General features: G+C 35.7%; 4 protein-coding genes and 1 long non-coding RNA gene across 7 annotated transcripts; all 5 read left to right on the forward strand.

Annotated features, from left to right (window-relative positions):
* The first annotated feature begins 11,466 nt into the window (after positions 1-11,466).
* Positions 11,467-14,003, forward strand: LOC138319256 (arpin-like). The gene is made up of 6 exons (XM_069262281.1): positions 11,467-11,601; positions 11,718-11,793; positions 12,157-12,289; positions 12,464-12,679; positions 12,940-13,085; positions 13,755-14,003. Exons 1-6 carry the CDS (start codon positions 11,510-11,512, stop codon positions 13,758-13,760), a joined length of 669 nt encoding a protein of 222 aa, XP_069118382.1. The 5' UTR covers positions 11,467-11,509; the 3' UTR covers positions 13,761-14,003.
* A 2,933-nt stretch (positions 14,004-16,936) lies between these two features.
* Positions 16,937-21,362, forward strand: LOC138319257 (uncharacterized). The gene is made up of 2 exons (XR_011207984.1): positions 16,937-18,080; positions 20,668-21,362. It is a non-coding gene; the product is annotated as an uncharacterized lncRNA (long non-coding RNA).
* A 2,385-nt stretch (positions 21,363-23,747) lies between these two features.
* Positions 23,748-25,749, forward strand: LOC138319258 (basic leucine zipper transcriptional factor ATF-like 3). Its single transcript, XM_069262282.1, has 3 exons — positions 23,748-24,265; positions 24,869-24,976; positions 25,264-25,749. Exons 1-3 carry the CDS (start codon positions 24,071-24,073, stop codon positions 25,429-25,431), a joined length of 471 nt encoding a protein of 156 aa, XP_069118383.1. The 5' UTR covers positions 23,748-24,070; the 3' UTR covers positions 25,432-25,749.
* A 4,460-nt stretch (positions 25,750-30,209) lies between these two features.
* On the forward strand, positions 30,210-50,192 carry LOC138319259 (cyclic AMP-dependent transcription factor ATF-3-like). 3 transcript variants are annotated; one of them, XM_069262283.1, is made up of 6 exons: positions 30,210-30,241; positions 35,868-36,075; positions 36,362-36,469; positions 37,415-37,876; positions 43,197-43,292; positions 45,180-45,220. In XM_069262283.1, exons 2-4 carry the CDS (start codon positions 35,869-35,871, stop codon positions 37,550-37,552), a joined length of 453 nt encoding a protein of 150 aa, XP_069118384.1. In that variant the 5' UTR covers positions 30,210-30,241; position 35,868; the 3' UTR covers positions 37,553-37,876; positions 43,197-43,292; positions 45,180-45,220. The 3 variants fall into 3 exon arrangements, with proteins under 3 accessions (XP_069118384.1, XP_069118385.1, XP_069118386.1); XM_069262284.1 differs by lacking the exons at positions 30,210-30,241; positions 35,868-36,075; positions 36,362-36,469; positions 43,197-43,292; positions 45,180-45,220 and adding exons at positions 47,939-48,132; positions 48,415-48,522; positions 48,696-50,192 and having other exon boundaries at positions 37,561-37,876; XM_069262285.1 differs by lacking the exons at positions 30,210-30,241; positions 35,868-36,075; positions 36,362-36,469; ... (1 more) ...; positions 43,197-43,292; positions 45,180-45,220 and adding exons at positions 47,284-47,898; positions 47,939-48,132; positions 48,415-48,522; positions 48,696-50,192.
* Positions 50,193-54,504: 4,312 nt separating this feature from the next.
* Positions 54,505-56,904, forward strand: LOC138320106 (cyclic AMP-dependent transcription factor ATF-3-like). Its single transcript, XM_069263176.1, has 4 exons — positions 54,505-54,541; positions 54,763-54,941; positions 55,133-55,240; positions 56,066-56,904. Exons 2-4 carry the CDS (start codon positions 54,765-54,767, stop codon positions 56,222-56,224), a joined length of 444 nt encoding a protein of 147 aa, XP_069119277.1. The 5' UTR covers positions 54,505-54,541; positions 54,763-54,764; the 3' UTR covers positions 56,225-56,904.
* Positions 56,905-72,089: the final 15,185 nt, after the last annotated feature.

Raw genomic sequence — 72,089 nt, forward strand, 5'->3', positions numbered from 1 at the left:
GGTGGTATTTCAATTACAATAATAGATGGAAAGATATTCTTTATTTCCTCATTTTTATGAGATAACAACAGCAAGAAACATAAGGGAAAAAATGCAGTGCAGGGTCCAGGGTTTGGATACAAAGCCGCCACAGTGGTATCTCATTCCATAAATGATAATAAGATGGCTATATGAATGATGAGAAGTCTTTACCGTTACTCTTACCGAGTCCTAGCTGATATGGCTTGTCGATCATTACGACATTGCAAAGCTGACAAAGCGAACGATGCTTTCTGTGTTGATTTTATATGTAATTTACCTCATCAAAATGGACGAGATTGAAGTGTACTCGGTGTTGTGATTAAGATCAATAGACACGAATGGGGTTTATTTGATAATGTGATTACGGTCGGCCTTGATTAGGCCGGATTGTAAGCAATATGTAATGGTGTCGGTATTAGCCGGTAAACTTAGTCAGCGGCCGAGTTGTTTTACGTGGAATGATGTAAATTGTGTTCCATCAATTAATGCTATCAATTTAGGGTATCGGATAACGGTATAATTTGATTGATTACGTTACGGGGCGATCCCGTCACAAACTGTGACCTCTATTCACTGAATAGAGCTACTGTGCGGCACTGACACCTTGTCAGGTGTAAGGACAGGATAAAACACGTGTAGACTGTCTGAAGTCGTGTAAACTTGGTGACATGCGATCAGCATCAGCCATTAATTATGTATTATATAAAGCTGTAACACATCTCCCCTGCACGCTAATGATAGTGCAGTCATGCATGAAGATTGGTTCTATAGGGAGATCCTGAAGGACTATCTCGTGTGGTGCAGCATCAATCACTAATAGAACATACCTGGCAACATGAAATAGTCTGGTCCGACATTCAGGTCTGTAGATCAGGGCAGATAGGTCTAACGCATTCTTAACGGCATGAGGTTTTCATTTATAATGTTATATATGGGAGTGAAGTTGATGATAAAACCTTCTGACTTAGTATCTGCAGTATAATATGTGTCACATTAAATATGTCGCGTAGAGTTGACACACAATGTCCAATCGGGACACCGTTCATAATGGTCAAATAAGTATGGAAACGTTTAAGGGTCACATTTTGCTTATATATCGTTACTTTAATAAGGGCGCAGCCTTTCGTGCCGAAGTACTTACTAAGGTAACACATACATGAAAATATAAGAAAAATCACAATCTTCCAAATTCAATCCTACACACTGACAGCTTCAGTTTGCGGCCGCCATTATTTACCCACAGTAAAAAATACCATCAGCGTGATTGCGATGCATTGAAGTCAGCTCATCATATAATCGAACGGTTCAAACGCTTTTATGATCCGAGGAACGTAATCTTCATCCGACAGAAGCTCAGCGCTATTGCTCTTTATTTGCAAGCGTTCAAGTGATTTGAAAGAAACACAGATTTCGCCTCACTAATAACACTTAGTCCCCAACATAAAAATAAACTTGACGTTTCGACTTAATACCAAAATTGTGAATAGTAAACTACAGTATGTTAATTTTAATGATTATTAAGAAGCTATGGGGCGAAACGTCTGGGACATGTCGACTCAATGGCCAATTCTGTGGCGAAAGGTCTGACATTCATGTCGTCTGCTACACCAGTCTTGTGCTATACGCTATTCAGCTCCAATCAAGATTTTGAATAGACTAGTTATGTTTTCTAAACACAAGTTTGTGATAAGAGAGTCAAGTTTATCTCCAAAACGATTAACCATGATCTGATTATTTTTTCCCATTTATTTTTAAAATAGTTATTTGGCTAGTTGATTGTAACAGTTACCCATCTGATCTTACAGATTTTTTCCACTCGTATTGTACCATTGTTCAAAAATCCTTCGCTGAAGCGCTGAATACAAACAAATCAAATTTATCCATCTTGCAGGTAGGCCGTTAGAATTGTATCTGCTGCCCTATTGCATGATAGTAAAAGGCGACCAAATTTAATATCTTATCTTTTCTTTCTTCCTAACTTACCTTTTTCTTCCTAACGTCTCCCTTGACACCACCTCACTTTTGGCCTTTGGTTGAGCGCTCGCTGCAGTGAGGAAGGCTTTGGGTTCTGTCCCCTGGCCGAGACACACCAAAGTCTATAAAAATGGTAGTTTCTGCTCTTGCTTAGCGCTCAGCATAACGGGAGTTGGATGACTGGTTCGCCCGTTGTCAGTATAATATGACCGGGTGGGTGTGTTACTTGGTGTCTTTGGCGGCATACTTCAGTGATTTAGCACTATAATAAGGGCAATAGTTCCACTATACAAGAAGACACAACACGAACATACGGCAGTCTCCCGAAACACGTACCTCGCACAACATACACGCAACACACCGCATACATGGGAGGCCGTCCTTACATTACCCTGGCTGTTAAGGATGTACTCCTCTGAGAAGTCAACATTTTCTTGTATTAAACTTTTTTTCTTATATAGATTTTTGGAAAGAGGAGTTCATACCATGAAAGAAAATGAAAGAAAAAACATATGTCCGTGTGCTCGTTTTTGAGCTACTGTCACTCAAAGATACATGTACCTAGTTGACAAAATATTGGATTTTATGGGAATTTTGCGGTTTAGACCATATACACAAGATATTAAAGCCATAATTTCCTAGTGAGGTGTTTGATATGTATTTATGTTTGTAGAATTTATTTTCCAGTAGTCTTCTTTTAAAATATACCAGTTTTGATCAAAAAGACTAATATTTTTTCTCAGAATAACAAGATATGCTATGCTACCCCTACCCCTTAATTTTGAGCTACAAAATGCACCATTTTCAGCCATTTTTGCCGAATCTAACCCTTTATAGAAAAAGTTCTGGTATTAAACTTTTGTTAATATTTTGCATATCAATAGGAAAAGGGTTGTTCTTTCAGAATCAGGCAGAAAAATGGGGGGTCCGTGTGCATACTTTTTTGCCCCACTTTAATATTTGTTATTTTTCAGTATTTTAGAGTAAAAATTAAAAGTGCTCAAATTACCATTAAACGTAAAAATAAAGTGAAAAAAGTGAATCATTTCATACCTAAATGCTCACTATTTTAATTATCACGAACCAAGTAAAGATTTACAGCAAAAATTAGCTCAATACAGCTAAAAATGCTGGTGCAGTGATGATTTAAGTAAAAACAATTTCAGTAAAAAATGGTAAAACTGTGGCTCTACTTGAAGCGAAAAAAGACACAATTTCAAAATGGCCGCCAAATGGGCCATTTCTTAAAATCCCCGTATAAAAAAAATCTGCTAAAGTTAGAACTGTAAGTTTTTGACAAAATTTGCAACTGGCAACTTGCTACAGATATTGATAAATTGTATTTGAAAATCTCATAACTTCTTTGATCTTTGTCGAAACGAGACTTCAACGGGACTGAAACCTCAGAAGAATACATCTTTAATGGGAAGTCAATTACTCAAACAAATGATTCACCCATGCAGTAGAAAATGAACGTCAATCATGATCATGTTTATTCCAACGAGGGTGATGTTATTCTGACAAATCACAAACCATGTCAACCAACTCATCGCGTAGTTGATGTACCAGATGATGGGAATTGTTTCTTTTCGTGTGTCAGTTATCTATGCAAGGGAATTTCAATCACTCAAATGACCTTAGGCTCTTGATTTGTGAACATATATATATATTATATACAACAACTGGGATTTCTTTAAGGATTATGTTTCTCTTCACCATGACATGCACACACAAGAAACATACCGGACTGCAATGATAAGTACGTATTAGTGGGCAACTAACGACACCAGTAAATAGTTTAATGCACGAAGATATACTTACACTTAGCACTTGAATGGTTGAAAAAGCATAATCCATCTAAGCACCTCGGTAAACGAATATAGATTGTGTCATAGGGTTGATAACCTCATACAGGGGCTGGATCTCAGGATATTCAACGTTTACAAAGGCTGTGTGAAGAAACCAGGAAATTTATTTTAGTTTCAAGCTTGAAAAAAACTTTCTGTCAAGTTTATCCGTCGTCAGGTTGGGGACTTCATACTATGACAATATTCACTTGTGTCTTATTGTATAAATTATGTCAATTTGTATATTTGGTTACTCAAACATATGGCTACGCCCTTTAAGGCCTTGCCTTCAGTCATATTACTTGTTTTATAAATATAGGATATTACAAGAGTGTTCATTTAATATGAGATTTTATGAAACGAGTCTAAGATATATCTAAACATGATTTACTGACGTATTGTAGGGTACTTGCCATTTCGTTAGTTAGACAAAACCTTTTACGGATAACAGGAAAGGCAACTGTTTTGATAATACACACTTTTTAAAGCGAATAGTCGGGCAAAGAAGGGCTAAAATCGGTAAAATGGTGTTAATATATCCAGTATAATTTCTTATGAAATAGAAAAATAAAATCTCCCATCAAAATCGCTCTGTATGCGAAGAAATTAATATTTATTATGGGAATCCTAATGCGTCCTCCCGACCGGCTATCAGTGCAGTTCAATCTTAACGCATGCGCAACATCCACCACTCTCCGTATTGAACCAAAAGGTTTCCGCCAAAACAACCAACTGACTCACCTAAAATGCGAAAGGAAAGGCAATGGAGCAGCGACAATCCCAACAAATGATTCGGTAAACATTACGACGCATGGAGAGTGTTAATACAACTTGTTCTAGTGAAGAGAACAGTTCAAACGAGCACGCGGCTCCGGACCGCTAGGCTACTGTACGTACATTTTTACCTAGGCCTACTACCCGGTACTCCCTGCTCAACTGATTGTGAGCGAGTCTTCGTATTTTGATCATTATGTAAATAGTCCCTAGCAGTATTTTTTCATGAATGAGTGGTCACATATGGTCAAATGTCTCATACCTGTTCCCCAATCGCGTAAAACGTAACCCTGGGGTAAATAGAGGTTCTTTCGTGGGGCCTCTTTAGGGGTAATGAATGCCCTGTATACAATGTACCGTTGTAATGCATGTACAGTTAGAATGTAACCGCTAGTGCATTATCAAGCTAAGATTTGTTTCAATTAATCTATAATATTATGCTACCGGTCAATTCATACAGTTCTGATGTATATATTTATAGATTTTTATATTGTTCTGTACATGTTCTGGTAGTGTTATACACATACATTGTATGTAGGATTTACATTGTAGGTTAATTGGTAAAATTGTATTGTATATGTTCTGATATGCACATATACATTAGTACATGTAGGTTTTAGCTTGTTCTTTAGATATATTTGGAGGACACATACAGTATTATTTCTAGTCATAATAATAAATAGTGTTTGTATATTTATTACAACTGTACCTGGTTCATGTGTATATGACAAACTTTACAGAGTTGAAATGTACTGCAGCCATGTATCATTTATAATTATTCTGAATTTTTGTTGGAACTATAGATAATGAATTTTGTATCTTTTTTGAAACAATATTTGATTCTATCAAATGCATCAGTGACACATTCACAACTTATAAAATGTTTTCTCTAAAATAAAAAAAAAACTGTAGAATGAACCTACATTTATTCATTTATATATATTTGAAATTGATCATTTCAATTTTTGTCATATTCAACAGATATAAAAATTGTTGGTTCTTTTTTTTCAGGCACCATGCATGCATAGTGCCATGAATACAGAAAGTTCATCCCTTGGACCTGTATACAAGTGTATGTATACATATACATACAATTAGCATCATATGAAGACTGAAGAATGTTGATTTGAGTGCTCTTGAAAGTAAACTTTACCAATATGGACCTAGAAGATCATGAACAGAACATTTAAACAGTATTAATTTATTAAATGTTCCTTTCAACTGTAATCATTAAATAAAATTATGATGCAATACTTTTTCATTGTTTAACTTTGTAGAAATATCTGTTTATATTAGTCCTCTAGATCCAGTGATTATAATTCTTGCATCCATATGCCTGCCCATTTGTTTGTCAGGGCTTGTGAGATAGCTTTTCAATTACTTTTAAAATATAAGGATTTTTTTTTTACATATAGCAATATAGATACCATTGTCTTAGGATTTCTAAATTCTACTTTACAAGAGAGTAGACTCAACATATAAATAAAACCATAAAACTAGCAAGTTATCTGAAATGTTACAAATCTTTTTGTCTGAACCAAATTTCACATTTATTGTCTATGTGTAACTTGTACATAGACCATTTATGTATTAATACTGTAGTAACAGTGATTACAAACACATAGACTAAAATGTAGAATGTAGTACTATGTACATCTGTCTTTGATTTGAGTTCTAAACAAAAAAGTGGTACCTATTGGGAAGTTGTGACTTGGGCGCCGGGGGGGGGGGGGGGGGGGGGGTGAAATACAGAAGAAATAGCTACACATTGAAAAAAGAAATATATACAGTACCATATGGATTCAAAGTTGCTCCAAAATCAATGAGACTAAATAACCAAAAAAAAGCCATGTAAACCCCAAATATGCAATGACCAGATCAATGATAAAGCACCCTTCCACTTCCAGTTATCTGTAGCTATTTTTTCTATATTTCAACCCCCCACTCAGGTTACAACTTCCCAACCTCATGATTCTTCTGTCTTTTAGCATCCCCCCCACCCCACCCAGCCCCCAACACACACATACCTGATTGATTGTCATGTTATTTCAGGTTCCTATTCAGGTATTATTCCTAAGAACCAAAAAGGGTATACACACTGTGTACTCTCAAAGGAGGGGAACAACTTCATTCAAAAATGGAATTTACAATTTCATCTTAATTTTGAAATTTTCAATTTAATTATTAATTACTGGACTATTAAAACAGTATAGAACCCCTCGGCTACAGACAAAGTACTGTGGTACACATTTCTCTTAATTAATTACTTTTCTTCCAACTCAATCATCTTTTTCTCCAGAGCACAAAAAAGAACAGGAAACAACAGAAAAGGAAAGTAACATACATGTAGGCCTATATGTTTTCTGGAAATATATATGATGTGTCAATTCTCACAGCATTGGCCTACATGAATGTGAAGAATTAAATATTATAAATGTTTGAGAGAATTTCCTAGTTGTAATTCTATAGCAGCTACATGGAATGTACGTTTACATATATACATTGTACAATACATATACATCATAAAAGTTTCTTTCCTTCCAGCTGGACATTCATGTCATCTCTCTCCAGAACTCAAATATTGTTTACAAAAAAAAACCAGAGACATAGATAATTTAATTAAATCTCTGCAAAAAACTACACGAATAATTGAACACATATATTGTACTTGTAAAATATCTATGTATGAGCTAATTTATTTTCACATCTTTGACAGCTACATGCATGGACGTTGTATGGAACGTTTTCGTGTGGTTTTAAATGGGAAATTATGTTACGATTATTTGTATTTAACCTTCAGTTGATATAAAATACGACGAATGCGATGCTGCAATAATTTCCCCTTGCCGGGGCCCCATCTTTGCATCGGCCGAATATTTGTGTCGATTTCCATGTATAAAGATGCTTTTATCGAAAAATGATTACAAAGCATTATCATCAATGTAAGAATACTTCATTTGCATCAAATGTATCATCTCAAAACAACAATTTACATACCGCATTAGTGGTTTATCACACGAAACGAAACCGACACGACTGAGAAACACATTTCTCGCACCTCGGACAGGGAAATCGCACATGATACCCGGTGCTAGATTTTTCTATCTCGTCCGATCTGTCTGGTACCTTTACGCGAATTTTGGCGGAATTTTACGCCTTTCATGTAACAGTCCGCGCATGTGACGTAAAACTCTCGAACCGGTGACGTCACTTGCGTCAGATAATCAATATTATTAGAAATATGTGCATTCAGTCATTTACCATGCATTGTTCGGTTGTTGTTTTTAATTATGAAAACAGTATGTACCGATTGCTCATCGTTTTCTCTTTGATATAACCGAACTATAGTTTTATGCGGAATGACTGAAATCGAAGCGCAGATGAAATGGTTAATCGGCTTTGAACCAGGAGGCCCAAGACGGGATAGTTTTACACTCTGAACGCGTATATAGATGAGTTTTGTTATATCTTAGAGGCGCGAGAAAAAAAATCTATTACCTTTAAGTGATCGAGATCGGGTTATCTCAGTCGAGGGCTAAGATTTTGTAACATCCCAACCTCGGCCAACGCCTCGGTTGGGATTATGTTACAAAATCTTAGCCCTTGACTGAGATAACCCGATCTCGTTCACTTACAGGTAACAGATTTTATTAGTCCATGTTGACATTTCCAGGCAGCCTCGTTTTCAAAGAGTTTGGCGAATTTATATTTAGAACTGTGCTAAATTTACACGGGGCTTCCCCAAAATTTCAATGGTCAAAACTGGACACCGAAAGCAGAACTTGACCATCATTATAGTATACAATGACTTTTGGAAGGCCAAAGAACGCATTTAGACTGGTTTCCTTTGCCCGACTATTCACTTTAATGTTTTAATGATTTATTCCATTTCGGTTTACCAATACTTACGTCAATTCCAACAAGAACTTGCGATGTGCATAACCGAAATTTGACATAATGATTTTTCCGGTGTACACTTTTGCTGGTGTCCATGCTATTGGTGTACATGTTTATGTATTTCTGAGAAAACCATTATTCAGTTTATTATGTGATCGTTTTCGATTTGTAAATTGCATTAACGATGATTTTGTAGTTATAATTTGTAGAAGAACAAGAAAAATACCTAAATTCCTTTCAAGTGCCCGACCAGGAATCGAACCCAGGTCTCCGGCGTGGAAATCTACGGCTCTACCGACTGAAACGAAGAAGCATGCTCCGTCTGCTGAGTGACAGAGACAGTATTCAACACTATGTACAAACCACACCGACCCGCTCCTTTTATAGTTTAAAAGTCTCCATAAGTTTGCATAGGTGTGGACAATATATGTTACTGTATATGCAATGCTACATATGTATCTACTTGCACATTCGACTTTTAATAGATTTCAGCATGTTATTTGATTTAACATTTCTGGACGCATGGATTTTAGTTGTTTTTTTTAAATGCTGTACAATGATGTTAACATTGAATGGATGTTTTTCCTCCGTAAACACACCAATCATGTTATTCCTTTTGTCACCAACAAGATTATTTTGTACTTTTAAGCATTATTCTCAATATCTTTTGGGGTCATGAAGTCATAGACAAAAAACGGAAGGAAATTCTTCATACATGCGAAGCGTCTATGAAAAAGAATGTCCGTCCGTTTTTTGTCTATGACTTCATAACCCCAAAGATATTGAGAATTATGCTTATGATTTAATACAGATAACTCACTCAGGTACTAATTAGGCGTAAATTTCCGTAATTTCATTTACTTTTGCAATAAAACAAACTGAGTTGTGGCGCAGTGATATCTTATTCAATAATCCAGTTTGGCAAATGACTGTGCCGCTTTTAAAATTCCCCGCGAACTGTTTTGTATATATGACGTCATAATACTTGACGTACAATTCTTTCGGCCTATGGAAAAATAACCTCAAAGATCTAACCAATAGAAATAAGTGTAACATATGAAATTAAATGATTAAATTATAATATAAAATTCAGAAAAGAACATCTGACGATGTTGACGCCAAAATATGTTCATTGTGTGGTGTAAGGTCAATAACTCCCGATAAGTATAAATCATGTTTCAGGGCATTTCATCATATGGAATTTCATGAAAATTTCATGCAATGAATGACCAGAGTAGAGAGATTTTTCTGTGTGATAGGTGATTGGAGGCCTTACCTGTAGCTCTGTAGATTAGTTAGTCACAATAGCCATAATTAGCATTATAGCTATAGTTAACGTCACAGGGATCTGATAATTAGTTACAGATTATATAATTATGGACCCACCAGTGTGCCCTGAGACCATTTTAGACGTTTTAGAGGTCTAGATAAAAAAACGATAAAAATCGTATTCTACATGGTACTATATACGAGAAGGGTGGGAAGCCTTAAACTCCAAATTTCTAACCCGCCCACCATTAGCGGCTATAAAAAACACATTTCTAGTATATCGTCATAAAAACGGTTACTACCGTTGGAAAGAGCAATAATTTTCCTTTCAAAATCATCCTACACATCTGTACAGTCCCATTATGACATACATCTTGAACATGGTGTGGCCGATATAATATGCATGAGCGAGGCTTCGGCTGCAATCTCATTGGCCGGCTATAAAAAGTCCACAGTTGTATATATTTGAATAGTTACAGCAAAATCCTTATATAAATGTACAACGTCCCGAAAAGATTGCAGCCGATGCCTCGCTCATGCATATTATATTGGCCACACCGCCAGTATAATTCTTAATTAGCTGATGTTCAAAATGTTTGTCATAATGGGGCTTATGTCGTCATAATGACAGCACTTTTGTATAGATGTGTAGGATGATTTTGAAAGGAAAATTATCGCTCTTTTCAACGGTAGTAACCGTTTTTTTTATGACGATACACTCGCAATGTGTTTTTATAGCCGATAAAGGTGGGCGGGTTGGAAATTTTTTTGTCTAAGGCTTTCCACCCTTCTCGTAGTACCATATGTAGAATATGATTTTTATCGTTTTTTGATCTAGATCTCTACAACTTCTAAAAATGGTCTTAGGGCACTCTGGTGGGTCCATGATTATATAATCTGTAACTAATTCTCAGATCCCTGTGTCTGGTGGGTCCATGATTATATAATCTGTAACTAATTCTCAGATCCCTGTGTCTGGTGGGTCCATGATTATATAATCTGTAACTAATTCTCAGATCCCTGTGTCTGGTGGGTCCATGATTATATAATCTGTAACTAATTCTCAGATCCCTGTGTCTGGTGGGTCCATGATTATATAATCTGTAACTAATTCTCAGATCCCTGTGTCTGGTGGGTCCATGATTATATAATCTGTCACTAATTCTCAGATCCCTGTGTCTAGTGGGTCCATGATTATATAATCTGTAACTAATTCTCAGATCCCTGTGGTTAGCATTGCACACAAAATTGACATGTTTTAAGTAAGAGAAATATCTCAAACAGTAGATAGTCAAGATAATGGAAAATAATCGGCACCTTACGGGCCTCGAATTGTTTGAATACAGTTTTCGGTTGTTTCTCCAAAACACTGCGCTTACCGCTATTAATAATAACAACGCAACTCGTAAATAAATTGCAAGGGCTCGACCACGCCGAAGCTGATTTAATAAACCAAAAACTCAACCGCCTTTCACAATACACAAATCCATACCATCCTATAAATATTTCTTTCTTATTAGACAAAATGCACATGAATAACTACAAAAAACTTATAAGAAAATAATAATAAAACAATTCCTGTAAGCTAGCGTGTGAACCGGTCAACATGGTCTCGCTGAATGAAAAATGTACAGGTACACTCCGTACTCATTAACGTTGTCAATGTTTGATCAAAGCGAGATAACTCTAACAGAAGTTTATCACCCCGGAAGTAAACAAAACCTGGAATGAGCCGACTGTACGATAACAAGCCCCTTGCTAACTTGCCCGTGGGTAACGTCCGTGTGAGTAGGGCGTGGTCAGAGACAGATGTATCGAGGTAAGAAAGTTTAGCGAATTATGTATTTCTATGACGACACACGTATTTGGTGAGGTGTTTTATCTCTGTTGTCATTGGTGAGAAAGTTAACTGTACCCTTGTATATGGCATTACAGTGGAGATGGAGTAATTATTGAAGGAGTCATCAAGGGCCGCGCTAGGGTAGCTGTCACAGACTGCAAGGACTTAAAGGTATTCAATTTTTTAATTTATCTCTTTAACAAAGTCAGAAACAAGATGTCAACAACTGTGACATGACTTATTTTTGAATCATGTACACTAGTTGTATTGTTTATCGTATACTACAGTACATATATTACCTTTTGTAAATTGCCTACCTGTAGAATACAGTACAGATATTACCTTTTGTATTGTTTACTTGTATACAACAGTACAAATATTACCTTTTGTATTGTTTACTGTATACTACAGAACAGACATTACCTTTTGTTTTGTTTACTTGTATACTACAGTACAAATATTACCTTTTCTATTGTTTACCTGTATACTACAGTACAGATATTACCTTTTCTATTGTTTACTTGTATACTACAGTACAGATATTACCTTTTGTATGTCACTCCTGACCGAATACACAGACGGAAGTTTGATAGCAGTGGGAACGAGACAGAACCAAACTTCGGTGAAACACAGAAGGTCCGGACTGGATATCTTAACTCATCTTATAGTAAGTAAACTTAGGTCTAAAAATCAAGATGCACGTAGGCCTAGTTGTGTTTATTTATACATCAAATCAGAGAAATGATGTCTCCTTTTACTAAACCAATCAGTAGGAGCTTAATACAGATAGCGTATGTTAATTGACACAAATAAATCTTTATCATTGAAACACATTTTGTAGAGGTAGAAGCAAAGGGACAGACTGATCGTCTGACCAATCAGCAAGCAGCAGATTTATTAACCAATCAGGAGTTGTCATCACTGACTAGTAAACAACAACCTTCCGGATGTGACCAATGTCTGTCGCTATGGTTACCAGAGAGTGAAGCTGAAAAATTGGAGCTGTGTGAAAGAGAGGCTATACGAGTGAAAACAAGAGGAAATGGACCAATAATATGTAAGTAATTTACTATAGTTATCAAAATTTCAGATTAATGACATAGTAAGTGTTGTATATATTGTTTGTTTTGCTATCTATGTACACGTTTTTACGTGAAATACTTATCTGAATCTGTTAAGAGTGAGTGTACAAAGGATATATCAACACGAATTTCAGATACAATTTACCCCTTATCGAAACAAAAATAATACAAAATGAAATGAACCATTGGGTATACATTGAACCATTGATATTAATCAGACTTATCACTATTTCAGTTAGTATTGCCAAGATGGATGTCCAATCGTCCAGTGTGTCTAACTTTGCAGGAGGAGAACAAGTAGGGGGATCGTGGACAGACAAAATCATGGGACTCAAGTCGAACGCACCTGAGGACGAGGATGAGCAGGATGAGCAGGATTGGGTGTGTAAAATATGTGTCGATAGTTGGTATACTGAGGGATCCGGTTATTAGCCGGTTATTTATTCTGTGGAGTCAAAAGGTCAACTCTTAAGGTCACTGTTACTTAAAATACATTGTTTTGTTAAAAATGTCAACTCTTAAGGTCACTGTTACTTAAAATACATTGTTTTTGGACAGCAACTTTAAAACAAATCAATGGGTTTATTTAAACTTTGTTTAATTGAAGTTTTGATATGAGGTATCAGAGCTTGGAATATTGAATTTGGGGTCAAAAGGTCGATTACAAAGCCTATTGTTGCTAAAATAGGTTAAGGTCAGTACAGTAGCTGGCGGGTATCGGCAGGGGGCATGCAATGCTTTAGCATTGCTCAAAATCCCCAAAGATCACATAATAGTGTTAAGACTGAAAAAAGCAGCCCATGTGTTGACAGAGCCACTTACATATCACATTATCTTTCATTGGTTACAGGCACAATTTAAGTCTTAAGATTAGTTTATGACTCCGATGCATTACGTCTTGTTTGTGTTGTTTGGTATTGTTGATACGTTCGTATTTTATCTTTTAACTACATTAATGTAAAAAAAAAACAAAAAAAAAACAATTGTACATTGTACATTGTGTCATTTTTATACATATATACAGCATTTTCTGACCTGTTTTATTGCCAGGATTGACAACACCAGACAGTCCTGTCTTACCCACTGCTTCATAAGCAGCGATCTGTGGAGGGAAGATCTGAACGGAGGAAGAACAAATCTGAAAAGAGGGGCATCTTTTTTCAATACACAAGTTTATGTTCTACACAATGTGTTCTTATAGGAGATTTCAGCCATTTTACAGCTTTATCGCAGATATTTAAATCTACTTCAAACTCATATGTATTCTATTGAGCATTAAAGCTATATTCAAACCAGAAACTGACTATTTCTTCTATGACAAAACAGTTTGAACATCTATTGAGTTATACACGCCGGGAAACCCTGGTGGGAGAGACAGGTCGACCATAAACGCTTAATTTTGATTAATTAAAAGAAAGAAAAAAATCCACTGATGTTTTACAATTATTATAGTAGCCGTGACATTTGAAGCATATATACACTAATAGCTGGTGATGGTGTTGTTAGTTGTCTGGTTCTTAATACCTCAGACTAGTTCTTCTCCTCCACAATAAAAAGTTCATTAATTCATAATAGGAATATAAATATGATGTTTATAACAATCAGGGTAAGCACAAACAAGATACATGTATTTTCTTTTCCAAAGAAGGGGTATCACTTTGGGCCATTTTACGGCCACTCGGTGATTAGCAAAATATTTTGCTTGAAGATACATAAGGGTCAGCTGCATATTGTATGCTATTGAGAATATCCGATTTTTTTTCTGGGCTTATGGTAATTTCAGATGTCAAAGAGTGAACATTTCTATTTTTATTGTTTAAGTTCTAATTAATTAAATATTAGAATAGAGATAATATATTTTCAGTTTTGCCTGTAAGTTCAATTCAGAAAACTGATGAAAATTTAAAGAAATGGGTCACAGTGACACATACTTGCAATGTAGGTGTTGCTTACTATTTTTTTCTTAAAACATAAATAGCTTAAACACTTGCTTTAAACATGGAGAATAAAGAAAATACCTAGTAGACAGACGATACCATTCATTAAATGTGACATCTATGCACGTGACCCTAGAATGTAATCATCTGAAGTAGATCGTGTCAATACAAATTAAGTAATAAACATTAGTCTTAAACTTTGAAATGGTTGGAAAATTGAAGTATTTTCATCTCAGTAACCACGAAATTAAGATTCCAAATGTCACCTTTTACGATCATCCTACCTTCAGTGAAAGCGTTATTTGCAATAAGCTCATAAAACATGCCTAAATACTTTAAAATTCTGCTTTAAACATGAGAAAACATTGTATGCTTATTTAGCAGATGATACCTTTAATTACATTTATGCACGTGACCTAGCCAATGTGACCATAGGGTGTAATCATCTTAAACAGGTCATATCAAGATCCACATGCTGTACTTAACATCAATCTCCAGCTATCAAATCATTGAAAAATCCTAGTTTTCAGGAAAAAAAATTCGCAATTTTTAATGCTAAAATAGAACAAATACTAAACAAGGTCTGTCCTGCAGGTAGGGCGTTAGAATTTAACTGCTGTCCCTATTGATAGTAAAAGGCGACTAAATTTTGGATATTATTTTTTCTTCTTTCTACCTAACTTTCTTCTTCCGGGTGGGATGTGTTGCTTGGTATCTTCGGGACATGCTTCAGTGATATATCACTATAAAAAGGGCAACAGTTCCATTATACAAGAAGACACAACACGAACATACCACAGTCTCCCAAAACACGCACCTCGCACTACACACACACTCTACACACTGCATACATGGGAGGACATCTTACACGACCCTAGCTGGCTGGCTAGGACTTTAATTAATCAAACAAAGGTATATTAATCTAATCAACCAATCAACATTTGAGTACATTTCGACAAAATTATTTTGTTTAATAAATTAGACGTTAGCTTTATGTTTTGACCAAACAATGTATAGATTATCAATGGAAGGAATATCATTATTGTATCGGCTGTTCTGGGAACCGAAGATTTCAAGTCAAGGTTTTGTGACTCGCTAAACGACTATTTGTTTATGGTTCTTAAACAATAACTTGACATGATTTGATGCCAGATGACAATATCCACTCACTGTGACCTCATGATTTGATGCCAGATGACAATATCCACTCACTGTGACCTCATGATTTGATGCCAGATGACAATATCCACTCACTGTGACCTCATGATTTGATGCCAGATGACAATATCCACTCACTGTGACCTCATGATTTGATGCCAGATGACAATATCCACTCACTGTGACCTCAGTTTGACTGAAAGGTAAATACTACCATTTACGCATTTGACAATGATTCAATGCTTAATCAACATCAACATCTAGTAATCATACATGGAGCGATCAAATTGGCTAATGAGGTGAGCCTTGTGGACTTGATGATGGACATGTCATTCTTAATGTATTAAAAAGAGTATTTCGAACTAGACGGGCTGTAACAGTAAATACCAAACGACACATGAGGTTGCAATGTCTTTGACTTAATGAGCATCCTTATTGAATTCAAAAACAAAGATGTGTAGTTTTTGTCGTATGTTGATGTGATCGATCCACCCTGAGAGACACTAATTGCGACTGGTATATGGTCCCGACTCCTAACATACCAGTCCACTGTGTGGTGGGAACTATTGATTCTTCTCAACCATCCCTCAAATCGTGCACGGAAATTATTCATTTACATTCATTCATCGTTTACAAATCAAATTTACAGAAAATTTTGTAATAACTTTCACTCCATAACGAAACTTTGTCCCGGATACCTTAGTACATTGTCGTTAACGCCCTCCCTTCAGTGACGTTATAACAATATCTTCTGTTGACTACACGTAGCATGAGACACACCGGTACCAATTCCAGTATACACTACACATAGCAGTATCCAATAGTGGCGCGCTGGGATTTAATGATAAAATAATATTTGCCTAAATTATTGATTATTCTTTCGTTTAGATCTTACAGAAAACTAACTACCTCTAATATTAAGTCTGGGGCATGTTTCCCATTGAAAACTATATGATAATCAGATTTGTTGGCAATAACTCTTTAAAAGTGTCATTTTGATTCAGCTTATCCGCACTTTAAGAGTTTCCATTGACATAAAAGACTTATACCCCTTTCGTCTTAACTGAAGCAACAAAAGTGTTTTAGACCTACTGAACCCAACTGAAAACGCCTTATAGGTAACTGGTACATCGCCTTACCAGGTTACATAAAATAGCTTTAACACAAGACTAATGTGATCTCACTCGTAACAATGACAACAAACAAGTTTCTGGTGATTTGTGAATAGGTGTGAAAAACGACGGAAGTAAGATACGGTTTGGTTTGAGAAATTAAACACTTTAGTGTGTAACTTTAGTCCCGTACGTACTGCATCATCCCCGGCGTGTAAGTATACCTACCGAGTATCTAACCAACAGGTGGACAGGCCACCAGGTGCTACAGTAACAAAAACATGTAGCCTCCTCAATTGTCTTTCATTTTCGTGACTTTCTAGATGGGAAGTTTGGATAAGATGTATAGGATAGTAAATAGAAATGTTTGTTGTAAAGTTTATCGAGTGTAATGTCCAGGATGGAGTTAGTTCTAATGGATAGCACGCCCTCTATTATATTGCTTGTTTCCGTCATAATGGTGTACCAAAAGAGGCTTAAGGTTATAACACTTGGCAAGTGTATAAAATTAATTTACAATTAAAAAATAATTTTTATCAAAGCTTGTTAAAATTGAATAGCGAACGACATAACTTAAGTTTAGAGAAAAATCTCTTGTTTTTCTTCTGTTTTACTCGGTTAAGACTTTAGAGAGAACGTCATAGCGATTACCCAGGTAATGGTAACCCCGCCTTTGAAGTCTCCAGTCGTCCTGGACGAGTTAGCATGTAAACGGATGACAGTAAAAATTGAACGCGCTAGATTTAGCTCGGTCTGTCATAATTACATCTGGAGCTGTCACCTGTTGGTTTATCACTGCGCGCTAGTGAGGAAACTGGTGCTGTTGGTTATCCCATTTTATAGTGTACTAACGAGTTCAGATATGCTCTCGGATCCGACCTGGTCCTCACTGATTTCGCTTTTATTGGAAATAGATTGATTTTTAGGTTTTGTGAACAAATGACAGAAATGCGCAGGATTATTCAACAATGAATAGATGTATAAGGACTTCCGCTTAGGTTCATTAGCGTGGTAACATTGTGTGATGACGTCACAGTGATTGTTTCCGTCTGACCAATGAGGTGTCATTATTCTGGAGGGGACTGTGCAGAACCTGACAAAGACAGGTTATATAAACAGGACATCTCCTGGCCACACTCAGATCACCGGTACTAAACATGAACACCTCGGTAAGTCGCTTTTTTATTACTTTTCATTTGAATTCAATCACTTTTCCGCAAATTTATTTTCAAATGTTAACAACTAGTTATATTTCCAATTGTTTTTGTTGATTTGCTTTGAAACAGTGTTTTTGGGGTTTTGCATAGTCATACATATTGAAATGCTGCTCAATCAACAGTGACAATTTATTTATTTATTTTTTGCAAATGTGAAAATATTCATATCAAATTTTTTTGTTTTTTGTTTTGTTTTTTACATTATTTATAATTTCTAAATAAAGATATAAATGATGTAAGACAGAAGTTGATATACTAGATATTCTGTAGATAATGTTACTGTTCAGGTCCCACATAACGGTTGTCACCAAAGCTGATGCTCCTGAAACACCTGGTCATACATGTTATTGTCTTAGCGGCCCTAGTGTCGTTATATAGCAGTTCGTATTAGGCACATTTACTAAGATGTTTCCAGGTTCGTTACCAACATACAATGTACAATCGTGGTGAAAGTGTCAGTGGTCACACGATTGGTATTAAAAATGACATTATTAACAAAAACTTTGTTAGATAAAGCTTACATATCCATGTAAATACAACACTCTATTAAAACGGTTGATGTTTTTGTGCAATATTCGTCTCTGTAATGGAGAATACTTTTTTGACCAATGTAGTTCTACTAGTGGCAAATCATATATCAATAATTTGGCGTAGAGAAAATATTGAATTCATAGCTAGCTTAAAGTTTCAAACAAACCTTCAAAATTAACTTAACAAGAAAAGTAACTAGATATTTTTTATATATATATATAAACATTTTCTGGAGATATTACAGAAATAACATCTTTATTGTTCTTAAAGCTATTGTTAATAGTGGGTAAAGGTTAAGGTCCGTTTAAACTAGTGATTTTTTGTATGCCTATATATCACTTCTTTGGTGTAATTGACCATAACTTGTAAATAAAAAGTGTCTATGCATACGTCCTAACCTTAGATATTACTGTTCATTCTTAGATTGTTGTTTGTAAATTTTGACAAAATATGCAAAACATTTCAGTTTTGCAAGTCTATACATATTTCTGTCGCCATATAATGCCATTATATTTAATAGTGTTTATAGTATGTGATAGGAGCGATGATTTGACCATATTCGACTTTACAAAGGCATACACATCGGGTTCTTTTTGAACTTGTCAGGAAAATGGCGGCTGATGATGAAAATATACCATATAGGCATTTCAATCGTCTCATATATGGCTATTTTATACTTTTAGGAACACGGAACATGAAACGAAGACTAGTTTGAGAAAAAAAAGTTTAACTGCTGTATTTGGGGCAAAACATGCAGATTTGGTTGAAATGCACTTAAAGAGTTAAAAAACCAATTTTCCCCATTATGTTCAGATGACATTATCACTTTGAATATGTACATTGGTATCAATCGGGACGTCTGATAATGCCATGTTTGCATGTTATAATCTATAGCCGCCATTTTTAAACCTTAAATTATACTACTATATTCTTATGAAACCTTTGCATCGCAGTAGATAAGACGATATAATAAATATAGTTTCTTTGTGTATATTTCGATACTGATCTTGTGAATTCCGATAATTCACACATATCTGAGTGGGATAAAGGACCTCAGATTGAGTATCGTTTTTATAGCATAATGGTGAAATGTCTATATATTTTTTGTGTGTCTCACTTTGTTAAATTCGGCCATTATTTCACATCCATGTACAACTGATGATAAATAAGTTTCTGTACCTGTTAAAAAGTCCGATAAAGTTCACATGTTTTTGACATTTTATTTACATGGTGCATTATTATCATAATTGGCAGAAGAAAAAAAGAAATATTGACTGAATTACAGTGTATAAACTTTACAATTGACCTATTCGGTGGACACTTTGAAAATATATTGTGCGTGCATTTTATATATTCTAATTGCCAAAATTTCACCTTTTTTATTTTTTTTTTATTTTTCTAATCTTTTTGGCCAACTGCATCTAGTTTTTTGTTTGCTTTTATAATTGGTATTTATTGTGAACACAACAATCCATGAACCATGTCAAAAACATAGCCATAGACCTAGACGTAATATGCAATTATCGTTACTATAACCATTATTATCGGCATTTTTAGAACGCCAGTCATCAATCAACAAGGTTTCTCCGAATTTTCTAAAAGTTTTACTATTTTTCTTCTTATATGTTTTACGGGAAATCGCTTAATTGTAAAAAACAGTGAAGATGGTTATTATTTAAGTTTAGTTATATTTATATAGTCAAAACTGCTGGATTATCGTACTGTCGTATACATTGTATAACTCAAGAACAAGCACATCGCATTTGCATTTTAAAACAGACATTTTGATCATAATCTGGAGAAACTTAAAATTCATAATAATGGATGGAATCAATCGAAAATCGAAAACTTGAAGGATACTGAAGCATTTTAGAACCTAAATTATTTAATGTGTAGCTTATTTTGAATGATAAAATCTATATATAGATTTGTTCATATATTCACCTCTTTTCAACACAACCAATCTAAAATATAAGAATTTCTTATCGTTTCGATGATTTTTTTTCAGGTCAGCTGGCTATGTGTCTGGATATGGTGTGTGACGATGATGGTGAGTGATGCGCAGGCGCGACCTAATTTTGCACTGGCATGTGACCCACGTGAGGTGCGCGAGTCGTGTCTGTATGGCTGTCTTGGCTGTTTGGAAGTATTTGGGGTACAACTGTACGACATGGCGGCCTGTTGCCACGACTGCAAGGTTACCAGGGCAGTTCTTGTTGATGACGGTCCTGTCAGATGTTCAGACAAATACATACACGATTCTTGGATCAAACGCTTCGGGAAAAGGAAAGGTAAAAGTGGATATGGTACTGGATCACTATCGTGGTAAAACAAAAGACAAAGAGGGGAAGCAATCGACATGACAGGTGATTGTACACCGTCGTCGTATGGAACGCTATTGTTACAATGGAGACACGAATAGACACGTGTATAATTCAGCTAAGTGTTACATCTACTGGAAAGACTGGAATTGTAACAGCTGTTATGTGACAACGTATATTTTCATCATGCCATATAAATCGTTTGTGTTGGGAAAGCCAAGGATTTATAATACGTCCTTGGGAAAGCGGAGCCGTCCAGTAATAGTTTCACATCTGTAAAATTAACAGATATAGCTCTTCAGAGTAAAAAATGTATATAGAATATATCTATTTCTACATTCTTTATAATCTCTATCGTCCAATAAAGATATTCTAACCATTGCTTCCATTTTAGTTCTACTTAATTGGATTATATACTCTAATCGTTTTTAACATATACACGATAGTTTCACTCTACAATGACTCCGTCTTTTATTTTACACAGTGATGCTTGATTGGTAGACAGGTGTGTGTTTATTGGGTTAATATTTGACATTATATGTTCCTAATCAATGAATCATCGGATTTTACCTCGATTTGTTTATGATATTTTTTCGACCATTAGAAGACGCTCATTCTGTGATACCCTGGTCGGATTAGTTTGATATATTGTTACCTTATAATAATCGTTTTGATGTTGCGATTTTCTACATGTACACAGCTAGACGTTCACTATCATTACATGCAATAGATTATACATACAACAACATTGATTACCCAACTATTCAACACTATATATTGATGTGGTATAGACTTGATTTTCGAATGGCAATAAATCGTTTAGATAATATTAAATGAATTTATAACGCGTTGTCCTCCCATGGTTTTAGTTCGCACATTTGATTGTTTCTGTAATATACAGTTGACAGTTACAAATATAACTATGCTTTGTGCGATACGCCAGCATCACAGCACACCGGCAATCAAGTGTCCTATATCATGCTGATTCTATATATTATCAGAGCTCCAGTAACATTGAAAAAACACTACCAAAGTCCCTTCAGTTTACGGGTTACAAGTTACACAGTCATACTCAAGATAAGGGAGAGTTCTCGGGTCGTATGTTGACATCCACGTCAATTTCATACAGTTTCAGGCGTTTCTCATACTTAATGATTCCATACTTAAAACTTTTTGCTACCCATTGGTCATGTTATTGTGTAACATTTACCATCATCACATTTTACACCGAGTTTCTGTATACTAAGTACTTGTTTGCCACACTGAAGAAAACATACATTGTGTTGAATGATTTGTATGATTCATAGATACTGATGTGTTAATACTAAACTTTTACTTTAGACTACTACGTCACTCTTCAAAATTGAAAACTTCAGCTGCTTATGGAGTAAGTTATGATGGAAGTTATTCTCGTAAAATCAGAGGTTAGTAATATTGACGTGGATATAATGAGAACAAGTGTCGAGGATGTATTGACCTCAAGGATAATCGGATATACACATGTATTAAGTGATTCCCAACAATAACTTATCTAAGCAACAATTATTAGAATGTTAACCAACGGTAATTCCAGATACGGACCCAACCACAATACCTAATGCTTCTAAAGAAATAACAAGAGATCCCAGAGGGTTCTTGGCTCCCACGAAAGAATGATCTACGTCTGACAATGGAAAGAGGGAACCTTTCTCTGCTTTTCAAACTTTTACTACATATGAAATTTGAGAAAGAACCTTTCATCATTACTTTCTGAGATATATAACAGTAACAAACTTTGAGTTTTAATAAAATTTGAGACAGATCGCTTCAGTATTTACTGAGAAATATCAATAACAAATTTCAATTATCAAAATCAAAGATGGTGGCCTATCGGCCATCTTGTTTACCGATCAGTCCCAAAAGTAATATGCACAACAAGGGTCCCAGGGGAACCTACATATAAAATTTGAGACACTTGATGGTGGGCTACAAATTGAAAATGAAAAATAATAAAACAATGAAAATAAATTAGAAACTGTTCTGAAAACAGTCTTAGATAAAATTGAAAATGAATAAATAAATGTAATAAATAATTAATTAATAAAAACACAAAAATACTAAATAGATTGTCTAACAACAATCTAGGTGCCAATTCGAAGTGAATTGTACCTATTAAAATACAGGTGGACACATGTAATGACTAATAAATCCCCATTAACACCATGTTCTGATTCAGTTATCACTTTTAAAATGGTGTCAATATTTCAAGTGTTACAATCAATTAATAAAGGGTTTTAAAAAAATGTCTCTTAAAAGATTAATTTGTTTATATGTCTTAGCAGGACAACTAATTCATTACTATATTGAGTTACACAACAATGTGCCGATGGTGTGAATCCGGTATGTTCAGATCGATTATTCTACGCCACAATATTTTAGCAGCTCTGTTTCTAAGGTTTAGAATGTGTTTGAGTTGTCTCCCTTTAAACATACATGGCTATCATAGTACTATTACGCTAGCCTGTAAACATATCGTGTATAGTACAAAAAGATAAAGAACAGGTTAAGAAAAGATAAGAACACGAGAATAGTTGAATACGGGAATTATCGGACTGTATTGCGTATACTGGTCGATTAAAAAGGTTTCGCAATTCACCTGTTTATTCTGGAACCTTCCAGATATGACCGGACTGATGAACCAATCCTCACGTGTATTGTGGTCATTAAAAATCCCCACACACTGCCCACGTGTTCTAAGGTTTCCTTTATATAGCTCATTGGTATTTTCTCATAGACATTAATATAACACGGTCTTAAAACCGAGTATGTGACTGTTTACATGTATATACGTAGAATGGGTTTCCACCTGATCTATAAATAGACAGACTTTAGAAGACAGGAGTGGCGGGCATATAAAACACCACAACCAACGCTGAAAATCGAACCCAGAACTACAAGTATCGTCGACCGAGAGCATACCCGTGGAATATTCAGTTTGGGATATTATAACATTTGTGGTTGATTTGGAATGTTTTACGACTAGCTCGGATTTATTATTATTCAAGTCTTCAAAGAAAATCGCTAAAAAAAAAGATATTACAATCGGTTAGGATGACGAAGGAGTATGAATGTGAAGATGTTATGGTGGATGACGAGAGACTAGCTGAGGCCCAGAGGGTCGCTATGGAAACAGGGAATCTGACCCCACTGGTTAAGGAAGAGCTCAAATACACGATAATGTCGCGGAGGGAGGCGGACGGAAAAGGTCAACTGGAGGTCACGTTTGATGACCCTCAGCAATACCAAGTAGGTAAAAGTTATGTTGTGCTTGCACATGTACCCTCTTCACCATTCATATAGATATCCTCAACTACTGTAACGGGGTAACTATCTAGAACTCAAAATAACAGTATTAATTAGAAGATTATATTACTTATTTATTAGTGAAATTCTTCAATTCGAAGTTATTCTATGTTTAATTTTAGACTGATGCAATCAATATATATCAGTGACTGTTAAATACCAGACATTATTGTCTTATTACTAGAATGTATATTATATAGGCACATCGGAATGTGAATAAGTCGCACCCTCTGGGTAATCGGCACAGATATAGCAACTCGAAATTCATAGTCTGATGTTATGAAATGTTACCTGCACTTACGTAAAAACAATAGGTCGCAACTATACCATTATGCTAGGAAATTGCAACATGTTATTATATGTTTAAACTGATTTTTATTGTATTTTTACTCTAGATCTGAGTTAGATGTGATTAATTTTGCACGTCTAGCCCATTGTACGTTGTAATCGACTATTCTTGTCTGGAAACTTTAATACCGAAGGTTTAACTTTGTTGTTATTTGTGTTTTAGTTAATTTATTTCATGCATTTTGATTATTTGACCAGCTGACCCCAGAGGAGGTGCAGAGAGTGGAAAGGAGGAGACAGCAAAACAGGAACGCTGCCAGACGATTTCGTCAGAAACAGAAACAGTCGTCACATGAGTTCATCAAGGTAAGTTTTAAATTAAAGTGTTTTTTTTTTCAGTTAGTATGATGTAACCATATTTTCTTAAGCTCCATTGTTCCGTTTATTTACATTTGATATTTAAATATTCGATATGATATACAACTATGGTGAACTTTTTTCAATACTTGCGTTTGTTTTGATACAATTTCACATTACTCAAAACATTCCAATGCATACTTAATCTCAAATAAATGCACTAAAACTTTTCATCAGTACTGACATATTTATCTACCAAACCGGTTCCTCATTTAATATCTATGTTTTATTTACAGAAAATCCAATTTCTGGAGTCTGATAACACAACATTACGATCTCAGCTGGATAAGTTAAAGCGTGAAAAGGATGAATTGCAGAAAGAATTTCACGCGCATCTCCTCATCTGCCCAACTCTCGGGCTGAATGGTACCTCCTGGGACGGGCGTCACCGTCTGGAACAATAGTACATGTTGCATTCACGTCCAGGTGTATCGGCCAACGTCGGCGGTGGTATTATACTCAATATAGTGTGTAATATGTCGCCTCCTGATTTTCCAAGTGGTGTATCTGAGGTAAAGAGTCACAGAGTCGTGTTTCTGTGGTAACGCTAAAGTCACAGAGTCGTGTTTCTGTGGTAACGCTTATATCACAAGGAGGTATTTCTGAGGTAACACAAAAGTCACATAGTGGTGTTTCTTTCTGTGGTAACGCTAAAGTCACAGAGTCGTGTTTCTGTGGTAACACTAAAGTCACAGAGTCGTGTTTCTGTGGTAACGCTTATATCACAAGGAGGTATTTCTGAGGTAACGCAAAAGTCACATAGTGGTGTTTCTGTGGTAACGCTAAAGTCACATATTGGTGTTTCTGTGGTAACGCTAAAGTCACAGAATGGTGCTAATGAATGCCGGAGTGACTAGTATTGTCAATGAAGACGTAAACAAGATCTGAAGACAATAGTATATATATAGCTAGCGAGTCAGAAAGATCAAAATTGACAAGAAAGTATGTGGCGAGAAAAAAATGATGTCAAAATACAAATGTATATACAGAAACAGACTTCATATTGTTTACATTTTATTTTAAGTATGATAAATTATTAATTATTAATTATGTGTTTGTTAATCTAGTGACCCGGTGTTGAATTACTTTTAATTTTTGTATTATTATGAAATGTATGAATAGAAATCATAATAAATCCTACAAAATGAATAACTGTATGTTCATTCCTATATTTCACACTGTAACATATTTTACAGATTTTACGTAGTGAAATGTTGGACATTCTATTATATAGTCATCTCTCTAAGTAAGCACACAATTTTATTAAAACAAAACTACTTTGCAATATTATGTACTTGAAAAGTATTGGCTTAATTTTAGCATTCTGACCTAGAGTATTGTATTTCTAAATACATATGTATATTACTATCTTGTTATGCCATAATCTTAAGATCAGCTTTATAATTGCGCTTTAAAAAGTAATAATAACTAGCAGGGGTATTGAAATGTAATGCGTTATGATATTGCGTGTTACGTCTTTGTCCATGTTGGGTAGCCCGCTAAACCTGCCTATATTATTAGGCTTTTTTTTATTTTATTTATTTTTATTTTTTTGCCTAGGCAAAAAAAAATAAATAAATAAAAAAGCCTAATAATATAGGCAGGTTTAGCGGACTACATGTTGGGTAATGTAACATGTTTTATTATGGTTATATATGGAGCTGTTTACTTTATCATAGTAATATCAGTTATATAAAGTATATATATATGATTTACAATATATTGAAATATAAATTCCATTGTGTTATAAAAATGTTCGTTATACTTTATCCTAGGATACAGTTCAGTATTCATTATTGTTCTTATGGTATTATGTACAATATAAAAATGTTCGTTATACTTTATCCTAGGATACAGTTCAGTATTCATTATTGTTCTTATGGTATTATGTACAATATAAAAACGGTTAAACCTAAAATGGTAAGTCAATTATATGACTTATTATTTGAAGTTCCTAATCTATTGTGTCTGTTTACTTTTACTATTCCATACTAAAAGGTTTTCTTATTATTATATGTTTTCCACGAGTCTCAATACAGGGTTAGATTTGCTATTGATTTACTACGTACAACTTTATCAGTATACATGTTTACGTTTTTTGGCTGTAACACTTTATCGCCTGTGTGGTTACATTTCTTTTCCCATAATGTGCCTTAAATCTGTGATACATGTTTTTACAATAAAAGATATGCGACTACTCAAAATGTGTCCATTTCTCATCCACATTACAATGTCATCATAAACTTTGATCTGCTAACCCTTAAATGATTCCAATATAAGCCCAATACGTGGCTGAAGAATGTACAGCTGTGGTCCCAATATAAAAGGAAAACCGTCTGTCCTCATCAACTGATTCCGAATATCATATCTCTAATTAAGGGCCAGCATAGCCGTCAAAACATGAAATATATTCTCATTCAATTGTAAGGCACAGAATAATTATAGATGTGACCACATGTTTTACTTTCTCAGCGTTTATTAACCTATTATTTTTCTTCTTTCCTATTACACCAGCAGTCGTATAAAAACCGTAACATTAGTTTATAGTTTATCAAAAACTGGTCTTTCGTTCAATCTATGTCAAATGTATATTATGATAATCAACATTCATAAGCAAACTTGAGCATTTTTCGCGGCTTTAAAACAATACTGATCATACCTGTATTTTGCAATGGTATTCAGCAGTGTTGAATCAGCGCTTAGTAGTTTTCCATTTTTGACAATAGTTTTCGAAATTTCCACACGCTGTTTGTATACATATATAACGAATATATAAGGAATATAGTTCTATAAGGAATATCAAGGAATGGAAATAGATTTTTCTACGTGTTAAAACTGGCCAACCCTACCAAAAATGAAACCAAAACAAGATACTTACTACTAAACTAAAACGCATTATAGGAATGAGCCAACAATTACTTGTATTTTGTTTTGAAGGACAATATTTTAAGTAACATAACAATACATAAGGATAGTTAAGATAAGGGTATCAGGTGTGACAAAGTACTATAGTCTTATGTAGTTGTTGTTTATAAGTAATACTCACAAAGTAAGGGAGGTAACTTCCATACCAGACCAACTCGTCACTATTACTGACCGGAATCCGGCTCAAACGGAGGCTCGCAAAGGTGGTCATTTATTAAAATAAATATTTTACACACCATGTCATACAATCGAGTGAGACACTTGATTTCAACTCACATGATGTTACGTGATAAATAAATTAATGAAGAGATAACACATACAGTATTCAAAGATATATCCTCGCGGATTTTAATTACCATGAGTGATCTGTGTCACTATGAAACACTGTGTATACAAACTGTCATTCATTTGAAACATATGTTTTCACAGTCACAATTCTTTATTTACATTTGATGTTTCAATCCAAACTTATTTACCAAATAGTCAAGGCATTCGTATCATAAAGAGTAACATATCCTAGACCTGTCGGAAGACCCTTGTAAGTTGGAATTTATATAACTGTAATGCACACATAGTTGCAGTTATATTGCACAGAAGTACTAATTTTACCTGCTCCTGCAACGACTTTTCACTAATATGTAAAGATATACTGACCATACAATTTATGTTGAGATAATGTTTTACATGTATATTATCGTAGTCTCTTATGAGCCCCCTATCATTTATGGAAATATTAGTTGTTCTTATTTTTTAAACTTTAAATTGAAGACAATGCCATTGTTTATCACAATGTTATCATTAAAACGTAAGTTGGTTTTATAGGACCAAGTGCTTCATCTGATGGAGCCATAAATAATTTCAACAGGACCTCTATAGACCTATCCATACGTTAAAATTTGTTATTATCACAATTTTTGACAGATAACTGATAAAATCTTTGGAGTAAGAAGATCTTTTTAAATACACATTACGTAGGTATGGACAAGCTTAAATATCGAAAAGTAGAAAATCCGAAACATGAAATACTGCGCAGAACTAAAACATTCCAGGAAGTTAAAGTAGTTATTGTGTATACCCATAGACGTATAATTACAACCATCGACTTGATAGAATAACAATGGTCAATGCTGGTAAAATTTAGAGCTGTGAATGTGTATTAATTTTGACGTGTATTGGGATACAAGGAACATTATACACTCAGTCATATCTATATATAGAGTTATGTAGGTCAAGGTGTGTTTACATATGTGTATTACGGGTCTGTTTAAATCGATACACCGTCTAGAGACACGTTCTACCATAGGCATGATGTCTTAATGACCCGTATAACCGTCTTATACTAGCCGGAACCGGTGTAAACCGGCCACTGCATACACCATTTCAAATAAGTGTAATTTCTATAAATAGATATTTCTGCTGACGAAACACAATTTTATTCTTCTATCAAAAACAGTCCATGTTGGTGTCATGAGTAGGTATTCTGAAGTTTCTGGAATTAGATTAGCGAGTTTCACCGCATAAATGTAAGTTATAACGCTTGCTAGATCAATGTTAGCTATAATTTTTTTTTTATTTCTTACATTTTTGTAATCGATATCCTAATTGATGACCGCTAGCTAGTTTGCCATTCAGTCTCGAAAGGTTTATTTACAGTATGGATGGTGCATATCAGTAATTTCTTCTAGTGAGGTTTGTGTGTCAGTTAATAGAGACAGGATATTATATAAATAAAATATACCCATAACTGATATTTCTTTAAAAAGAATTTATCTTGTTTTATTTCAGTCTTTTAATGTTTCTGACGATTTGAATGTATGGCAAAATGTCGAATTAATCTTGTAACGGTGTTTAGCTACTTATTATAAACTCACTTAAACAAATGGTACAGCACGTAAACTGCCTTTGCGAAATCAAGATGTCGCTGCTTTAGTTTTTTTGCGTACGTCAATGGTCAATGATGATAATCTAAGGTCAAGGTCACATCGCTGAAACAGCCAAAGTTCATTTAAAACAAGTTCATTTTGAAAGCAATGGTATATTTATTACAATTAAAACATTGACACCTTATAATATGGAACATGGGAGATGACAGAAATAATTAAAGAATTCTCAGATTGTCGTTAGTGATCTATTTAAAGAATATCGAGAATGACGTCAGTTGTATATTAAGAGATATTTCAACACCCGGATGTACCCGTATCCTATAAATCGCGGTAGTCTAAGCAACCATGTCATAATTCTATTACACCTGCGAGCAAGATCGGAGACAGACAGATTGCCATCCTTATTGTAAGTTACTTTTAGTTTTCTTCAGTAATTATTTACAAATTTAATCAAAACATTGAAAACAAATCTTTATGTTAACAGTTCCAAGAACAGATTTATCAAAGGTCACCGACATGTATTTGTTTAAGCATTTGTTTGGTTATATCATTGCTCTTGAAAATTTACTCAATACAGTTTCACAAAAATATTGAGCAGGTCTAATGGTTTCGGTACATTTTACATATGTAGCTTATTGAGTTTGTTAAGTTTTAGACAGCAGATATATTGATATGAATGGGAAAATTTTATTTAGAAGATTAATAATAAATATATATCAAAACGCAAACGACACAAATTATGGTTTAAAAAGGAAACTCCCGGCTTCCGGTAAAATATGCTGAGTACACGGTAATCTATTTATAAACCTTACGAACTCTGTGAATGCGCATGGCCAAATACTACCTACATTGTATATATATGAGACGTATATAGCACGTGACATATTTGCCTAAAACCGTCTAACTTATGAACAGAAACCCATTGATACCAAAGGCAGATATTGGATTTGAGAAACCTCTAAAAATCCTGGCATTTTTGGTGATGTAGTAATAATTTGTTTGACATAATATACTAATCTAAGTAATTTGGTGAGTATAAAATAAAGGAGACAGTCTAAATAAATTGATAATTTTATTTTAGACTTTTGAAATAAAAAATTGGGTTTCTTGATCTAAAATCTACCACACAGTTGAATTGACCAGTCCATAGATAAAACAAGAACACCAATATCTGCATTTTATTGCAGTTTCCTATTACGCATCCTTTAGGCGTTGGTACGAAAGCTATCTATGTTGCAATAAATTTGAGTAAAGAAAAACTTTTTAATAAGCACAATTTCCTCTATGAAATTTATCACTAAACGTTACAATGTACATCTTTCATTTGACCTCAAATACATTTGCCTTTTTTTGTACAATACACCACCAACATTCTTGCATAAAGGTGATATTTTCACACAGAAGCTTAAACAGAAGGGAACTGCTAATCAATGTACACCACTGTGATCTATGTAACTCCTTTACGCCAGGCGGACATATTGATATGTGACACCACTGTGATCTATGTAACTCCTTTACGCCAGGCGGACATATTGATATGTGACACCACTGTGATCTATGTAACTCCTTTACGCTAGGCGGACATATTGATATGTGACAAACTGTGATCTATGTAACTCCTTTACGCTAGGCGGATATATTGATATGTGACACCACTGTGATCTATGTAACTCCTTTACGCTAGGCGGACATATTGATATGTGACACCACTGTGGTCTATGTAACTCCTTTACGCTAGGCGAATATATTGATATGTGACACCACTGTGATCTATGTAACTCCTTTACGCTAGGCGGACATATTGATATGTGACACCACTGTGATCTATGTAACTCCTTTACGTTAGGCGGACATATTGATATGTGACACCACTGTGATCTATGTAACTCCTTTACGCTAGGCGGACATATTGATATGTGACACCACTGTGATCTATGTAACTCCTTTACGTTAGGCGGACATATTGATATGTGACACCACTGTGATCTATGTAACTTTTTTACGTTAGGCGGACCTATTGATATGTGACACCACTGTGATCTATGTAACTCCTTTACGCTAGGCGGATATATTGATATGTGACACCACTGTGAACTATGTAACTCCTTTACGCTAGGCGGACATATTGATATGTGACACCACTGTGATCTATGTAACTCCTTTACGCTAGGCGAATATATTGATATGTGACACCATTGTGATCTATGTAACTCCTTTACGCTAGGCGGACATATTGATATGTGACACCACTGTGATCTATGTAACTCCTTTACGCTAGGCGGACATATTGATATGTGACACCACTGTGATCTATGTAACTCCTTTACGCTAGGCGGACATATTGATATGTGACACCACTGTGATCTATGTAACTCCTTTACGCTAGGCGGACATATTGATATGTGACACCACTGTGATCTATGTAACTCCTTTACGCTAGGCGGACATATTGATATGTGACATCACCGTGATCTATGTAACTCCTTTACGCTAGGCGGACATATTGATATGTGACACCACTGTGAACTATGTAACTCCTTTACGCTAGGCGAATATATTGATATGTGACACCACTGTGATCTATGTAACTCCTTTACGCTAGGCGAATATATTGATATGTGACACCGCCGTGAACTATGAAACTCCTTTACGTTAGGCGGACATATTGATATGTGACACCACTGTGATCTATGTAACTCTTTTACGTTAGGCGGACCTATTGAAATGTGACACCACCGTGAACTTTGTAACTCCTTCACGCTAGGCGGACATATTGATATGTGACACCACTGTGATCTATGTAACTCCTTTACGCTAGGCGGACATATTGATATGTGACACCACTGTGATCTATGTAACTCCTTTACGCTAGGCGGACATATTGATATGTGACACCACTGTGATCTATGTAACTCCTTTACGCTAGGCGGACATATTGATATGTGACATCACCGTGATCTATGTAACTCCTTTACGCTAGGCGGACATATTGATATGTGACACCACTGTGATCTATGTAACTCCTTTACGCTAGGCGGACATATTGATATGTGACACCACTGTGATCTATGTAACTCCTTTACGCTAGGCGGAGATATTGATATGTGTTAAAGCTATCACAATGCCGCTTCTATTCCCAGCGTTACAATGAGTCGGACATGGCGGCAGTTAGCTTCTAAACGACAACCAAAGGCTGAGGCTAATAAAGAATCATCGTTGAGGTTCTGGATTGTGGATAAATCTTGGCAAATGCAACTTTTTGACCACTTTAAAAATGTCTGCAGTGATGTGTTACGGGTGAAGCCAACAATGGCAACTCCTCCCGAGATGGACTCGTGCGGCCAAACTGATCCTCTGACAATTGGCCGTTCGGAATACCCTCGGACCACCATGAATGTGATTGGAGACGGTAATTGTTTTTTTTCGGTGTATAAGTTATGTGTTGTGTGGTTCCGAGGGGTTCCACACGGCTGTGAGACACTGGGTTGTGTCCAGTTTGTCCTCCAGAGACGTGGGGATGTCCGTGGCCCGATACATCCACAGGACTAGGATGGACAGAAGGAGAGTTTGGGCCACTGAACACGAAATTAGCGCCACAGCTAAACTCCTAAAAACGGAAATATTTGTGTTTTCTAAGCATGGCCGAGAATGGAAATGGATGGAATTTAGAGGCAATAACAGACGGCAACGAAGAAATATTCCGAAAAGAGCGATATATTTACATCACCATCGTCAGTGTCATTTTAGGTTGGTGTTCTCTGTCAGACGAACACAACAATAGACTATTATCACACATCATAGCAGAGATTGGTAGATATTGACAATACAATGTAAGCCCAACACAATGGTGTTTTGTGGTCTTAAAATATGATGCATAGAAATATATTGCTTTATCTTAATGAATGTTTGAAATAAAAAGATAATAATACGTAACCAGCATCAGCCTAAACTTTCTTCCAAGTTAAAAAATATATCTTTATTTATTATATTTCCGTTTTTTTCTTTGCTATATAACCTTACCAACCGGGAAATCGTTTACACTAAAAATCGTTTACACTTGTGTAAACGCAGTCGGTTGTCGCGCAAGAATTCACACACCGGAACGCTGACTTCCGCAAGTACATGTAGTGTTTAATGCTCAACAGATTTGGCCTATATTGTTTCTGTATTTTTAATTATTCAATCAAACAATTTGAATGTAATGAATATCTTAAATGATATTTCAGAAAATAAAATATTTGAGAAATATTGCATTATGGAACTATATATTTGTGTACTTTCTGAACTTGACAACAGTTCCCGCCAAATTGGAGCCAGCTGTTCCGAGAATCCATCAATTGACCGTCTGTTACATCAATCGTGTATCGTTGAAAAACGAAGTTTTATTTTATCGGAACATTAAAGTTAAAAGAAATGTAAATATAAGGAATTATTTTTTGTTGTTTACCGGTGTGTTTACTGTATGTTTGACAGTTATTTCAATATGACGCACAAGTGCACTTTACACACCATTATACAACAAACAAACAAAAATAAACAAAAAAAAAAATAAAAAAATAAAAAAATCCTTAATTGAACTTAATATCATTAGCATATTCCAATATAATGTTTGTCTATACGGTAATCACCAGTATTTCTATGTTGGTTTTACCTATATTTATATTTTTTGGATATATGTTGTTGATGTGGATGGAGTCACTATTTTTTAGGAGTTTTAGTAAACTATTTCATTGAGTTTGTCATTTTCGGTGGACTTTAAGTTTGGATGTGAATTTGTTATCATGCTGATGTGAATTGATTTCCTATTTTTCATAAATAGTAAAACTCTTTCTACTCTTGAATAATTGATTGTTCAATAGACCGTTGTTTATAAAACTCATTGGCAAATTGCGATACTTACTTGCATATTGCATGACAATTCATGTATTTACAAACTTGTTTTGAAAATATTTCATTGCATAATAAAATTATGATGTTGATACCTGTCTCTTTGTCATTTTAATTTCGACATGATGAACACTGCATACCAATAAGTTAACAAAACTGGTAGAAATTGTTTAATTGTTATGTAATCTGATGTGAAAAGGAAATAATAATACAATGTTAAGACGATGCCAACATAATTATAACCAAGTGAACATAAATACTCATAACAATATAGAAGTGACAGAGGTTAATCAAGTAATACCGTATAGCCGGTGATTGTCGCGGGTCAAAATTGTCGTGATTTTGACTTAAAAGGTTTAAACTTTTCGCAATATGGCTCTAGGGATAATATATAATGCGACCATTTCTCAATATCTTTAGGCTCAAATTTTCGTTATTATAGCAAAGAGGCTCGAGAAAGAAAAAATCCATTGTGGTCCAGCTTGTGAATTATAAGAAGGTATTTCTTTATTTTTAATTTATTCAATGAAACAATCAATATCTTTTGAAAGAGTAAAATTAAATCATGTAGGGTATAAACACTTAATTATCGATGTAATTATTACCTTAACACCTTATAATCTGGTATTACATTCCTGAACATTATAACAAAAACCAAAATGTAAATTGTGATGGAAAACCAATCACACACAAAACAACATAACAATAAAGTTACGATGAAATGTAGAAGATTAGCGTGGCCGTTAAGAGACTGTGGTTTATGATTAATGTGATGTGTAGCTCTAGCGACTAGCAGCGTTCATAAAACAAAGGTTCATTCATGCGTTGATATTAAGTGATTCCTCGGGTAAAATGTAATACCTATGTATTCATGTCTACATAAGACATTTTGCCTGATAGGCATTTTATGATCAGGGACAATTAATACTAGTCTAGTTAGATTGTTTACCTGAGAAAAATATTTGACGATTATATTGTTAAGACCAATTTTGTCTTATTTAGGCTGACTTGGCGTAGATTTTAATATAGTTTCACTCTTTTATAAAAAAAACTACATTGTAGCTGTAGTTAATTGTGGTTATTTGCTTGTCATAATTACTTCATTGTCTTTTAATATTGAAAATTGTTTTTATTTTGTTTAACAGAATGAGGACAATGTCGTCTGTCAGTATATGTGAAGATTATGAGGATGGACAAATTCTCGAGGCTGCTTGTGTTGCTATACAAACTGGCAGTATGACGCCAATAATTAAACAGGAACTACGTTTTCTAATACAGGCTAGACGGTTAGCAGAGGGTAAACCTGAATTGTCTGATCAAGATGTCAAATTTGTACCACAAGTCACAATGGAGGTAAGTGTCGAAACACGTCATCCCGAAATAACGTGAAAAGCATAAGATTTTAATTGGTAAAAAGTCGTTGAAAGATATATCTAGCATAATCTGAGGATGTTGTGCGTTGATTATATTCTTTAATTTCAATGTTCGTTATGAATGCACATTTTTGCGCAACAATGTCTGTTATAGTATCACATCAAATAATGCTGCGTGTAAATTGGCTCTAACACTAAGCTTAGTAAAAACATTAAATGTGGATGTTATGTAATAAAGAACATTTTACCACCTCTGTATTACATAGCTTCGACCAGAAGAACGTATCAAGAAAGAAAACAGACGAGAACAAAATAGAAAAGCAGCCAAAAAATTCAGAAAAAAACAGACCGCATTAATCCGTAATTACAGGAAGGTAATGAAGCTGTGTCTAATAATGATCCATCATTTAAATTTGAAGGTAGAAACATTACGTCTATGCTATTAAGTATATTCATGTATGTAACTTTATTCGGCAGTCCAAACTTAATTAGCTCTATTTCCTATATTTTAATGTACTGGAGCTGCATATTCCATGTGAATCCACTCAGATTAGGCTCTGTGTCGCTTACCAGGTCACTGTGACATATGTGGATTTTGATACTGACCTCAAATAAAAAACACCCAAAAGAACCATCTCTCTCTTCATTTATATACTTATATTGTCTTTTAGTACATCACGTGATATAATACTGGAATCTGATTGGCTACACACATGGGTACTATTTGCAATAGTGCCCGGGCAAGCGGGCACTATTGAAGTGGCGCGAAATTGAACGTAAATGTATTGTGACGTCGCCATTACATGACGTCATTATAACAATGTGCTTCGACCAAGACGTCAAGATGGCGGACAGGCTGTTGTGTGCGGGGATGGATGCAAATGTTGCTTTTCTACACAAGATAGTTCGCTAATGTTCTCTATTGATCTACTTATAATTTTCATGAAGCTGAATCCCGTTTTTATAGAATCCCATATTTCTGCGACTATTCATATGTTGTACTTTTAATGTAACAACGTGGTGTGGAAATGAAGATAGCGTTGCGAGGTATCGCTTGACGTGCTTCTATTACGATGACATGAAGAACGGTCTCATGTCAGGGTAATGTACTAAACCCAATATGGCCTGGTTAAGAGGGCACTATTGCCTCATAGTATTGTCTCATGATGGGATAGTGCCCTCGCCTTCGGCTCGGGCACTATTCCATCCCTCGACAATACTATGAGGCAATAGTGCCCTCTCAACCAGGCCATAATAGATAAATATCATTATACTATGTACATGGGTTCATCCTACACTCTTGCACTATTTCATTACAGAGAATACAACAGCTTGAATCAGAGAACACACGGCTGACATCAGAACTTACAACACTTGCTGAGGAAAAACACTCACTACAAGGAAAGTTAAAGTCCCACCTGGATGTGTGTGGCTGTGTGATTTCTGTGTTGGTCTGAAATATGTGTTCTAAAGACAACAACAGACGACAAAGGGTCATGTCTTTACGTCACATACCACTAACAATGCCTGAAACAAAAGGAAGGCTAAATTGAACATTATACCACGACACAATAGATTATCTACGTGCTGAATACCTCGGGAATACCAGATCATTTACATTTGTAAACAATGTAAAAAAACCCAACAACAATGGATTTATTCAATGACATGCAGTTTTGCCACGTGTGTTCGACTGACGTGTCGTCAGCTGACTCTGTCTCCTGACTCTGAGCTAGCTCTGGATGGTGTGGAAACGTTTTAAGGGTGTCTTCAGACAACATGTATGTATAAATATGATTGAATGCATTTTGTTGAATTTGTTTAAAAAATATAAAATCAATATCGACATAAAATAGCTTTGTAAACTTAAATATTTTTTTTTGAAATCCTTTGGACCTGTTATTTTTTTAATTAGTTGTACATATGCATAATTAGAAGGCCAAGGTATATGAAGTGGGTCCGCGTAAAGGACGCATTTAGTAATGCACAGTCTATGGGAGATAACTCTTGGAAATGTGTGACTGCCTTAATTAAAAATTTCAGAAATATGAACTTAATGGAATCGTTCTTCAGGTCTCCCTCGCAATGCCCTATTCTATTAAAAAAACGCCTCGAAACTAATACAACATCTAAGATATGTAATTTGTAAATACATTTATTTGATGATATACAGATATTTGTGAATTGTCTTTGAACCGCATATTGTCTGAGATAATGATTCAACACTTACTGACCGCCTTACAAACTGAGTACGGGGTTTAGTGAGTTGTGGTATCTTGTTTCGTTTTTCATGAAAATTTCATGTTCGAAAAAGCTGTATACAGTGTATACACCTAGCTACAAATATTTAGCATGAATATATATATGTAAATTTACATTAATATATGTTGAGTTTGTTGAGAATTTGTGGAGTATTTATTTGATCATTTATGGTACAAATAATTCGTTCACAATAAAACAAAATGAGATTACAGAATGATATCCTTTGTTTTGTGTTCAGTTGTTTTTAAGCAATGAAAGATACTTTCCAAATGCAATTTTACATCATTAATCAAGCGTTAAAGGGACAATTCACTCAGGCTTACATAACCAAGAAGCAAAATATGGCATAAATGTATTGTTCTACATTTCTTATGAAACATTTAACACAATATATTGACAAATTCCACGTCATTGTTAACTATTTTAATTGATACTGTTGTAATTACAAATCGTTGATCAATACGATTAAGCAGGTGCAGTAGGTACTCTGTACCCATACCCGAGCCAAAGGTCACGCGCGTTAAACACATGAACTACATAACCAATGAGGAGGTAATAAAATGATTTTTAGGCAAGACAATTCACCTAATAAGGTAAACCACTACTGTCAGAGCGATTTGAGTTGTTCTAGACAAAAGTTGCACTACTCTACGAGCAAGGGACAGGGTTCGGCATACAAGATGTTCGACCACAATGTGTAATGACGGACAGCGAGGACAGCGAGCGAGTTTGAAGGTTTCACACACATTTCACCACCATGGGCTTTTCTAGCATATCACAGTAAAACCGACTGATCTAATTTCCATTAGAGCTGGATTTTTCCCGATACATGTACAAATTTTAATGTTCTCTTAGATTGAATTGTCCCTTTAAAAGTTGTTGATGTAATTAATGGAGATTTATTGATATCACTAGCGTACTTTATTGGAAATTGTTATTTAAAACTGAATTAGTGATAGACTTATGTCAAGTAAACTCTTGTTTATAACTCATCTACCCAGTTAAATAGGAAGGCCGACAATATGGGAGCAAGTATTCCTATAATACTATAAACATTGACATTTACGCAAGAGGCCAAAATTCTGACTGTATATCTATAGAAAAAAATGCAACTGGGAAAGACTTTAAGGTTGCATATTACGAAATTCAGTACTTGTAAAAATATCCACTTTCATAGTATAATAATAAATTTTTAATAAATTTTTAATCTTACAAAATTAAGAAACGACTTCTTTTCAACTCTTGAATTTGAACATGTATTATAATTGTAATCATTACAGTTTCACTAACACGAGAATGAAAACAAATCTCCGTGTTGGCTATCATTAGTACTTGTCATACAAATCTCCGTGTTGGCTATCATTAGTACTTGTCATACAAATTTCCGTGTTGGCTATCATTAGTACTTGTCATACAAATCCCCGTGTTGGCTATCATTAGTACTTGTCATACAAATCCCCGTGTTGGCTATCATTAGTACTTGTCATACAAATCTCCGTGTTGGCTATCATTAGTACTTGTCATACAAATCTCCGTGTTGGCTATCATTAGTACTTGTCATACAAATCTCCGTGTTGTCTATCATTTGTACTTGTCATACAAATCTCCGTGTTGTCTATCATTAGTACTTGTCATACAAATCTCCGTGTTGGCTATCATTAGTACTTGTCATACAAATCCCCGTGTTGTCTATCATTAGTACTTGTCATACAAATCCCCGTGTTGTCTATCATTTGTACTTGTTATACAAATCCCCGTGTTGGCTATCATTAGTACTTGTCATACAAATCTCCGTGTTGGCTATCATTTGTACTTGTCATACAAATCTCCGTGTTGGCTATCATTAGTATTTGTCATACAAATCCCCGTGTTGGCTATCATTAGTACTTGTCATACAAATCCCCGTGTTGGCTATCATTAGTACTTGTCATACAAATCTCCGTGTTGGCTATCATTAGTACCTGTCATACAAATTTCCGTGTTGGCTATCATTGTCATACAAATCTCGTGTCATACATGTACGTCATACAAATCTCCGTGTTGGCTATCATTAGTACTTGTCATACAAATCTCCGTGTTGGCTATCATTAGTACTTGTCATACAAATCTCCGTGTTGGCTTCATTAGGCTATCATTAGTACGTGTTGCTCATTAGTACTTGTCATACAAATCTCCGTGTTGGCTATCATTAGTACTTGTCATACAAATCTCCGTGTTGGCTATCATTAGTACTTGTCATACAAATCCCCGTGTTGGCTATCATTAGTACTTGTCATACAAATCCCCGTGTTGGCTATCATTAGTACTTGTCATACAAATCTCCGTGTTGGCTATCATTAGTACTTGTCATACAAATCTCCGTGTTGGCTATCATTAGTACTTGTCATACAAATCTCCGTGTTGGCTATCACTAGTACTTGTCATACAAATCTCCGTGTTGGCTATCATTAGTACTTGTCATACAAATTAAAATGGTTACAATCCATCAATATTTCCCCATTCACTTTTCTGATCATATAGTCTAATGACTGACTGTATAACAATGGCTGTAGGTTGGTCACCTAATTAAAACTGATAATTTACAATCGTAGCCTGATCCCAGGTGTAAGAGGATCCCATTGGGTAAATGTTAACGTGAAAAGTGAAAAACTCATCAATAGTAATTTGATCTGATAGTATTTGCATTAGCTTTGAACAGTGGTAATCACCATAACCTAAATTTTCAGAAACTGATTAAATTCCATAAATAAAAAAACAAATCATTATCAATATATATTTCTTAAGTATTGAAGCTAGTTTGCCTTCCTGTGTTCATTGTTACTGAGGAATAAATGAAATATTTGGATTGTTCGATGGTAAAGATGTTATATTGCCTACCTAGTATTTATTATAGAGCTGTGAAAATGATCATGATGCTATTTTTATCCTACAGAGAAGTTTCCAGTCCTTAGATATAATGCTGATGCTAAAACACAAATATATAAAAATAAATAAATATTCTCATGTGGAAACATGAAAATAAAAATAAACTCGTAAAGGAAGTGTTAATAAGTGTATTCATGCCTGTCTTACTCATTAAGTATACGCACACTTCACGTCCACTTGTGAACACTAGTCAACTAAGTATAGAAAGACAATCTTATTTTTAGTATCATTTATGACCAACTTATTACACCCCTTTTAAGTAATACCACGAGGTAAACATGTAAGTGTTACGGTCATCTTATCGCTATGCGTGATTTAGAGGCTATCGTATATAATATAATAATTAATATATCATTTGTTTGATGTTTGTATAATGTAATAACATGTGGCATAAGAATTTCACCAACGAGAATTATCATCAGGGGCGTAGGAAGGGGGGGGGGGGGGGGGGCAGGGGGGGCAACTGCCCCCCCGTTCTCTGGGAGGGGGGGGGCAAACATGTCTTTTTGCCCCCCCCCCCATTTTCGCCGACTGAAATTTTCTAAAAAAGCTTATTTGAAAGAAAAAAAGGTCCTCCTGCACATTTTTCGTACTTCATTCTAGAAAATTTTCCGCTGCGCGGCGCATTTCCTAAAAGGTTCAAGCACATAATGTCAAACCTTAAATAGTAAAAATTCAATACACACAAACTAGACTAAAAATGTCCATCAAGGGATTCTATGTACTATTTAAAAATGTCTCTTAAAAGATCAATTTGTTTATATGTCTTAGCGAGACAATTAATTCTTTTTTTTCTGTTACACAACAATGTACCGATGGTGTGAAGCCGGTATATTCAGATCGAGTAGGGTTCCATAATGTTATGACGACACAATTATCATTTCTAAATGCAGGTAGCTTTAAATCGAAAAATTACCATGTTAAGAACGCTTTATAATCATTAAACTTTATCGTAAAACTCATCTCAGCCATTTTAAATCGTATTTTTTTCCCGGGGGAGACCCCCCGGACCCCCCTAACACCGAATTCTCGCGCCTTTGGGCGTTTGCAAATTCATCAAAATGCATCGAAAAACTCACCTAAGCCATTCTAAATTGTAATTTTTTCCCGGGGGAGACCCCCGAACCCCCCAAACACCAAATTTCTCGTGCTTTCGGGCGATCGCAAAATCATCAAAATACATAAAACTCATCCCGGGGGTCACCCTCAGACCCCTAATAAAACACCAAAATCTTGCGCCTTCGACGCTCACACGCTAATTTGGCCAATTTGCGTATTCGTTAATTTCCTTTTAGCGACCCCACTGTCTATAAATGTGTACAAGGATTAAATTTAGTGATATATGAAAAATGTACATAAAGCATAATCTCCTCCTGTAGGTGTGGCGTGGGGGGGGGGGGTTACAAAATATTGAGGACCTTTGCCCCCCCATGACGTTTCATCTTCCTACGCCACTGATCATTTATCATTTAATCAAAAGAACAAAATAATAATGCATGGTTTATTGAAAATGATATTGAAAGCCTTTTACTTTTAGGGATTATATGAGAAACGACATGCAGTTACATCGATCATTACACTATCTCAATAACTATGTATTAATCAGCAAGATGTACATTATGTAATTGTGGCAATACATAAACTTGTAAATTGTTTGATATACAATCTGGAGAAACTAATTTTCGACTATATTGTATGTAAGGTGTTTTATGTAACGTTTTTGTTTATTATTATGAAATTTGAAGAGTATTAAACATTTTAAGAAATTTCAGGTTTCCTAAAAATAGACAACTAACGGGTTTTCCCATATCCTATTAATAGAAATATGTCTCCATTCTGTGCTCTTCGTGTTAAATCATTTTTCGCAATGATAGACGAAGAGAGATTCCAAATACTCACAAAATCTATTTATAGTGCTGACGAAACTGCTGACAGGGGAGACAGCGAGCCAACAGTTCATACTTGTAACTATCTCTTTGTGAAATGTTTCCAGAGCTTTAGACAATACAGGTAAATACCCATTTATATCTAAAATATAACATGCACCTGATAAAGGGATGACATTTTGTTTAGGATGCACACGTGGGTTGTGTCGTAGTTGTGAATTTTATCAATGACTGTAGCCTTGCGGTGGGTGACCTACTTGGCTGAGACAGGTGGCGGGGTTCTGTGTATGTGTATTACAATATAACACTTATGTGTAGGCAACAGAATAGCTGACAAAGTGTGTATCGTACGAAACAAATTTACGTATGACCAAAAGTAGTCTCGTTAAAATTATGATATACGAAGCACCCTCATGTAATTCTTTCCTCGAGTATTTTTTGCAGAAGTGTAAAACATTCTAGTTCAATTATTCATTAGCCCTTATTTATATAGTTTGTTACACTGTGTCTATGCATCATCACTGTAATGACATGTTTGATATGTATTTTCATGGTGATTGTAAAGGCTTCTTAGTTAATCTAAATTGTACAGTGGTCTCTGGTGGAAAGCAGAAGAAGTATAACAAGCATATATGGTTTAGTAATTAACCAAAACTGTTGTAATATGTTTGGGAAGAAGACTTTGAGAGATATTGTTACGTAACTAAACGTATTAATTATTGAAATTTACGTATCAGATAATCACCAAAAAATAAATACGGAGCATGTACTTGTTTTAATTGGCTGTAGTCGTATGATATATCGTTTTTGTTTGTTATGGCTGTAGTCGTATGATATATCGTTTTTGTTTGTTATGGCTGTAGTCGTATGATATATCGTTTTTGTTTGTTATGGCTGTAGTCGTATGATATATCGTTTTTGTTTGTTATGGCTGTAGTCGTATGATATATCGTTTTTGTTGTTTTAATTGGCTGTAGTCGTATGATATATCGTTTTTGTTTGTTATGGCTGTAGTCGTATGATATATCGTTTTTGTTGTTTTAATTGGCTGTAGTCGTATGATATATCGTTTTTGTTTGTTATGGCTGTAGTCGTATGATATATCGTTTTTGTTGTTTTAATTGGCTGTAGTCGTATGATATATCGTTTTTGTTTGTTATGGCTGTAGTCGTATGATATATCGTTTTTGTTTGTTATGGCTGTAGTCGTATGATATATCGTTTTTGTTTGTTATGGCTGTAGTCGTATGATATATCGTTTTTGTTTGTTATGGCTGTAGTCGTATGATATATCGTTTTTGTTTGTTATGGCTGTAGTCGTATGATATATCGTTTTTGTTGTTTTAATTGGCTGTAGTCGTATGATATATCGTTTTTGTTTGTTATGGCTGTAGTCGTATGATATATCGTTTTTGTTTGTTATGGCTGTAGTCGTATGATATATCGTTTTTGTTTGTTATGGCTGTAGTCGTATGATATATCGTTTTTGTTTGTTATGGCTGTAGTCGTATGATATATAGTTTTTGTTGTTTTAATTGGCTGTAGTCGTATGATATATCGTTTTTGTTTGTTATGTCTGTTTAACATTTTTATTAGATATCACTGTAAGGACATCACATTAATTCTATATTTTCCATGGCAGGTAATTGCTAATCGAACATGTGGTATGTTGTTTTATCTTTTTGAAAAACATTGCTGTAAACTTTAGATGTAATATTTTTCGAGAGTTAGATTGCTTGTAAAACTAATAATAAATATTATTCGATATGGCTGTAAAATTTTAAAATTATATTTTGTTAAAAAGGTTGTAAACCTGACAGTAACTTTCCCCGTTAGATATGACGACACACCTGAAACCTTATTTAAGTTGTATTTGTACCATTAAAATTGCCTTTGTTGTATTTGTACCATTAGAAATTGCCCTCAGTAGAGAAATGACTGCAAGCCAAACTTAATACTTCCCTTGTTACAGGTATGGCTGTAAACCGAACTTTTTACTTCCATTGTTATAGGTATGGCTGTATACCGAACTGTTGACTTCCATTGTTATAGGTATGGCTGTATACCTAACAGTTGACTTCCATTGTTATAGGTATAACTGTATACCTAACTGTTGACTTCCATTGTTAGCTCACCTCCCCGAAGGGCAAGTGAGCTTATGCTATGGTGCAGCATCCGTCGTCCGTCCGTCGTCCGGCCGTCCGGCGTCAACTTTTCCATTTAACAACTTCTTCTCCAAAACTTGGAGACCTAGAGTCCTGAAATTTGACTTATAGCATGCTGGGATGAAGGGCTACCAAGTTTGTTCAAATGAATGACCTTGACCATCATTCAAGGACACAGGGGCCAAATAGATGAAAATCTTTAACAGACTTCTTCTAAATAAACAAGAGGCCTAGAGACCTGAAATTGGGCATGTGACATGCTGGGATCAAGGGCTACCAAAGTTGTTCAAATGAATGACCTTGACCTTCATTCAAGAACACAGGGGTTAAATAGGCTGAAATAACTTGTTAAGACTTCTGCTTCATAACCAAGAGGCCCAGAGACCCGATACTTGGTATGTAACATGCTGGGATGAAGGACTACCAAGCTTGTTCAAATGAATGACCTTGACTTTCATTAAAGGTCACGGAGGTCAAATAGGCTAAAAAATTTTACGACTTCTTTTTAATAACCAAGAGGCCTAGGAACCTGATATTAGGCCTGTAACATACTGGGATAGAGGGCTACCAAGTTTGTTCAAATGAATGACCTTGACCATCATTCAAGGTCACAGGGGTCAAAAAGGCTAAAATCTTTAAACGACTTGTTTTTTATAACCAAAGAGCCTAGGGACCTGATATTGGGCCTGTGGCATGCTGGAACAAGGGCTACCAAGTTTGTTCAAATGAATGACCTTGACCTTCATTCAAGCTCACAGGGATCAAAAAGGCTAAAATATTTAAACGACTCTTTCTTAATAACCAAGAGGCTTTGGGACCTGATATTGGGCCTGTGACATACTGGAATAGAGGGCTACCAAGTTTGTTCAAATGAATGACCTTAATCTTCATTCAAGGTAACAGGGGTTAAATAGGCTAAATCTTTGAACGACTTCTCCTTAATAACCAATAGGGCTAGAGACCTGATAATGGTCATGTGACATGCTGGAATAAACGACTACCAAGTTTGTTCAAATAAATGACATTGACCTTCATTCAAGGTCACAGGGGTCAAATAGGCTAAAATCTTTAAACGACTTCTTAATAATCAAGAGGCCTAGGGACCTGATATTGGGCCTGTGGCATCTTGGGATGACGCGCTACAAAGTTTATTCAAATGAATGACATTGACTTTCATTCAAGGTAACATGGGTCAAATAGGCTGAAATCTTTAAAAGACTTCTTCTTAATACCCAAACAGTCTAGGTACCTGATATTGGGCCTGTGACATGCTGGGATCAAGGGCTACCAAGTTTGTTCAAATGAATGACCTTGACTTTCATTCAAGGTCACAGGGGTCAAATAGGCTAATTTTTTTAACGACTTCTCCTTAATAACCAAGAGGGCTAGAGACCTGATATTGGGCCTGTGGCATGCTGGGATCAAGGGCTACCAAGTTTGTTCAAATGAATGACTTTGAACTTCATTCAAGGTCACGGTTCAAAAAGGCTAAAATATTTAAACGACTTCTTCTTAATAACCAAGAGGCTTTGGGACCTGATATTGGGCCTGTGACATGCTGGGATCAAAGGCTACCAAGTTTGTTCAAATGATTGACCTTGACCTTCATTCAAGGTAACAGGGATCAAATAGGCTAAAATCTTTAAAAGACTTCTCCTTAATAACAAAGAGGGCTAGAGACCTGATATTGGGCATGTGTTATGCTGGGATAGAGGGCTACCAAGCTTGTTCAAATGAATGACCTTGAACTTCTTTCAAGGTCACGCGTCAAAAAGGCTAAAAATTTTAAACGACTTCTTTTTAATAACCAAGATGCAAAGGGGCCTCTAATGTGCTTAGGGATGATATAAATTCTTTTTTACTCTTTTTGTTAAGTATGAACCATGTGTGATTACCAGATTGCAGGTGAGCGATTCGGGCCCATTGGGCCCTTGTTATAGGTATGGCTGTATACCTAACTGTTGACTTTCATTGTTATATGTATGGCTGTAAACCTAACTTTTACTACCATTGTTATGTATGGCTGTATACCTAACTGTTGACTTCCATTGTTATAGGTATGGCTGTATACCGAACTGTTGACTTCCATTGTTATAGGTTTATGTATACCTAACTGTTGACTTCCATTGTTATATGTATGGCAGTAAACCTAACTGTTTACTTTCATTGTTATATGTATGGCTGTAAACCTAACTTTTACTACCATTGTTATGTATGACTGTATACCGAACTGTTGACTTCCATTGTTATAGGTATGGCTGTATACCTAACTGTTGACTTCCATTGTTATAGCTATGGCTGTATACCGAACTGTTGACTTTCATTGTTATATGTATGGCTGTAAACCTAACTTTTACTACCATTGTTATGTATGACTGTAAACCTAACTGTTGACTTCCATTGTTATAGGTATGACTGTATACCTAACTGTTGACTTCCATTGTTATATGTATGGCAGTAAACCTAACTGTTTACTTTCATTGTTATATGTTTGGCTGTAAACCTAACTTTTACTACCATTGTTATGTATGACTGTATACCGAACTGTTGACTTCCATTGTTATAGGTATGGCTGTAAACCTAACTGTTGACTTCCATTGTTATAGGTATGGCTGTAAACCTAACGGATCCTAGTGACGATGAGGAATGTAAACTAGCTGAGGCTGCTATAGCATGTTTACAGTCAGGACAACTCACCCCATTGATTAAAGAAGAGCTTAAGTACAAGATACAGTCCAGGAGAATGGAGCAAGGCAAAGGGGAACTCCTGGTCCAGTTTACATCCCCAAATACTTATCAGGTACTATGACTAATGCATGCATCCCAAGGCCAACTTGAGAATGTTAAGCACTATTAATAATACACTACCTACATGTAGTAATTAAATTTAGAATGCAAATTCAAGCTTTATTTGAATAATGATTCAATGCATCAATTTGTCAAATAAGAAACAGATATCAACGAAATTTATATCTATATGCGAGTTTGTTTGATTATGTATCTAAAATAAAGTTTTCATCATGAGAAAATGAGATGTGCAGTCGATATTCGGCCTCATATGATAATTTCTATGCTTTTACAGCTAACAGAAGAAGAAGCACTTAAATCAGACAGAAGACGTCAACAAAACCGTATGGCGGCCAAAAAGTTCCGTAGACGTCAAACAACATTGGCCATGACACAAGACAAGGTTGGTGTTCACATAATAGTATCATCTTCTCCATTTCTATATGTTTCCGTTCCACATTTCTGACCAGAGTATAAATTATTATCAATATTGCTCACGTATGATGTAAATTTTAAACCATTTATCATGTGTATCATTCTATAAGATTGGCAGCGATTGTATTTCTACATTTACAGACTCTGCAGAAGTTACAGCTGGAGAACTCCCGCCTGAACTCCGAGATACAAAAACTAACAATAGAGAAAGAACTTTGGCAAGAAAAACTCAACAGACTCTTGTTAGATACGATCGAATGTCAGATAGAGACGTGATATCAGTGTGTAGTAGAGACGTTATCCGGTTGTGTGTCTCTGACTTCATCCACACGTTGAATAATATAATCTTACAATTGCCTGTCAGGTGTACAGGGATATCTCAATTATATCGAGTCAATTGCTGTTGTATAGAAACATTTTCAAAGCGTCGCCATCATAGGAACGTCACAATGCGTCAAAATTAATGACGTCGCCGATAATAAGTCGCCGCAGGTGATGGCGTCACGTCATTGTCTAGCGAGTGTGAGATGTCTTCTCTACCCGGTAAATTACAGAGTTATCTTTTCCCTAGCAACCGTGAGATAACCCTGTCAAGTATGGGAGATACGCCTGTCAAGTATGGGAGATAATCATGTCATGTATGGGAGATAATCATGTCATGTATGGGAGATAATCATGTCATGTATGGGAGATAATCATGTCATGTATGGGAGATACGCCTGTCAAGTATGGGAGATAATCATGTCATGTATGGGAGATAATCATGTCAAGTATGGGAGATAATCATGTCATGTATGGGAGATAACCCTGTCAAGTATGGGAGATACGCCTGTCAAGTATGGGAGATAATCATGTCATGTATGGGAGATAATCATGTCAAGTATGGGAGATAATCATGTCATGTATGGGAGATAACCCTGTCAAGTATGGGAGATACGCCTGTCAAGTATGGGAGATACGCCTGTCAAGTATGGGAGATAATCATGTCATGTATGGGAGATAATCATGTCAAGTATGGGAGATAATCATGTCATGTATGGGAGATAATCATGTCAAGTATGGGAGATAATCATGTCATGTATGGGAGATAATCATGTCATGTGAGAATATCATGTTATTCTGTGGTTTTCCATTTAATTGTACATATAGTATATTTGTGGAGGAAAAAAACGACGCTGGTGCATTTTTCAGGAATACGAATTTTCGCAAAATAAATAACTGAACATGAAGTTTATGATGTTGGTAATATAGATGACTGTATAGCTACAGAGCTGCCGATATCAGTCCCCGTTTACGTTTTATACAAGTGTTTACAAATACCCAGGTAAAGCCATTCCACCATTGCTGGAGATGTTATAATACACGTCAAGTCTAGGTGGTGAGAACAAACGTATGGACAGTTTCAGACGATTTGTTCCGAGCTCTAAATGTGTGTGAATGTGTAAAGGTTGACCAAATTTTAAAGTGAAGTCATTACTTAGAGATTGACATGAAATGTTCTGAAGGATGTTTTAGCCAATATGTCTGACCGGTTTTAGGTAATGGATAAATGATATGCTTGTCGTATGTGTGCTTAAAATGTTTAAAGAAAATTTATTTTATTTGTTAGCTTTTTACACATAAAAATACTGAATTAATTACTTTTGTCTTGTTATCTTTTAATTCAAGTGAATATATCTTACAACATACTACTAAAATATAAGTTGGGATAACGATAATAGTTATGATAAGTTATATACTTTGTATGTCTATAAATCACATTTATATTATTATATGCACTTTTATTGGGAATTTGTTTTATAATGTGTTTTCTACTTTCGAAACATTCCTTCCATCTGGCCTTTCCAACCGCATTCAACAGGACTCCAATATCTTTCTATAAATCATTGTAGGCATGTCATCATTGATCAGTCTAAGATAACTTACTAAAACAGATTTATGCACTTTGTCAGCTTGCTTCCGAACTCAATTCCTTTGTACTTATTATTATGTAATTAACGTAAAGATTACATTTACAGTATTAGTCACATCATACTGACATCGAGCCAGTCGTTCCTTTTACTGTGGGTTTGTCATATACATACGATAATCGATGAGGGGCCAGTTTTTAGAACATATGACCATCAGATGTTGGGCCATTAAACTTACCTGTCGCCTGTGGTCCGTCAATAAATATTTTTTTATCGCTCTCAGAAAATAAAACAGGTGATTTGTCTGATATTTCACACGTAGACTCCACATGGGCGCTTGTTGTGCATATTGCATTTTAGGACGGATCTGTCAACAAGATGGCCTACAGTCAACCATCTTGGATTTCCTCAATTAAATTTTAATACCATTGGTTCTTAGAACGTGCTAAAGGCGTATTTTTCATTATTGCATACATATATGTATGTATGTCCATCTCTAAGTTTGATCAAAATTGTCAAGTATTTATGAGGAAGTCCTCAGGTTATCAAAGGTTTAAACGTGGAAATAACAGAGAAAGGATCCATCTTTCCTTTGACTGATCTATCAATCGTAGACATCAAGATTCCAGTGTCTTGTATAATCGTTACCGCATAATCTACAATAAACAAAATAATTTAATATTCAATTCTGACAATTGTTATATATAGTGTTAATGGGATGGAAGCAATTGTTTCTTTGGATCTACAGAAGACAGTTCACTCATGTTCTATATTAATCTACTTTTAATCTTCATGAAGCTGAATACCGTTTTATAGAAACACAGATTTTGCATCAATTCATATGTTGTACTTTTAATGTAACAACGTGGTGTGGAAATGGAGGTAGCGTTGTGAGGTGTCCCTTGACGTGCTTCTGTTACGATGATATGAAAAACGGTCTCATGTGAGGTTGATGTACTAAACCCATTATGGCCTGGTTGAGAGGGCTCTATTGCCTCATAGTATTGTCTCGTGATGGGATAGTGCCCTCGCCTTCGGCTTGGGCACTATTCCATCCCTCGACAATACTATGAGGCAATAGTGCCCTCTCAATCAGGCCATAATAGATAAATATAGCACTGTCAACCATGCCATAATAGATAATTATATTTCATCTTATTTGCACAGCAACAATCTTTTTATAATATAATCCTCATTAAATGTTAAATACGTTTCATTTCTGGCGTAAGAACACTTCAAATGCTCACATTAAAGCCAAATTGCGGCTTTGATCACTTTGATCGATATTGTATTGTTGTGGAATTCCTCTCCTTTGTTTAGTTGATCTATTTATAGACCTCTGCAATCCTTGGCTACAGATCACTGCAATTCGTTACATATATATTGAATATCTTAACTTTCTTTCTTTGTTATTTCTCATGCAACCTTTGCAAACAAAGCTGATCCACCTAATTCAAAGTTATAAACATAGAAACTGTCAAAAACAATTAACAACTATGATAAATTAACATTATACTAATCTATATTTAGCTTTGCCATGCTATATACATGTAGAGCATGCAGACAGCTAATGACATCAAGCATAATGTATTTTTTTTAAAAAATATCAAAACAACTTTCCCAATAAATATACTGTGACGTTTCTTTGGCTGCTTTTGATTATACTTATATAAACATTACTGCTTCTTAGGTGTACGTTATCTTTAGACGACGGGAATTTTCAAAACTGATGTAATATATACTACTTCTTCAGGCAGGATAGCAGACACAGCACTGCTGACGATTGCACTAATATGACCATTTTAGGAATGAGTGCCTGTGTTATGATGAGTAACGGTGTTATTTTATCTAAAATCTATATAATTGGAGATCAAGTGAAGTTATGAACATGTGATTTAGGTGTTTCCCCTTGTGATGAGGTAAGTAATGCTGTGATTTAGTCAGCAATGTTAATACTGATGCTGAAAGATTGATTTTCAAAAGACTGATAGATTGGTGTTCAAGTATTGATATTCACAGATTGAGGATATTCAAAGATTGATTGCTGAGAATATAATAGTGTTACAATGAATGGTCTAGGCTGACTAATTAGATGAGTTGTCCCCAACACTTAACCCTTTCTGGCCTGGATATAGCACATGACCACCATATGATACTGTCCCATTTATTGCTATAAGCATTATATCATTTAGTTTTGCTACGGTAATAAAATTTCAAGATTGACCGACAAGGTTTTATTCCCCGCCAGAACGTGATAAGGATATTATATAGATATCAGGTAAGTGATGATATTATAGTACCTCACATGGTGGACCACTAAAGTATAGTAATGAAATGATGTACAGGTGTAGCGCTCACTAGTCTCCCAGCTATAACACACAGCTGTACTTACAACTGGCTAGTACTTACTGACTCCGCTGATAAATTATTCATAAAAAGTATTAACAAATACGTATAATGAACTACTAATTAAAATTTTTGAAATAAGACAAAGCGTTCAGAAACAAAATCTAGCAATATTTATTACCTTAAGTTTCGGATATTATAAATATGTGTTTTAATAAACTATTTATCAGAATGTTTAATAAATGTTTTAGTTTTAAATTGGGTTTTGAGTTTCGAATTGAATTAGTATGTAGTACATGTTTACAAAGAAGAGTCACTCAATTTTGCGAAATCACTTAAGACGTCCAACAAAAATACGTTTTTTTTTTACATATGAAATGATAACACAACAACTCTTGTTCTTTTATTAAGTTGTATTTGCATTATTAAATATTCAACGAATTTTGTAAAAGATCCTGCTTGAAGATTTTTATAAATTCACTTGGATATTTGGAAGTAAGATAATATATCACCCGTCAGATATACTATAATGTGTACCTATCGTGTCCGATATAAAAACAACTTAATTACTAGAACCCTATAAATCGTCAGGATGACTTTTTTAATCTTAAGAATTAACATTTCATTTTTCCTTTGTTCTATAGTCACTGAGAAAATTATCACTTCGAATATAAGCACTTATCCGACATGCGATCTTCAAATATAAACTTCTTATTCTAGTCTTAAACAGTTTGATCTCTTCATTGTCAACAATTCGATTCCAGATGAAACTTACTTGATTTGAAAGACAGTCTGCATAATAAGAATGAAGTGACAAAGTTATTTCTTTCTGATTGAGTTTTAATAAAAATGAAAAAAAAAAGCTTGCTCTTTTCTTTTGCAATAATTTCTGGTCAGAAATAAATATAATATATGCAATAAATTATTTTCATGTCCGGTATAAAAACCTCAATTAGAGTCTACTAGAACCCTATAAATCGTCAGAATGAGTTTTTTTTTACCGTTTATAGGAGATAAACCAATATCATAGTTTACCATATATGGTAAAATAGGACAAAATACCGATATCATAGTTTACCATATATGAAACATATATCCTCATATAACTGAGAATTATCATTTAATTTTCCTTTTTTTCAATAGTCACGGAGAAAAATATCACTCGGAATTTAAGCACTCATCCGACATGCGATCTTGAAATACAAACCGTTAAAAAAAATGATTTTTGTTTTTACTTTTAATTTATTTTGGCCTTTTATTTCAGATTATTATTATATACTAGTTATATACCGTTTTTATCTCATTATAATAAACTATTGTATTAATAATTGTTAACTTCCTTATTATAAACAAGCACCCAGTATCGATTTTAGTTTTAATTCATATTATATACTTTTTTGATAACATCAAAAATATACCGACTTCCGACTCACCAATATCAGTTTAGAAAACAATATTAAAATAGGATAAACATTACATGTATTTATTACAGTTCCCTCCCCTTGCTCATATCACTTAAAATCTCAAAGCCATCTATAAATATATGTGATACGTTGCAGTATTTTTAGATATGTATGTGTGGAAATACACATTCTTGTGATTGGTTGGTCTACGAAGGTATACTCTACATCTATTATCAGTTTCGTCATTTCTAAAAATAGATGAAAATGCTGACGGTCATTCATTGCAATGGATATGCGGACGGGGAAAGCAAAGATAATGCTTATAGAAGTATACGTAAACTTAAAAGATTTTAACAAAGCAAATATCTCTCAATTACTTAGATTCTTGAATACATCGTCATTCCTGTTGGATGCTTAATATAACTTATTTTTTATATAATTGATTTGGTTGCATTTATCTTGGAATTCACGTATTATTCCACTATGCAATTTTCCTTAAAACAATATGCTTTCTTAATTAGTTAAACTTAAACATCACTTACCTTTTAGAAATGATGAATGTCGATTCGGTTGGTGAAGACCTTGCCAGAGCTATACAAGCGTGTCAGAATACAGACAGTCTACTACCTATGATAAAGGAGGAACTAAAGTACACCATACAAAATAGAAGACTCTTACAGGGCAAAGCTGAACTGGCTGTACACTTCACAGCCCCAACCAAACAGCAGGTAGGCTACTTTGTTAACTTTACGCATCCAGTCAGACCCAGGTAGTTTTTCTATATAAATATATGGTTATTTGTACACGGATTTTTATATACACATATAATATGCTTCTAATTTGTTACCGATATTTCACACTTGTTTTCTATATCTACTTTATCCGAAATGTATTGCTAGATATTTGCCTTGTTTTGCAGCTCCGTCCTGAAGAAATTAAAAAGAAAGAAAACAGAAGAGAACAAAACAGAAGGGCTGCGAGAAAATTTAGGCAGAAACAAGCAAAACAAGCGCTTGACTTTCAACAGGTACATTTGATACTGAATAAAATAGGCAAAAGGCAACGACTGTATTATAAATGTACGATTGCTTAACTCGTAATATTGACATTAAAATTGTTAGGTAATTAGAAATTATCACTCATGTTGATAGAGAAACTAATCAAAACACAGAGTATAATTATCGCCAGTATATCAATTGAATATATTCTTTATATAATGGAGATATAACACAAAATTTACAGATGAGAGTACACTCTGAATTTTGTGTTATATCTCGATTTCATAAGATATGTTAAATTTAATAATACCACGCTATGAGATATAGATGATGACATCATTATCTAAGCCAATGACAATGATTGTTACTAGTACGATTAAATAATGCTATTCGCAGCATTACCAATGGTCAATTAATTGATATCGTTGTTACCTTAAAATCTCTATATGTAAATCTTTCGAAATTTTATGTTTGAAACTGCTTTTGAATAGCATTGAATATGTCGCAAAGTGGGTTAAAGTTGGAGTCGATTATCTATGGGAAACATTTTGACCCGATACTTGGTTTTATTCTGTATTTGATTAGAAATGGACTAAGTGGGACCATAACCAGTTGTGTAGATATCAAATGTCATTAGTTCGTCAATGTCAACATTTGAATTCGGACACTCCATATGATTGTCAGAGGCACGATGACTTCACTGTAATGTTGTCAATATGAAATATGGTTCTCAACGAACGACATTCTGTGGCGTTTATCGTGTGGTACTGTTATCATGGGTATACTTTTCTTATAAGATCTAAAGGCAACATAATCGCATGATTATTTAAGGAAGGCTTTCGTTTTTTTCTTAGAGAATAAAGCAATTGGAAAAAGAGAATGCAGAACTGCGGAGGGAGTTAAAGGAACTTAATCAGGAGAAGCGTTATATACAAGGACAATTACATGCCCATTACACCGTGTGTCGACATAGTGTAAAGGATATTCCTGGTATGGACTTGTACCGTTCGTGACCCTGACGAGGCAGGCACCTGTCTAACAAGATTACCTCAATATCTAGTTAATGAATGATCATATCTATACGAAATCCATCATAAGATGTTGTTTCCGTTGGGTGTAAACTGTCTGGATGAGAAATTATGTGTGATCACATAGCATATCCCTTGACAAATATATTTATTTAGAGTAGCATTTTAGGACAACCATAGCAAGGTTGTATTATCACTTCATTCATTATGTCATTGGCATTTAGATTTAAAGTGTTATAATATCATTTATTTAATGTATGCATTTAGTTTTTCATGAGGTGTTGAAACCCCAGTGGGGTTTTACAATGTTAACACATGTTTAATTTCTTTACTACTCAACCGATTGCCAAACATTCGTATTAATATTGGTAGTTTTAATATCCCTGATACTATTGTAGTGAAGACCATTAGGATTATGGTTATCTGTGTTGAACTCTATGTTGTTTCATCACATAATCAGTCTGGTATCCAGTGGTTTCGCCACTGTAATATTTTTATCACATAGTTAACCTGATATCCAGTGGTTTCGCCCATGTACTATTTTTATATGAGGGATACATAATGTAAAAACTCTCTTCTAATTCTGTATAAAGTATTTATTATTGTATGAGGCGACCCTACTGATGTGATACCCTGTATAAGGGAGATGTATTTATGATTGTATGAGGCGACCCTAGTGATATGATACCCTGAATAAGGGAGATGTATTTATGATTGTATGAGGCGACCCTAGTGATGTGATACCCTGTATAAGGGAGATGTATTTATGATTGTATGAGGCGACCCTAGTGATGTGATACCCTGTATAAGGGAGATGTATTTATGATTGTATGAGGCGACATTAGTGATGTGATACCCTGTATAAGGGAGATGCATTTATGATTGTATGAGGCGACCCTAGTGATGTGATACCCTGTATAAGGGAGATGTATTTATGATTGTATGAGGCGACCCTAGTGATGTGATACCCTGTATAAGGGAGATGTATTTATGATTGTATGAGGCGACATTAGTGATGTGATACCCTGTATAAGGGAGATGTATTTATGATTGTATGAGGCGACATTAGTGATGTGATACCCTGTATAAGGGAGATGTATTTATGATTGTATGAGGCGACCCTAGTGATGTGATACCCTGTATAAGGGAGATGTATTTATGATTGTATGAGGCGACATTAGTGATGTGATACCCTGTATAAGGGAGATGTATTTATGATTGTATGAGGCGACATTAGTGATGTGATACCCTGTATAAGGGAGATGTATTTATGATTGTATGAGGCGACCCTAGTGATGTGATACCCTGTATAAGGGAGATGTATTTATGATTGTATGAGGCGACCCTAGTGATGTGATACCCTGTATAAGGGAGATATTATGAGTATAGGGAGATGTATTTATGTATGATTGTATGAGGCGACCCTAGTGATGTGATACCCTGTATAAGGGAGATGTATTTATGATTGTATGAGGCGACATTAGTGATGTGATACCCTGTATAAGGGAGATGTATTTATGATTGTATGAGGCGACCCTAGTGATGTGATACCCTGTATAAGGGAGATGTATTTATGATTGTATGAGGCGACATTAGTGATGTGATACCCTGTATAAGGGAGATGTATTTATGATTGTATGAGGCGACCCTAGTGATGTGATACCCTGTATAAGGGAGATGTATTTATGATTGTATGAGGCGACATTAGTGATGTGATACCCTGTATAAGGGAGATGTATTTATGATTGTATGAGGCGACCCTAGTGATGTGATACCCTGTATAAGGGAGATGTATTTATGATTGTATGAGGCGACCCTAGTGATGTGATACCCTGTATAAGGGAGATGTATTTATGATTGTATGAGGCGACCCTAGTGATGTGATACCCTGTATAAGGGAGATGTATTTATGATTGTATGAGGCGACCCTAGTGATGTGATACCCTGTATAAGGGAGATGTATTTATGATTGTATGAGGCGACATTAGTGATGTGATACCCTGTATAAGGGAGATGTATTTATGATTGTATGAGGCGACATTAGTGATGTGATACCCTGTATAAGGGAGATGTATTTATGATTGTATGAGGCGACATTAGTGATGTGATACCCTGTATAAGGGAGATGTATTTATGATTGTATGAGGCGACCTAGTGATGTGATACCTGTATAAGGGAGATGTATTTATGATTGTATGAGGCGACATTAGTGATGTGATACCCTGTATAAGGGAGATGTATTTATGATTGTATGAGGCGACCCTAGTGATGTGATACCCTGTATAAGGGAGATGTATTTATGATTGTATGAGGCGACTAGTGATGTGATACCCTGTATAAGGGAGATGTATTTATGATTGTATGAGGCGACCCTAGTGATGTGATACCCTGTATAAGGGAGATGTATTTATGATTGTATGAGGCGACATTAGTGATGTGATACCCTGTATAAGGGAGATGTATTTATGATTGTATGAGGCGACATTAGTGATGTGATACCCTGTATAAGGGAGATGTATTTATGATTGTATGAGGCGACCCTAGTGATGTGATACCCTGTATAAGGGAGATGTATTTATGATTGTATGAGGCGACCCTAGTGATGTGATACCCTGTATAAGGGAGATGTATTTATGATTGTATGAGGCGACATTAGTGATGTGATACCCTGTATAAGGGAGATGTATTTATGATTGTATGAGGCGACATTAGTGATGTGATACCCTGTATAAGGGAGATGTATTTATGATTGTATGAGGCGACCCTAGTGATGTGATACCCTGTATAAGGGAGATGTATTTATGATTGTATGAGGCGACATAGTGATGTGATACCCTGTATAAGGGAGATGTATTTATGATTGTATGAGGCGACCCTAGTGATGTGATACCCTGTATAAGGGAGATGTATTTATGATTGTATGAGGCGACCCTAGTGATGTGATACCCTGTATAAGGGAGATGTATTTATGATTGTATGAGGCGACCCTAGTGATGTGATACCCTGTATATAAGGGATGTATTTATGATTTATGAGGCGCACCCTAGTGATGTGATACCCTGTATAAGGGAGATGTATTTATGATTGTATGAGGCGACCCTAGTGATGTGATACCCTGTATAAGGGAGATGTATTTATGATTGTATGAGGCGACATTAGTGATGTGATACCCTGTATAAGGGAGATGTATTTATGATTGTATGAGGCGACCCTAGTGATGTGATACCCTGTATAAGGGAGATGTATTTATGATTGTATGAGGCGACATTAGTGATGTGATACCCTGTATAAGGGAGATGTATTTATGATTGTATGAGGCGACCCTAGTGATGTGATACCCTGTATAAGGGAGATGTATTTATGATTGTATGAGGCGACCCAAGTGATGTGATACCCTGTATAAGGGAGATGTATTTATGATTGTATGAGGCGACCCTAGTGATGTGATACCCTGTATAAGGGAGATGTATCTATGATTGTATGAGGCGACATTAGTGATGTATGATTGTATGAGGCGACCCTAGTGATGTGATACCCTGTATAAGGGAGATGTATCTATGATTGTATGAGGCGACCCTAGTGATGTGATACCCTGTATAAGGGAGATGTATCTATGATTGTATGAGGCGACCCTAGTGATGTGATACCCTGTATAAGGGAGATGTATTTATGATTGTATGAGGCGACATTAGTGATGTGATACCCTGTATAAGGGAGATGATGTATTTATGATTGTATGAGGCGACATTAGTGATGTGATACCCTGTATAAGGGAGATGTATTTATGATTGTATGAGGCGACCCATTAGTGATGTGATACCCTGTATAAGGGAGATGTATTTATGATTGTATGAGGCGACATTAGTGATGTGATACCCTGTATAAGGGAGATGTATTTATGATTGTATGAGGCGACCCTAGTGATGTGATACCCTGTATAAGGGAGATGTATCTATGATTGTATGAGGCGACCCATTAGTGATGTGATACCCTGTATAAGGGAGATGTATTTATGATTGTATGAGGCGACCCTAGTGATGTGATACCCTGTATAAGGGAGATGTATTTATGATTGTATGAGGCGACATTAGTGATGTGATACCCTGTATAAGGGAGATGTATTTATGATTGTATGAGGCGACTAGTGATGTGATACCCTGTATAAGGGAGATGTATTTATGATTGTATGAGGACGATTAGTGATGTGATACCCTGTATAAGGGAGATGTATTTATGATTGTATGAGGCGACATTAGTGATGTGATACCCTGTATAAGGGAGATGTTATTTATGATTGTATGAGGCGACCCTAGTGATGTGATACCCTGTATAAGGGAGATGTATTTATGATTGTATGAGGCGACATTAGTGATGTGATACCCTGTATAAGGGAGATGTATCTATGATTGTATGAGGCGACCCTAGTGATGTGATACCCTGTATAAGGGAGATGTATTTATGATTGTATGAGGCGACATTAGTGATGTGATACCCTGTATAAGGGAGATGTATTTATGATTGTATGAGGCGACCCTAGTGATGTGATACCCTGTATAAGGGAGATGTATTTATGATTGTATGAGGCGACCCTAGTGATGTGATACCCTGTATAAGGGAGATGTATTTATGATTGTATGAGGCGACCATAGTGATGTGATACCCTGTATAAGGGAGATGTATTTATGATTGTATGAGGCGACATTAGTGATGTGATACCCTGTATAAGGGAGATGTATTTATGATTGTATGAGGCGACATTAGTGATGTGATACCCTGTATAAGGGAGATGTATTTATGATTGTATGAGGCGACCCATTAGTGATGTGATACCCTGTATAAGGGAGATGTATTTATGATTGTATGAGGCGACCCTAGTGATGTGATACCCTGTATAAGGGAGATGTATTTATGATTGTATGAGGCGACATTAGTGATGTGATACCCTGTATAAGGGAGATGTATTTATGATTGTATGAGGCGACCCTAGTGATGTGATACCCTGTATAAGGGAGATGTATTTATGATTGTATGAGGCGACATTAGTGATGTGATACCCTGTATAAGGGAGATGTATTTATGATTGTATGAGGCGACCTAGTGATGGATACCCTGTATAAGGGAGATGTATTTATGATTGTATGAGGCGACCCTAGTGATGTGATACCCTGTATAAGGGAGATGTATTTATGATTGTATGAGGCGACCCTAGTGATGTGATACCCTGTATAAGGGAGATGTATTTATGATTGTATGAGGCGACCATTAGTGATGTGATACCCTGTATAAGGGAGATGTATTTATGATTGTATGAGGCGACCCTAGTGATGTGATACCCTGTATAAGGGAGATGTATTTATGATTGTATGAGGCGACCCTAGTGATGTGATACCCTGTATAAGGGAGATGTATTATGATTGTATGAGGCGACCCTAGTGATGTGATACCCTGTATAAGGGAGATGTATTTATGATTGTATGAGGCGACCTAGTGATGTGATACCCTGTATAAGGGAGATGTATTTATGATTGTATGAGGCGACCCTAGTGATGTGATACCCTGTATAAGGGAGATGTATTTATGATTGTATATGAGGCGACCCTAGAGTGATGTGATACCACTGTATAAGGGAGATGTATTTATGATTGTATGAGGCGACCATTAGTGATGTGATACCCTGTATAAGGGAGATGTATTTATGATTGTATGAGGCGACCCTAGTGATGTGATACCCTGTATAAGGGAGATGTATTTATGATTGTATGAGGCGACCCTAGTGATGTGATACCCTGTATAAGGGAGATGTATTTATGATTGTATGAGGCGACCCTAGTGATGTGATACCCTGTATAAGGGAGATGTATTTATGATTGTATGAGGCGACCTAGTGATGTGATACCCTGTATAAGGGAGATGTATCTATGATTGTATGAGGCGACCCTAGTGATGTGATACCCTGTATAAGGGAGATGTATTTATGATTGTATGAGGCGACCCTAGTGATGTGATACCCTGTATAAGGGAGATGTATTATGATTGTATGAGGCGACCCTAGTGATGTGATACCCTGTATAAGGGAGGCTATGATTGTATGAGGCGACATTAGTGATGTGATACCCTGTATAAGGGAGATGTATTTATGATTGTATGAGGCGACCCTAGTGATGTGATACCCTGTATAAGGGAGATGTATTTATGATTGTATGAGGCGACATTAGTGATGTGATACCCTGTATAAGGGAGATGTATTTATGATTGTATGAGGCGACCCAAGTGATGTGATACCCTGTATAAGGGGAGATGTATTTATGATTGTATGAGGCGACATTAGTGATGTGATACCCTGTATAAGGGAGATGTATTTATGATTGTATGAGGCGACCCTTAGTGATGTGATACCCTGTATAAGGGAGATGTATTTATGATTGTATGAGGCGACCCTAGTGATGTGATACCCTGTATAAGGGAGATGTATTTATGATTGTATGAGGCGACATTAGTGATGTGATACCCTGTATAAGGGAGATGTATCTATGATTGTATGAGGCGACCCTAGTGATGTGATACCCTGTATAAGGGAGATGTATTTATGATTGTATGAGGCGACATTAGTGATGTGATACCCTGTATAAGGGAGATGTATTTATGATTGTATGAGGCGACATTAGTGATGTGATACCCTGTATAAGGGAGATGTATTTATGATTGTATGAGGCGACATTAGTGATGTGATACCCTGTATAAGGGAGATGTATTTATGATTGTATGAGGCGACATTAGTGATGTGATACCCTGTATAAGGGAGATGTATTTATGATTGTATGAGGCGATATGATGTGATATGTATGTGATACCCTGTATAAGGGAGATGTATTTATGATTGTATGAGGCGACCCTAGTGATGTGATACCCTGTATAAGGGAGATGTATCTATGATTGTATGAGGCGACCCTAGTGATGTGATACCCTGTATAAGGGAGATGTATCTATGATTGTATGAGGCGACCCTAGTGATGTGATACCCTGTATAAGGGAGATGTATTTATGATTGTATGAGGCGACATTAGTGATGTGATACCCTGTATAAGGGAGATGTATCTATGATTGTATGAGGCGACCCTAGTGATGTGATACCCTGTATAAGGGAGATGTATTTATGATTGTATGAGGCGACATTAGTGATGTGATACCCTGTATAAGGGAGATGTATTTATGATTGTATGAGGCGACCCTAGTGATGTGATACCCTGTATAAGGGAGATGTATTTATGATTGTATGAGGCGACCCATTAGTGATGTGATACCCTGTATAAGGGAGATGTATTTATGATTGTATGAGGCGACCCTAGTGATGTGATACCCTGTATAAGGGAGATGTATTTATGATTGTATGAGGCGACATTAGTGATGTGATACCCTGTATAAGGGAGATGTATTTATGATTGTATGAGGCGACCCATTAGTGATGTGATACCCTGTAATAAGGAGATGTATTATGTTGTATGATGTGATACCCTGTATAAGGAGATGTATTTATGATTGTATGAGGCGACATTAGTGATGTGATACCCTGTATAAGGGAGATGTATTTATGATTGTATGAGGCGACATTAGTGATGTGATACCCTGTATAAGGGAGATGTATTTATGATTGTATGAGGCGACCCATTAGTGATGTGATACCCTGTATAAGGGAGATGTATTTATGATTGTATGAGGCGACATTAGTGATGTGATACCCTGTATAAGGGAGATGTATTTATGATTGTATGAGGCGACATTAGTGATGTGATACCCTGTATAAGGGAGATGTATTTATGATTGTATGAGGCGACATTAGTGATGTGATACCCTGTATAAGGGAGATGTATTTATGATTGTATGAGGCGACCCTAGTGATGTGATACCCTGTATAAGGGAGATGTATCTATGATTGTATGAGGCGACCCAAGTGATGTGATACCCTGTATAAGGGAGATGTATTTATGATTGTATGAGGCGACATTAGTGATGTGATACCCTGTATAAGGGAGATGTATCTATGATTGTATGAGGCGACATTAGTGATGTGATACCCTGTATAAGGGAGATGTATTTATGATTGTATGAGGCGACCCTAGTGATGTGATACCCTGTATAAGGGAGATGTATTTATGATTGTATGAGGCGACATTAGTGATGTGATACCCTGTATAAGGGAGATGTATTTATGATTGTATGAGGCGACATTAGTGATGTGATACCCTGTATAAGGGAGATGTATTTATGATTGTATGAGGCGACATTAGTGATGTGATACCCTGTATAAGGGAGATGTATTTATGATTGTATGAGGCGACCCATAGTGATGTGATACCCTGTATAAGGGAGATGTATTTATGATTGTATGAGGCGACCCATAGTGATGTGATACCCTGTATAAGGGAGATGTATTTATGATTGTATGAGGCGACCCTAGTGATGTGATACCCTGTATAAGGGAGATGTATTTATGATTGTATGAGGCGACCCTAGTGATGTGATACCCTGTATAAAGGGAGATGTATTTATGATTGTATGAGGCGACCCATTAGTGATGTGATACCCTGTATAAGGGAGATGTATTTATGATTGTATGAGGCGACATTAGTGATGTGATACCCTGTATAAGGGAGATGTATTTATGATTGTATGAGGCGACCTTAGTGATGTGATACCCTGTATAAGGGAGATGTATTTATGATTGTATGAGGCGACATTAGTGATGTGATACCCTGTATAAGGGAGATGTATTTATGATTGTATGAGGCGACATTAGTGATGTAATATGGGTGTATAAGGGAGATGTATTTATGATTGTATGATGGCGACATTAGTGATGTGATACCCTGTATAAGGGAGATGTATTTATGATTGTATGAGGCGACCCTAGTAATGTGATACCCTGTATAAGGGAGATGTATTTATGATTTTATGAGGCGACATTAGTGATGTGATACCCTGTATAAGGGAGATGTATTTATGATTGTATGAGGCGACATTAGTGATGTGATACCCTGTATAAGGGAGATGTATTTATGATTGTATGAGGCGAACATTAGTGATGTGATACCCTGTATAAGGGAGATGTATCTATGATTGTATGAGGGCGACCCTAAGAACATTAGTGATGTGATACCCTGTATAAGGGAGATGTATTTATGATTGTATGAGGCGACCCATTAGTGATTGTGATACCCTGTATAAAGGAGATGTATTTATGATTGTATGAGGCGACATTAGTGATGTGATACCCTGTATAAGGGAGATGTATTTATGATTGTATGAGGCGACATTAGTGATGTGATACCCTGTATAAGGGAGATGTATTTATGATTGTATGAGGCGACATTAGTGATGTGATACCCTGTATAAGGGAGATGTATTTATGATTGTATGAGGCGACATTAGTGATGTGATACCCTGTATAAGGGAGATGTATTTATGATTGTATGAGGCGACATTAGTGATGTGATACCCTGTATAAGGGAGATGTATTTATGATTGTATGAGGCGACATTAGTGGATGTGATACCTGTATAAGTGGAGATGTATTTATGATTGTATGAGGCGATCCCTAGTATGATGTGATACCCTGTATTAAGGAGATGTATTAATGATTTTATGAGGCGACCCTAGTGATGTGATACCCTGTATAAAGGGAGATGTATTTATGATTGTATGAGGCGACCCTAGTGATGTGATACCTGTATAAGGGAGATGTATTTATGATTGTATGAGGCGACATTAGTGATGATGTGATACCTGTATAAGGGGAGATGTATTTATGATTGTATGAGGCGACCATTAGTGATGTTGATACCCTGTATAAAGGGAGATGATTAGAGAGTGATACTAAGTCACAAGGATAGATATGTCAAAACATCATTTTATTTCGGAAGACATATTTTTGCAAAATATGTTAAACCGATTTTAAATATTCAGTATTAATGAATTCAATAATTTGATTGACAGTCGAAAAAAAAAAAAAAAAAAAAACCAAACAAACAAACAAAAAAACTCGACAGATGTCTTATTTGATACTTATACAACATTAACTATTTAATTAGTAAAGATAGAGTGAGATTTACACAATACCAACTTTAAACACATCAAAAAACGATTCGATGGATGATTTAGTTAATAATTACAACACATCGAAAACGATTCGATTGATGGCCTAGTTAATAATTACAACACATCGAAAACGATTCGATTGATGGCCTAGTTAATAATTACAACACATCGAAAACGATTCGATTGATGGCCTAGTTAATAATTACAACACATCGAAAACGATTCGATTGATGGCCTAGTAGTTAATAATTACAACACATCGAAAACGATTCGATTGATGGCCTAGTTAATAATTACAACACATCGAAAACGATTCGATTGATGGCCTAGTTAATAATCACAACACATCGAAAACGATTCGATTGATGGCCTAGTTAATAATTACAACACATCGAAAACGATTAAACGAATGTCTTACTTAAAGACGTTCCACCGCGGACATAGCATAAACGATACTCATCATTGGAACAATAATCGGTGTTTAATTCTGTTTATATGTCTTATTAACACAAAAATATATAGATATCTAAAATAATTCCTTTTGCTTTTGGTGCATGCGCAATCAGTACTTAATTCCATATTTGACATAGTGGCACCATTTTTTTTCTTAAAGTAAAATTAGAAGCTCAAACTTTTTAATGGTGGTGATGGAGTAAAGTAAGTAACTTTTGAAAGTGAAGAAAAAACTTATTCGTCTGTTCCTGTTGTTGATAAGCGGTGGAGCATCTTCAATATTTAGAACACATCAATCTATCTAATATCTAACTACTATACAACCAGGTGTCGATTTCATGATCAATGGGAATCGTAACACAAACTTACAGTCAACACATATCATTGATCAACAATGAAACCTAAATCACAATGTCAAATGATTTTTCTTTCTAAACATGCAACGATACAGGCTGCTATTGTAATGATATGTTCTAATCTGCTATATAAAGAATAACCTAATAGGATATATGTGAAACAAACATGTATATTGACATTTCTAAACACACTTTGGAGGGTGTGTGTGCAATCGGATAATTGATACTCCAAATACATCCTTTCTACGGCACTTTACCTTATGGCATAATGCTAGCTTTTTGGGGGGAAACAATAACAAACACGTTATTCCGTCCCTTTTTGACAATGTCCATGTGAGGAAAGATAAGAATCAAATACGAACATCAGCCTTTTCTGGTTAACTGGTGCCACGTCAGTAGAAATTACCAATAGAAACACATGCATTCAGTTTAGCAGACATGGGTCTGTTACTGATCAGGGACATAGGCTACTAGGAGTGTTGACGCTGCGCTTTTGATGTGCTTATATGGCTTTGCCTAATATTAATATATTAATATCAATTCCTACCTGAAGTGCCATACTTGTTAACTGATTATTTGTCTTTAATGTGTCCATTATACTTTCCACATGTTTACATCATTTTTTGTCATTTTTCTCTCCGGCGACAAAATGATATCTTGAATACATTGCTAGATGAGCAGAGCACATACTCTTGACGATGTTTTCACCTAGCTTTGTTGTAAACATTACGTATATGTTGATTGTATAGTGTTTTGTTGTCTCATTTACCTGATGGTTTTTGTATATCTTGATTTTGCCAGCTTGTAATGTGGCCATTTAGTCACATGGAATATGCTTTTCATGACCCATGGTTCAATCTTTGGTTGTGATTTTTAATGCGCTGTCTCCTCTGCACACTGTCAACATTTTCTGAAGATTTTGATTTATCATCATATTATCAATTTTACTTTCAACACTATTATTTCTTGTTGCTGTTTTGTCAATTTTATTATGCTTCTATCTTTGAAATTCCTAATTCTGTAAGTGGTATTTGTTTTATTCTATAATCATATTCATTTTTCCACAGTACAATATGAATATATTTGTTTTCCCAATGAGTGCACTAACTCTATGTACATATTGATCTGTCTCACTGCTCTTGACATTACTTTGATCACCTTTTTGAACACCTTTTGGTAATTACTGATATTCTTACCGAAACATTTTTTTTCGACGAAATGTTTTATCGACAATCTGATATTCATGATCCTTTATAAGAAGTAAATAAGTAACTGTAACCTGGGAAATATGTTGATTCTTAAATATTTTTGGTGTGTTGTCAAGCAGCGATCTATGTTGATCTGGCTATATCATCCTGTCTCTCTTTGTTAAGGTACACATTAGTTTCCTCTTCCAAGACGAGTCTATTTCCTACTGATCATTGAAATATATTCCTCTTTTTATCTCTTCATCTCCGACAGCGTGTCGTGTTCGATTTTTTAAGATATAAAGTTCGATTTTTTAAGATATAAAGTGTGTTTTATTCCGGTTTCCACTTTACTCGATTTACTCCAAGTAGACGTTATTTCTCCACGTCCTGTCTCATGAATAGACATGTGTTGTATAGTAGACGTGTTTTCGTTGAGAGACGTCCTGTCTCTATAGAAGGAATAGACATGTGTTGTATAGTAGACGTGTGTTTCGTTGAGAGACGTCCTGTCTCTATAGAAGGAATAGACATGTGTTGTATAGTAGACGTGTGTTTCGTTGAGAGACGTCCTGTCTCTATAGAAGGAATAGACATGTGTTGTATAGTAGACGTGTGTTTCGTTGAGAGACGTCCTGTCTCTATAGAAGGAATAGACATGTGTTGTATAGTAGACGTGTGTTTCGTTGAGAGACGTCCTGTCTCTATAGAAGGAATAGACATGTGTTGTATAGTAGACGTGTGTTTCGTTGAGAGACGTCCTGTCTCTATAGAAGGAATAGACATGTGTTGTATAGTAGACGTGTGTTTCGTTGAGAGACGTCCTGTCTCTATAGAAGGAATAGACATGTGTTGTATAGTAGACGTGTGTTTCGTTGAGAGACGTCCTGTCTCTATAGAAGGAATAGACATGTGTTGTATAGTAGACGTGTGTTTCGTTGAGAGACGTCCTGTCTCTATAGAAGGAATAGACATGTGTTGTATAGTAGACGTGTGTTTCGTTGAGAGACGTCCTGTCTCTATAGAAGGAATAGACATGTGTTGTATAGTAGACGTGTGTTTCGTTGAGAGACGTCCTGTCTCTATAGAAGGAATAGACATGTGTTGTATAGTAGACGTGTGTTTCGTTGAGAGACGTCCTGTCTCTATAGAAGGAATAGACATGTGTTGTATAGTAGACGTGTGTTTCGTTGAGAGACGTCCTGTCTCTATAGAAGGAATAGACATGTGTTGTATAGTAGACGTGTGTGTTTCGTTGAGAGACGTCCTGTCTCTATAGAAGGAATAGACATGTGTTGTATAGTAGACGTGTGTTTCGTTGAGAGACGTCCTGTCTCTATAGAAGGAATAGACATGTGTTGTATAGTAGACGTGTGTTTCGTTGAGAGACGTCCTGTCTCTATAGAAGGAATAGACATGTGTTGTATAGTAGACGTGTGTTTCGTTGAGAGACGTCCTGTCTCTATAGAAGGAATAGACATGTGTTGTATAGTAGACGTGTGTTTCGTTGAGAGACGTCCTGTCTCTATAGAAGGAATAGACATGTGTTGTATAGTAGACGTGTGTTTCGTTGAGAGACGTCCTGTCTCTATAGAAGGAATAGACATGTGTTGTATAGTAGACGTGTGTTTCGTTGAGAGACGTCCTGTCTCTATAGAAGGAATAGACATGTGTTGTATAGTAGACGTGTGTTTCGTTGAGAGACGTCCTGTCTCTATAGAAGGAATAGACATGTGTTGTATAGTAGACGTGTGTTTCGAGAGACGTCCTGTCTCTATAGAAGGAATAGACATGTGTTGTATAGTAGACGTGTGTTTCGTTGAGAGACGTCCTGTCTCAAGAAGGAATAGACAGGTAGACGTGTGTTTCGTTGAGAGACGTCCTGTCTCTATAGAAGGAATAGACATGTGTTGTATAGTAGACGTGTGTTTCGTTGAGAGACGTCCTGTCTCTAGAGAAGGAATAGACATGTGTTGTATAGTAGACGTGTGTTTCGTTGAGAGACGTCCTGTCTCTATAGAAGGAATAGACATGTGTTGTATATAGACGTGTGTTTCGTTGAGAGACGTCCTGTCTCTATAGAAGGAATAGACATGTGTTGTATAGTAGACGTGTGTTTCGTTGAGAGACGTCCTGTCTCTATAGAAGGAATAGACATGTGTTGTATAGTAGACGTGTGTTTCGTTGAGAGACGTCCTGTCTCTATAGAAGGAATAGACATGTGTTGTATAGTAGACGTGTGTTTCGTTGAGAGACGTCCTGTCTCTATAGAAGGAATAGACATGTGTTGTATAGTAGACGTGTGTTTCGTTGAGAGACGTCCTGTCTCTATAGAAGGAATAGACATGTGTTGTATAGTAGACGTGTGTTTCGTTGAGAGACGTCCTGTCTCTATAGAAGGAATAGACATGTGTTGTATAGTAGACGTGTGTTTCGTTGAGAGACGTCCTGTCTCTATAGAAGGAATAGACATGTGTTGTATAGTAGACGTGTGTTTCGTTGAGAGACGTCCTGTCTCTATAGAAGGAATAGACATGTGTTGTATAGTAGACGTGTGTTTCGTTGAGAGACGTCCTGTCTCTATAGAAGGAATAGACATGTGTTGTATAGTAGACGTGTGTTTCGTTGAGAGACGTCCTGTCTCTATAGAAGGAATAGACATGTGTTGTATAGTAGACGTGTGTTTCGTTGAGAGACGTCCTGTCTCTATAGAAGGAATAGACATGTGTTGTATAGTAGACGTGTGTTTCGTTGAGAGACGTCCTGTCTCTATAGAAGGAATAGACATGTGTTGTATAGTAGACGTGTGTTTCGTTGAGAGACGTCCTGTCTCTATAGAAGGAATAGACATGTGTTAGTATAGACGTGTGTTTCGTTGAGAGACGTCCTGTCTCTATAGAAGGAATAGACATGTGTTGTATAGTAGACGTGTGTTTCGTTGAGAGACGTCCTGTCTCTATAGAAGGAATAGACATGTGTTGTATAGTAGACGTGTGTTTCGTTGAGAGACGTCCTGTCTCTATAGAAGGAATAGACATGTGTTGTATAGTAGACGTGTGTTTCGTTGAGAGACGTCCTGTCTCTATAGAAGGAATAGACATGTGTTGTATAGTAGACGTGTGTTTCGTTGAGAGACGTCCTGTCTCTATAGAAGGAATAGACATGTGTTGTATAGTAGACGTGTGTTTCGTTGAGAGACGTCCTGTCTCTATAGAAGGAATAGACATGTGTTGTATAGTAGACGTGTGTTTCGTTGAGAGACGTCCTGTCTCTATAGAAGGAATAGACATGTGTTGTATAGTAGACGTGTGTTTCGTTGAGAGACGTCCTGTCTCTATAGAAGGAATAGACATGTGTTGTATAGTAGACGTGTGTTTCGTTGAGAGACGTCCTGTCTCTATAGAAGGAATAGACATGTGTTGTATAGTAGACGTGTGTTTCGTTGAGAGACGTCCTGTCTCTATAGAAGGAATAGACATGTGTTGTATAGTAGACGTGTGTTTCGTTGAGAGACGTCCTGTCTCTATAGAAGGAATAGACATGTGTTGTATAGTAGACGTGTGTTTCGTTGAGAGACGTCCTGTCTCTATAGAAGGAATAGACATGTGTTGTATAGTAGACGTGTGTTTCGTTGAGAGACGTCCTGTCTCTATAGAAGGAATAGACATGTGTTGTATAGTAGACGTGTGTTTCGTTGAGAGACGTCCTGTCTCTATAGAAGGAATAGACATGTGTTGTATAGTAGACGTGTGTTTCGTTGAG

This window comes from Argopecten irradians, chromosome 3 (genome assembly GCF_041381155.1).
Source record: "Argopecten irradians isolate NY chromosome 3, Ai_NY, whole genome shotgun sequence".
In the NCBI taxonomy this organism is placed as follows: Eukaryota; Metazoa; Mollusca; class Bivalvia; order Pectinida; family Pectinidae; genus Argopecten; species Argopecten irradians.

What these genes read in the sequence shown, in the direction of transcription:
- LOC138319256 (XM_069262281.1), top strand. Translation starts at nt 11,510, where the DNA reads ATGAGCCGACTGTACGATAACAAGCCCCTTGCTAACTTGCCCGTGGGT. An exon ending in CAGACTGCAAGGACTTAAAG is followed by an intron (nt 11,794 to 12,156) that starts GTATTCAATTTT and finishes TGTATACTACAG; the next exon opens with TACAGATATTACCTTTTGTA. An exon ending in ATATCTTAACTCATCTTATA is followed by an intron (nt 12,290 to 12,463) that starts GTAAGTAAACTT and finishes CACATTTTGTAG; the next exon opens with AGGTAGAAGCAAAGGGACAG.
- LOC138319258 (XM_069262282.1), top strand. Translation starts at nt 24,071, where the DNA reads ATGACGAAGGAGTATGAATGTGAAGATGTTATGGTGGATGACGAGAGA. An exon ending in ATGACCCTCAGCAATACCAA is followed by an intron (nt 24,266 to 24,868) that starts GTAGGTAAAAGT and finishes TTATTTGACCAG; the next exon opens with CTGACCCCAGAGGAGGTGCA. An exon ending in CGTCACATGAGTTCATCAAG is followed by an intron (nt 24,977 to 25,263) that starts GTAAGTTTTAAA and finishes TTTTATTTACAG; the next exon opens with AAAATCCAATTTCTGGAGTC.
- LOC138319259 (XM_069262283.1), top strand. Translation starts at nt 35,869, where the DNA reads ATGAGGACAATGTCGTCTGTCAGTATATGTGAAGATTATGAGGATGGA. An exon ending in TACCACAAGTCACAATGGAG is followed by an intron (nt 36,076 to 36,361) that starts GTAAGTGTCGAA and finishes TGTATTACATAG; the next exon opens with CTTCGACCAGAAGAACGTAT. An exon ending in TAATCCGTAATTACAGGAAG is followed by an intron (nt 36,470 to 37,414) that starts GTAATGAAGCTG and finishes ATTTCATTACAG; the next exon opens with AGAATACAACAGCTTGAATC.
- LOC138320106 (XM_069263176.1), top strand. Translation starts at nt 54,765, where the DNA reads ATGATGAATGTCGATTCGGTTGGTGAAGACCTTGCCAGAGCTATACAA. An exon ending in CAGCCCCAACCAAACAGCAG is followed by an intron (nt 54,942 to 55,132) that starts GTAGGCTACTTT and finishes CTTGTTTTGCAG; the next exon opens with CTCCGTCCTGAAGAAATTAA. An exon ending in AAGCGCTTGACTTTCAACAG is followed by an intron (nt 55,241 to 56,065) that starts GTACATTTGATA and finishes TTTTTTTCTTAG; the next exon opens with AGAATAAAGCAATTGGAAAA.